The sequence below is a fragment of the Oncorhynchus gorbuscha genome, unplaced genomic scaffold (assembly GCF_021184085.1).
Source record: "Oncorhynchus gorbuscha isolate QuinsamMale2020 ecotype Even-year unplaced genomic scaffold, OgorEven_v1.0 Un_scaffold_591, whole genome shotgun sequence".
Lineage (NCBI taxonomy): Eukaryota > Metazoa > Chordata > Actinopteri > Salmoniformes > Salmonidae > Oncorhynchus > Oncorhynchus gorbuscha.
The window spans coordinates 274,220-325,719 of NW_025745427.1; the positions used below are offsets into that span (position 1 = coordinate 274,220).

General features: G+C 43.6%; 1 protein-coding gene and 1 long non-coding RNA gene across 5 annotated transcripts; both read left to right on the forward strand.

The window, feature by feature from the left end:
* The first annotated feature begins 2,568 nt into the window (after positions 1-2,568).
* On the forward strand, positions 2,569-30,884 carry LOC124018954 (transcription factor MafG-like). 2 transcript variants are annotated; one of them, XM_046334283.1, is made up of 3 exons: positions 2,569-2,715; positions 29,919-29,991; positions 30,299-30,884. In XM_046334283.1, the coding sequence occupies exons 2-3, from the start codon at positions 29,956-29,958 to the stop codon at positions 30,752-30,754; spliced, it is 492 nt and encodes a 163-aa protein (XP_046190239.1). In that variant the 5' UTR covers positions 2,569-2,715; positions 29,919-29,955; the 3' UTR covers positions 30,755-30,884. The 2 variants fall into 2 exon arrangements, with proteins under 2 accessions (XP_046190239.1, XP_046190240.1); XM_046334284.1 differs by lacking the exon at positions 2,569-2,715 and adding an exon at positions 3,120-3,358.
* Positions 30,885-33,842: 2,958 nt separating this feature from the next.
* Positions 33,843-38,883, forward strand: LOC124018943. Of its 3 annotated transcripts, none has more exons than XR_006835704.1 (2): positions 33,843-34,874; positions 34,922-38,883. It is a non-coding gene; the product is annotated as an uncharacterized LOC124018943 (long non-coding RNA). The 3 variants fall into 3 exon arrangements; XR_006835706.1 differs by having other exon boundaries at positions 33,843-34,780; XR_006835705.1 differs by having other exon boundaries at positions 33,843-34,404.
* The last annotated feature ends 12,617 nt before the right edge of the window (positions 38,884-51,500 follow it).

The following is a 51,500-nucleotide window of genomic DNA, read 5'->3' on the forward strand; positions in this document are numbered from 1 at the left end:
ACATTTTCCAACAAGTCAGTTTGTCAAATTTCTACCCTGCTAGAGCTGCCCCGGTCAACTGTACGTGCTGTTATTATTAAGTGGAAATGTTTAGGAGCAACAATGGCTCAGCCACGAAGAGGCACACACGCTCACAGAATGGGATCTCCAAGTGCTGAAGCATGTAGCAAGCATAAGGTCACCATTTGAAATGCCAAGTGTTGGCTGGAGTGGTGTAAAGCTCACTGCCATTGGACTCTGGAGCAGTGGAAATGCGTTATCTGGAGAGATAAATCATGCTTCACTATTTGACAGTCCGATGAAAGAAATCTGCCCCAATGTAGAGTGCCAACTGTGAAGTTTGGTGGAGGAGGAATAATGGTCTGGGGCTGTTTTTGGACTAGGCCCCTTAGTATCAGTGAAGAGAGAACTTAACACCAAAGCGTACAATGACATTCAAGACAATTCTGTGCTTCCAACTTTGTGGCAACATTTTTGGTGAAGGCCCTTTCCTGTAGCAGCATGACAATGACCCCTTTCACAAAGCAAGGTCCACACAGAAATGGTTTGTTGAGATCGGTGTGTAAGAACTTAAATGGTCTGCACACTATCATGACCTCAACCCCATTGAACACCTTTGGGATGATTTGGAATGAATGGTCTGTTCTATATCTTCAATAAAATTAAACAACACTGTGACATTCAAATGTTTAATGGTATTTTAAATCAGTTTTATATGAAATGTAATTTCCACCACACTGTCATTTAAAAATATATATATTTAGCCTTTATTTATTACCACAACGCTAAGTCATTACCATCACGGTACATATTTTTGAGGCTTTCCCATATGTGAAATTTATATGATTATTTGAGGAATTATCTTAAGAACAATGTGAAGATTTTGATGTGGTAGATACATGTTTCTGAGTATCATCAAGACATACATGGACATTGACATAAATGATGCATACATATAATTAAGAACGTCCAAATAGTAAAAAATTAAATAAATGTAATTCATGTGAAAGATTATATATACAGTTGAAGTCTGAAGTTTACATACACTAAGGTTGGAGTCATTAAAACATGTTTTTCAACCACTCCACAAATTTCTTAAACTATAGTTTTGGCAAGTCGGTTAGGACATCTACTTTGTGCATGACACAAGTCATTTTTCCAACAATTGTTTACAGACAGATTATTTCACTTATAATTCACTGTTTCACCATTCCAGTGGGTCAGAGGTTTACGTACACTAGTTGACTGTGCCTTTAAACAGCTTGGAAAATTCCAGAAAATTACGTCATAGATTTAGAAGCTTCTGATAGGCTAATTGACATAATTTGAGTCAATTGGAGGTGTACCTGTGGATGTATGTCAAGGCCTACCTTCAAACTCAGTGCCTCTTTACTTGACATCATGGGAAATTTTTAAAAAGTCAGCCAAGACCTCAGAAAAAAATTGAGACCTCCACAAGTCTGGTTCATCCTTGGGAGCAATTTCCAAACGCCTGAAGGTACCACATTTATTTGTACAAACAATAGTACGCAAGTACCACTCAGGATGGAGACACGTTTTGTCTCCTAGAGATGAACGTTCTTTGGTGCGAAAAGTGCAAATAAATCCCAGAACAACAGCAAAAGACCCTGTGAAGATGCTGGAGGAAACAGGTACAAAAGTATCTATATTCACAGTAAAATGAGTCCTATATTGACATAACCTAGAAGGCCGCTCAGCAAGGCAGAAGTCACTGCTCCTAAACCGCCATAAAAAAGCCAGACTACGGTTTGCAACTGCACATGGGGACAAAGATTGTACTTTTTGGAGAAATGTCCTCTGGTCTGATGAAACAAAAATAGAACTCTTTGGCCATAATGGCCATCATTATGTTTGGAGGATAAAGGGGGAGGCTTGCAAGCCGAAGAACCCCATCCCAACCGTGAAGCACAGGGCCGTGAGTGACCCACTGGGAATGTGATGAAAGAAATAAAAGCTGAGATAAATCATTCTCTCTACTATTCTGACATGTCACATGCTTAAAATAAAGTGGTGATTCTAACCGACCTAAGACAGGGAATTTTTACTATGATTAAATGTCAGGAATTGTGAAAAACTGAGTTTAAATGTATTTGGCTAAGGTGTATGTGAACTTCCGACTTCAACTGTATTATGGCACAATTTTGGTAATTTCCTTTACAACTAAAATAGCACATTTTATGACGTAACTCAGGTATTTGGGGAAACCGATACAAATCTTTATATTCTTAAATAGTATGGTCTCAGCCACTATTAGATCTTGTTTGCGGACATAGTAAAGGAAACAATTCAGATAGATTAAAAGCCGTTTCAATAAGTTTTATTTTCAAAAACATTTAACATCCAAAAGTGTCCATATTTGCAAAATCAACCATATTGCGTTACAACAAGCTCTTTTTTATTTTATTTAAAACAAATTTTTACAGATGCGTTGCAACATCATGCAAGAGATTGCACACATGAAAATATGATTTTTAGTGTCCTTCTGTTGATACTTCATGAATGAACCCACGTGACCAAACATGACGTCTGGCTCCGCGATACAAGGGAATGTAGAGAAAGGAATCAACAAGGAGAGACGAGCGGGATTTAAAACGCATGCTTGTCTGGCAGTCACAATTGTAGTAGCTACGTTCAATTTGACCTTTTTATTGCACAATAGAGGACGTTAAGAACTATAGAAAAACATCAAGTTTGGTGAGTTGAAAAGCGAAACGTGTTGTTATGCTGAGTGTGCGTGCATGCCATTACCTCCGATATGCTGAGCTTTGCTTGCTCAATGCGTGTCTTCTATGCTGTAGCCAGCCAGCCAAGCCTGTAAAGTAATTCTCAGGTTTCCAGCAGCTGGCTGAGCTCAGCGCACTATCAAGTAATTTATTATAGTATACGTCTCAACTCTTGTTAGCCTCTGTGTGTGAATAACGACATGGTTTGTAATTAGATGAACATATTACATTATACATTTTTTTAAATTAAAAAAAGCGTATCTTGTAATTCCTAACTAGCTGAGTATGGGGATTCCCTTGCTTGTTCAGCAGGCGGGAGTCTGTAGGCTACGACACAGATACTGGTATTTAGTCACGCGCAAGCAGTGGTGTAGTGTAGTAGTGACAGCTTGAGGGTTGTCGAGAAAAAAAGTGTAACCAGATATAGGTGGCCTCTGCTAAATGGATATCCTGCAATCCAACTGATTATTTAGCGTCTTGTAGTTTGCCTAGTCATGCACATACTGTAACTAAGTCTGGAGCTGTTCAAACCTGCTGCTTCATATCTGTGCGAGCGTGCCTTGCAGAGCTGAGGGAAGCGCGAGCCGAAGCAACGGTTGTCGGAGCGCGATCAGGTTGGTGGCTTCATTTGTGACATAAATCAGCACGATAAAACAAGGGCTCGACAGTATTTTGTGATACAATGTATATATGTGCACAGCTTGGTGATTTGATAGATGCAAGTTTGCATTGCTCAACATTCGATTGCTTGGCATTTCCAATCGTGTTCGATGGCGGTAGAGGTTAGCAAACTGGTTCACCTGCCGAAGTCATTTAGCCAGTGGTTACGTTGTCACCACCCGCGATGTCTTATCAAGCCTCCGCTGTCAATGTTCAGTGTTTACACACCAGGATAGCTAACCTTACACATTGTACGTTTCGTTTGATGTTCGTAGATAAATGTCATCTAGGAATTTTTATCACGTTGCTGAATCATCACAATTATGTATCTGGACGTCTGAGAAGGAAACCACCCGAAACATGGCCCCACCAGCGGACAAAGGTCTGGGCGGATAAGGATGGATGATATTTATCAGCGAGCCGTCTGTCGTTATCCTAGAGATTATGTGTAGTGAAATGGTCAAGTGTTGATTTGCAGTCCTCTTGTTGCTCGTGGAATGATGGGGATGAGCATAAATCATTCAATTCGCCTTGTTCTCTGTCTGCAATGCATTCTGATGAGGAGAAATGGATCAGCTTTCTGTATTGCAAGGTTCTCTTTAGGATCCATCAGCAAGCAGTCAAGTGTGCTATCATACAATTCTAAAATCTAGTATTTTAAGAATACTATTTAAAAAAGTAATTTAATATGATTTCTTTGCTATATCCTGTATCTATTATATTGACCAAAATGTATTTCATACATAAAGAAACCACACTGTTTTCAACCCGTTTTGCTATTCGCCATGTCAAGTAATGTTAAACTGGGTCACATTTCGATTAAACCCGCCGTTCTCTAGTAAATGCCTTTTGTTTCAGTAAATATAATCCAGCACTGTCAATCACTGCTGTATTGGTTTTTATGTTGCTTGAATAATGTTGGCCAATATGCTTTGGACATGGGATGTACATGGGATGATTTGGTGGCATATAGGCTAATCTAACACTGATGTCCTTATTTTAGGTAATGGTGGTTCATTTGTGTTACATGTAGCTATTTTTTGATTGGTTGCCAGCAACTCTTAATGGTGCACTTTCAATAGCTTTTACTATAAGTGCCATGGTACTATTTTAGTGGTGGGCAGTGACAATATGCTTTTGCCTTTTTTGTTGCTCAGAGGCTGAGTTACCTACTTACTTCTCAGTAGGGCTGGGCGGTTTGGCCTAAAAATCATCTCTTTTTTAATTATTTTTTCAAACTTGTGGACAAATCACATCCATATCGATAAAATTCTTTAAGCTTTGTTTTACAATGTAAAGGCCAAATACACCGCATTTTAAAGCAGTCAGAAATAATCAAATAAACGTAGGGCTTGTGAAATTATACCTAGGCAAAATATAAGCCTTCCACCACCATAAGACTCACTAATAATTGTATTATTTTATCAAAATATCAAAATATTATTTTATCAAAATTTAACTTGCTTTTTTGCAATAATCACTTGTCTGGATTTCAAGTCCGTCTATGAAAATGCCGTTTTTTTGTTACATCTTTTTACCAGAACTATGCATAATGCATATTCACTAATAATGACTAACTAGCAGCAGCCATTATAGAACATTAACACTGGTCTCATAAACAAGCCCAAGTGCTAGTGGAGTAGCCAGCTAATCTTTATATTTCAAGTTTAGCCAACTTGGATCTATTTGCTAGCTAACAAGGCAAAACAGTTATGAGCACACCCTTCTGTCCGTCTCCAACTGTTTGAACAGCATGTTAGCCTGGCCACTTTGTTTAGATGTTGAATCATGTGACCTACCTTGTTTCTCAAAATGAGAACGAGTTGCCAATTCCGTATATAATTGTGTTTTTAAGCTTATTGCACATTTTATAAAACAAGACAAGACAGCGAGTATAATGGTCTGGCTAAGATGCTGCTAGTGGTACGTGGTATTATAAACAGACTAGAAAGCAAGTATAACAGTCTGGCTAAGATGCTGCTAGTGGTAAGTGGTATTATAAACAGACTAGACAGTGAGTATAACGGTCTGGCTAAGATGCTGCTAGTGGTACGTGGTATTATAAACAGACTAGACAGTGAGTATAACGGTCTGGCTAAGATGCTGCTAGTGGTACGTGGTATTATAAACAGACTAGACAGCTAGTATAACGGTCTGGCTAAGATGCTGCTAGTGGTACGTGGTATTATAAACAGACTAGACAGCTAGTATAACGGTCTGGCTAAGATGCTGCTAGTGGTACGTGGTATTATAAACAGACTAGACAGTGAGTATAACGGTCTGGCTAAGATGCTGCTAGGGGTACGTGGTATTATAAACAGACTAGACAGTGAGTATAACGGTCTGGCTAAGATGCTGCTAGTGGTACGTGGTATTATAAACAGACTAGACAGCTAGTATAACGGTCTGGCTAAGATGCTGCTAGTGGTATGTGGTATTATAAACAGACTAGACAGTGAGTATAACGGTCTGGCTAAGATGCTGCTAGTGGTACGTGGTATTATAAACAGACTAGACAGTGAGTATAACGGTCTGGCTAAGATGCTGCTAGTGGTACGTGGTATTATAAACAGACTAGACAGTGAGTATAACGGTCTGGCTAAGATGCTGCTAGGGGTACGTGGTATTATAAACAGACTAGACAGTGAGTATAACGGTCTGGCTAAGATGCTGCTAGTGGTACGTGGTATTATAAACAGACTAGACAGTGAGTATAACGGTCTGGCTAAGATGCTGCTAGTGGTACGTGGTATTATAAACAGATTAGACAGTGAGTATAACGGTCTGGCTAAGATGCTGCTAGCGGTATGTGGTATTATAAACAGACTAGACAGTGAGTATAACGGTCTGGCTAAGATGCTGCTAGTGGTACGTGGTATTATAAACAGACTAGAAAGCAAGTATAACAGTCTGGCTAAGATGCTGCTAGTGGTAAGTGGTATTATAAACAGACTAGACAGCTAGTATAACGGTCTGGCTAAGATGCTGCTAGTGGTACGTGGTATTATAAACAGACTAGACAGCTAGTATAACGGTCTGGCTAAGATGCTGCTAGTGGTACGTGGTATTATAAACAGACTAGACAGCTAGTATAACGGTCTGGCTAAGATGCTGCTAGTGGTACGTGGTATTATAAACAGACTAGACAGTGAGTATAACGGTCTGGCTAAGATGCTGCTAGCGGTACGTGGTATTATAAACAGACTAGACAGCTAGTATAACGGTCTGGCTAAGATGCTGCTAGTGGTACGTGGTATTATAAACAGACTAGACAGTGAGTATAACGGTCTGGCTAAGATGCTGCTAGTGGTACGTGGTATTATAAACAGACTAGACAGTGAGTATAACGGTCTGGCTAAGATGCTGCTAGTGGTACGTGGTATTATAAACAGACTAGACAGTGAGTATAACGGTCTGTCTAAGATGCTGCTAGTGGTACGTGGTATTATAAACAGACTAGACAGTGAGTATAACGGTCTGGCTAAGATGCTGCTAGCGGTTCCACGTGACAAACTGACCATTAGTTTTCCAGAATCAAAGTTCATTCATTCCCGTTTTACTGGTGTCTGCCTTGTGTGCAATTTGAGAAGTTGAGATGTAAGAAGGGCATCATTAGAAAGGTCAACTTCTCCTCTATTACAGTAAAATAATGTCTCAATTTGTTTCGGTATCCCTATGACACATTTTGTTGGACCAAATGGCAAGTAGAAACCTCTTGTCAGAGAGGAATAAGTGATCTCTCATCTTTGTTGGTGTGAGTGTAGGGGGAGCGGTTTTGTGTGTGTGTATAAACAGAGAGGAAGAGGTGATGCAAGAAGTTTCACTCTCTAAAATCTGTCAAATAAGGCCAATACGTTTCTATGGGCTTATTTTGGACCTGAGCTTGTCACCTGCTTTCGTGTCTTTGGGACAACGACTCCCATTGTTATGGACGGAGACATGAGCATCTCATAATTATATACAGATCTCTGGTGTAAATGGTTAGGTGCACAGCACAGAAGACGCGAAGGAGACGAGACCAAAAAGACAACATGCTGACATAAAAACTCATACATTTCATTTTTTTAAATGATTAGTGCAATGCAGGCATTTGTAATATCTCACAAAAACATTCATTTGATATATCGTCCAGCTCTACTTCCCAGTCACCTTGGAAACTGTTGAGTAGCCTAAATGGGCGAGGAGGGGTACACAGATAGGATCTGCGTAGAGTCTCTGAAGTTTCTCTCTTGCTCCGATTTCCAAGTTATTTCATCATCCTCGTTGGTGCAGGCAAGCAAAGCGTGTTTGGGTCGACATACTGCGCAGATAGCTTCAGCCCCATGTCAGAGACCCAGATTTGCAATAAAGCTCAATTCCTGTCTCCCATCCCGCCACAGCAGGTAACGAGAACAGATGAGGGGGCCTTGTATAGCGCCACAGCAGGTGGCAGGCAGGATGAGATTGGGGTGGTGTGTTGAGATCAGCTCAGAGATTTATGGCCCTTCTAGAGGTGGCCAAGATAAAACAAGGCTGGACACTGTGAGAGGTGAACGTGGCTGGATGGTGCACACAGCTACTGGACTGTAAAGCCCATTTCACTCTACAGAGCCGAGTGGAGCTGGCCTGGTTATGGCTACATCCATCGTAGTTGCTGGCACTGTGCTGGCAAGGACCACCTTTGATACTCCATCCGAGTTGGTACGGTTTGGCTCGGCACCATCGTCTGAGGGCTATTACTGACAGCAACACCGATTGGCAATGTTTGGGACAGGCCGACCAGCCCACGTGATGAACCACTGGGCAAGAATCCACTGCTGCACATCGTCACAGACAATGAACCAATACAATCGGCAAATGCCTATGTATTGTATGGCTGACGCAACACAGTAGTTAGTTAGTTATACCTAATCAGGAGAAATTAATTTCCCTTCGGAAATACACAGCATGTGTTTTGGGGTTTCTTGTCTGCAGAAGTGCTGCTTTCACTACATGGGGAAATGGAAGTGCTGCTGTATCTATATGGGGAAACGGAAGTGCTGCTGTATCTACATGGGGAAACGGATGTGCTGCTGTATCTACATGGGGAAACGGAAGTGCTGCTGTAGCTACATGGGGAAACGGATGTGCTGCTGTAGCTACATGGGGAAACGGAAGTGCTGCTGTAGCTACATGGGGAAACGGAAGTGCTGCTGTAGCTACATGGGGAAACGGAAGTGCTGCTGTAGCTACATGGGGAAACAGAAGTGCTGCTGTAGCTACATGGGGAAACAGAAATCGGAAGTGCTGCTGTAGCTACATGGGGAAACGGAAGTGCTGCTGTAGTTACATGGGGAAACAGAAGTGCTGCTGTAGCTACATGGGGAAACAGAAGTGCTGCTGTAGCTACATGGGGAAACAGAAATCGGAAGTGCTGCTGTAGCTACATGGGGAAACAGAAATCGGAAGTGCTGCTGTAGCTACATGGGGAAACAGAAGTGCTGCTGTAGCTACATGGGGAAACAGAAGTGCTGTTGTAGCTACATGGGGAAACGGAAGTGCTGCTGTAGCTACATGGGGAAACAGAAGTGCTGCTGTAGCTACATGGGGAAACAGAAATCAGAAGTGCTACTGTAGCTACATGGGGAGAGAATATAGGGTTTTCTGTTTAATGGAAGGAGGAGGGGCTGTTGGTGATGAAACTCTTTGCAAGGCATCGGAAGGGGATTATGATGATTGCTGAGTGTTGCGATATAGGCTACCTCTCTGGACTTGTGAAAAAGTAGCACTTTGTTCTTTCATCCTCCAGGCACAGCAGGCAAAGTGTTGTCATTTTTACTTTCATGTGCTTTACTTGGTTGACCTGTTTTAAGTAGGCAACATCTGTGACATCAAATGACGCTTTGCCAATGTTACTTTCCCAATATTTTACTTGTCAATGTTACTTGTACCATATGAAAAACCTGTGCTTCATTTACATGAACATCAACCACTCTGAACCAGAGTTTGTACACTTATTATGAATGCTGACGTTTAGCCTTGTGTGTGTACAGTGGTGTAAAAATAATTTAAAGTACTACTTTAGTAGTTTTTTGGGTTGTCTGTACTTTACTATTTATATTTTTGATATACTTTTACATCACTTCATTCCTAAAGAAAATAATGTACTTTTTACTCCATACATTTTCCCTGACACCAAAAAGTACTCGTTACATTTAGAATGCTCAGACAGGACAGAATTATTGTTCAAAATAATGCATTGTCATTCCCACTGCCTATAATCTGTCGGACTTAATAAACACAAAAACCGTGTTTCTAAATGATGCTGGATTGTGCCCCAGTCTGTCTGCAAATAAAATATATATGTAAGAATTATGCTGTCTTGTTTGCAAAATAAAAGGAATTTGATGTAATGCATTTAAAAAAAAAACTTTTACTCAAGTATGACAATTGTGTACTTTTCCCACCACTGTACTTAAGTACATTTAAAACCAGATACTTTTTTACTGAAGTAGTATTTTTCTGGGTTACTTTTACTTGAGTCATTTTCTATGAAGGTATCTTTGCTTTTACTCAAGTATAACAATTGAGTACTTTTTCCAGCTGTGTATGCGTGTAGTACATAGTAACCTATCTACATGATGAGGCAATTGTTTTCAATTCAGTCAGTTGTCTGATGGTCCACTAAATCACTGAAAACCCTACAAATAGCAGAGTTGATTTTTGTAGCATAACATTACAGTGGTAGCCGAACGACATTGTCTTCTTGTTTAACGAGTCTACCAAAGCAGCAGTGGATTGGACAGACAGCGTAGGCCTAGCTTTCTGTTTGCTTACTGTGACGACACTGATGAGCTGGTAACCATACAGAGACAATGAACCTCAAATGACTCACCTGTTCCTGTTCCAGAGAAGCCTACTCTCATGTAGAGAAACTGGACACATTTCCGTTGTTCAATATGGACAATACAGTTGTATTCTATTGTAGTCCTAAGGTCAGTAATACATATAGGATCCAGTAATGGTAGTTCATGGATTGAAACATTTCACCAGTGAGTGTGTGTGTGGGCTGCCTGCAATTCTCCCTGCCTCCCTCTGCCAGCGTTAGGCTATGGCTGCTGATGTATCAAGAGCGATTCCCTTTTAATCAAGTCCTCCGGGCAGATCGAGCGTTGAAGGCCAATGAAGTCCTCGCTCTCCTCCGAGTCCCACTGCAGCTCTCGACACAATATCGATTCAATAGACCACAACGGCACTGTATTCAACTTGGAAACAAGCCTAGCCAAGTTTGGCTTATTTTAGAAAACACCAAATCACAGGTACTAAGAGTATGCTGAAATTGCTTTCCAGTTTTCTTTCAACATATATGCTGAACAACTGACAGAACTTCCACACACAAAAATGTTGTCTAGGCCTGATGTGGTGTAGCTTGGGTGTAGGCCTAAAGTACAACACTGAATGATGGACAGCAGATTGCAACCAAGTGCCTCTGACAAGAATATCGGCTGACTTTTTGTTACTTTTCCAACTGCTCTACATGTTGATTCTGCTAAAACAGCAGATCCTATGTTTTAAACAAGCTTTACAACTTAATAACATTTGGAGTATTTCTTCATCTATGGCAACAACCAGCACACAGGAAGTCTTTTTACTCTAGATAAGGTTTGTTCTGTACCTCAAGACTCAGTCGTTCCTCTTTCAGGTGGAGAAACGTTTCTTATTCCTCAATTTGAAGTGTGATGATGTGTTCTCAGATTCTAGTAATCATGGGGTTCATCCCTAATAGAACCCTATTCCCTGCATAGGGTTCTGGTCAAAAATAGTGCACTATATAGCGAATAGAGTGCCATTTGGGACACATTAGTCTACACCACAGGCCCCAACTCTAACAGACTTCTGAGAGCTATCCAAATAAATCTTATATTAAACAGTTTTCTTGGGAATCAGATTAGATATATATATGTATATATATATATATATATATATATATATATATATATATATATATATATATATATATATATATATGCCATTTAGCAGACGCTTTTATCCAAAGCGACTTACATTCATGTGTGCATACATTCTACGTATGGGTGGTCCCGGGGATCGAACCCACTACCCTGGCGTTACAAGCGCCATGCTCTACCAACTGAGCTATGATTCTGAAATGTCTATCCTCGCCCACTCACGTGAGCCTCATGCCTGATGGACTCCAGAGATGTATTCATAAAGTCTCTCAGACTGATAAGCTGACTGCTCGCGCGCGTCAACGAGTGTCTGCGTTGCCAAGGGATAAAATAGAAGTGATTCCTATCTTTGATGCAGATCACGCTGCAAGTCCTGCCTCTCCCATCTCCTCATTGGTTTATAGAAGCAGGTGCCCACGTGCCATCTCCTCATTGGTTTATAGAAGCAGGTGCCCACGTGCCATCTCCTCATTGATTGAAAGACGAACCGTTGCCGGTTGTTCTGGTGATACTATGAAAGTTTAGATGCCAATCACCATATAAGTTAAACGATGAAAAAGCCTGGAAGGAGGAGAGATGACTAGAAACGATTCTGTTGACCATTTTTATGTGTGGATTAATTGTCGGAGTAGAGGACCTTGTGCATTTCAGGTAAAATAACTACCTAATGTTTATATCCCAGGACAAATTAGCTAGCAACAGGAAGCTAAGCTAAATAGGACAAATTAGCAAGTGCAAGCTAAATTGCCATAAATGTTTAATGCTTTTCAACCTGTCCCCAAATTAATGTAATTGGTTCAGAGTTTCTTTTGATATTTTAACCTGCGTGTCGTTATCGTGTTTGGTGTAGGGGGACAAAATAAATGTATGCACGATGGCACACGCACACAGCCGGTTTGGGTTCCATGTAAGAGTGCTGTTCTCGGATCAGTTTTGCCTCGTACATCATGATGAATAAGATTAGCCTACATTGGTCAAGGACTGGGATGGGCCTGATCCTAGATCAGCAGAACTTACTCTGAGACGCTTTATAAACCACTACGAGCTCAGGTTCTAGAACTCATTTAGATCTTCAGAGGCAGTAGGAAGAATGTCCCCTTGAATTCTTTGCAATCAACCACTCCTCTATCCCATGGGAAAGCAGGGCAGCATAGGTGACATATCATCATTATACAAGGGCCCACTACTACAGGGACAGTCCTTGTAAAAGGTGCCATCCTCATTTCAGCAAACAATTTCTGGTTATGTTAGGAAATGTGTCTTCATCACTCCAACCTCTTAATGGGAAAAGGTGTTGGCTTAATGTTTTCCCACCATTGATAGCGCCTCACACATTTTCCCTTTGAAAGCCGCTGAACGATTTACCCTCTCTCTTTTGTCACTCTTATTTCACGCTCTGAATAACAGCTCTCTCTCTCTCCCTCCCCCTCTTTCTCTTTATTTCCTATATGCATAAATTGAGCCAGACTCCTGGTAACTCTTCCTGAGCTACCAGCAGAGTCAGATTTTTCATTTGCAGTTAAATGGCGCTCGACACATGCAGCTTGGTTGATAATTGACTTCACTCAGCTGAAGGGAGGGATGATTAGGTCAGAATATCTTCTAATTTTCTTCAATGGAGGGAGGTGAACTGGTGGCACTCCTGTCAGGCATGTAGTGTTGACTATACTTAAAGGAGAAGTCAGTGACTCTCTAAACAGTAGTACCGGACAGCAACTAAGAGTGTGAAGCGAGAGGCTAAAATCCTCTGCTGCTGTTGTCTGGCAGCTATCACCTTGTTGCAGCATAGTGTCAACTACCCGTTACATTGTGTGAGTCCATCTTCTTGCATCGCGCTGCAATAGTCTCTGTTCTTCCTGCTGATTGTGGTAACCTGCAGATGCACTGTGTGAGTGCTTTAGAGGACGTACGGGAGGAACAAAACCAGTAATGTGGTGGCGCAGACCGCATGGTCTAGGCCTAGTGTACACATGCTGGAGAAGCATGGGTTTTAAACGGGTGAGATCATTTCATCTTGTCTTAATGCATGATTTTGTCCAGGTGAGATTTATTTTAAGTTTGATGCGGTGAAGCGTGATTTTTAAGCTGCCAGGTGCAATATAATTTTATCTTCAGTATGGACCATGAATTTAAGCAGGTGAGATAATTATATCTTAAAGGTAGACTCACTGAAATGACGTTTCCACAAGCAGCACCATAGATATTGTGACATGCAAGACTTTGCTCTCACACAGTGTGGAAGCATCTGGACCAAAAGAGGTCAAATTTAGCGTTGCGCTTCAACGTTCTTACTTGTTTTTGAAATTGACCCACTGTTTACTTTGTGCATCTACGTCATATGAATCTACCTTTTAAACTATCTACAAGCATGAATTTAAGCAGGGGATCTTATTACCTAGTTGTGGAGACTCATTATTTAACCTATCATTTGAGATAGCTGTTCATTTCTCAGACCTTTACTGCCTCTGTAGTTGTGTCGTTCGCTGGCTGTTGGTCTGTTGTGGCGCTGGCTGTTGGTCTGTTGTGGCGCTGGCTGTTGGGTCTTTCATCAGCATGCACCTCCACTGCCTAGTTTATCCACTTCATTAGGGAGCTGCCGATGCCTAGCGCCGACACGCTTCCTTTCAGGAATCAGCAGTGACAGGCTAAATCATTGGGTGGGTGGGTGTGCATGTAATGTTTGTGTGCAGGCATTGTGTGTTTTTTAGTGAGTCATCTGTTTGTTTTAATACAATTTGTCTGTGTGTATGTTTCTGTAGTGAATATTTTTGTGTGTGTGTTGGTGAGTCCGTCGGCTGAGTCTCTATAGGCCTATTACGAATAACGTCTTCTCTCAGCATCTGAACAAAGCACGCGCCCCCATTACGATAGTCCCCCTCAGTGTCGCTTAGTATTCAGAGAGGGAGGTGCTGCTGTAATCTGGATTCCAAAGCGGGTTGCCGCAGGTTTTTGTTTGCTCTTACAGCCCTGATAATCTTGTTATACTGCTGTCAAGTGGAAGACGTGGCTTTCCCCCAACCTCTCAAACGTATCCTCACCTCCCTCCCTAACCCTCAACCCCACCTCCCTAACCCCCCATCCCAAGCACCACCATTTTGAGCCAGCAGTCCAGATGATGGAGGTATCCTTGAAGAATGACCCTCCTGCATGTCTCTTGGTGTGTCTCTGCTCAATGGACACACAACTAGGGCTGATCACATTTAGTCTAATGTTTGGTCTATATGCTGTTGGTCGAGCAGAAGTCTTTAGTCGAGCAGACGAAAAAATAATAATTTCATGGTGTACAAGACACCTGTCTGATTCACGCCTGTCAGAGTGGACTACTCCATTGTGGAGGAAGTGGAGATGGCACAGTCCATCACTAAGACATTTGCTACTGAAATTGTAAATGGTTAGATAAGAACAATGGTGCAAGACAAAAATGTAAAACAAAAACATAACGACTGCGTTTTCTCCCTCGTTGGATAGTGGTCACTGTCAGCGGTTCTGAAACTTCAGTGCGCTGTTGAATTGGCGCCTTTTCCTAGACCATGTTGCTATGTGTATGATAGCAAAAGTTGTTTTCAGGTCTTTCCAGAGATGTTCGATCGGGTTCAAGTCCAGGCTCTGGCTGGGCCACTCAAGAACATTCAGTGACTTGTCCCGAAGCCACTCCTGCATTGGATGGTGGACCTTTGCCCCAGTCTGAGGTCCTGAGCTGAGGTCCAGCTTTTCATCAAGGATTTCTCTGTACTTTGCTCTGTTCATCTATCCCTTGATCCTGACTAGTTTCAAGTCTCTGCCACTGAAAAACATTCCCACAGTATGATGCTGCCACCACCATGCTTCACCGTAGGGAGGGTATTGGATGCACTAGCCTCTGGAGAGCCTTGCGGTTGAGGGCGGTGCAGTTGCCGTACCAGGCAGTGGTACAGCCCAACAGGATGCTCTCGATTGCATCTGTAAAAGTTTGTGTTTTTAAGTGACAAGCCAAATTTCTTCAGCCTCCTGATGTTGAAGAGGTGCTGTTGCGCCAGTATTTTCATTTTTGGAAAAATAACATTCCCGTAGTAAACAGGATATTTTGTCAGGATAAGATGCTAGAATATGCATATAATTGACAGTTTAGGATTGAAAACACTCTAAAGTTTCCAAAACTGTAAAAATATTGTCTGTGAGTATAACAGAACTGATGTTGCAGGCGAAAGCCTGAGAAAAATCCAAACAGGAAGGGACTCTTATTTAGAAGGCTCTGCGTTCCTATGCGTCCCTATTGAGCAGTGAATGGGCTATCAACCAGATTCTTTTTCTATGGCTTCCCTAATGTGTCTAGTGTCACAATACAGAGTTTCATGCTTTTATTTAGAAAAATGAGCCTGAACGTCAACATTGCGTCAGTGGTCAGCTGAAGTCTCTCAGAGTGTTTGGTGCGTAAAGGACAAAAAAGTCTTTGCATTAGTCTTTTCCGTCATAAAGGCTTTACAAAAAACCTCAACGTTACAACAGACTCTCTGGCACGCTTATTTATTTAGTTTTACATTGTTCCAAATGGTCAGACAAATGATATTGTAATCTAACTGCACCTGTTTGGCGCTGGCTTCTCACCTTATTGTTCTTCGGTGTTTTCCACAACTCATTACATTTATCCCACAAATCTGATTTCCCCTTTTATCTCCTAAGCAACCGGTAAACATTCCCGTTTCCAGTTTTTGTCACGTCCTCTGCATCCATTTTGCTGTCACGTGTTCGGAGTTTGTTTATAAACAATTTATTGATGTGATTATGATATGCTATAGGTCAGGCCCTATTGGTCACGTGCATGCGATGCATACGTGTGTCATGTAAAAAGAGCAAGGGTTGAGGGAATAGGGAATGTTTTTCCTTAAACAAATGAGGGATTTCGGTAACAGAACTTTTCAGTCAGATGGCTGTAATTATGTTTCAGCTTCAGCAACATGAACATCGTGATAAACACTGAAGTTCTGTAGTGGTGCTGCAGCGTGGAGACGATGGATGCTAGTCACACGCTGTCCTTTTTTCTTTGTTTTAACACAGCGCAGCAAGTCTGAGCACAATCAAATCAATTGCAGTCGGACTCCCTCTAGTCATTTGTGTCTTAATGATTTTAATCAAACAGTGCGCTTAAAGCGTCAGACAAGCTCTGTGCATATTCTGTTGTTGATCTGACTAAAACACAGAATGTGCCTATATTTGGAACAAAACACGTTTGACAATTTCTACCAATCGATTTGTTTAATAGAACAGACAACTCTCGGTCGACCAATTTTATATATATATATATATATATATATATATTTTCCATGGACAGTTATACACACAACATACTGTATGTACAGCTGACTCACTATAACACACGTGCGCTCACATGTGTTGAGCGACGCGTGCGTACACACACACACACACACACACACACACACACACACACACACACACACACACACACACACACACACACACACACACACACACACACACACACACACACACACACACACACACACACACACACACACACACAGGGAATGACAGTGATACATTTTCATCAAGGGCGCCATGGTGTAGGCTAGATACTGTGTAGGGTAACCAATAGCTCCTTGAACAAAGCCCCTCTCCCAGCTGATGGCGCTCCGCCTCGGCACACCCCTGGAGGGTCCCTGGAACCAGGCCCCACCTACAAAGGGATGACATCGTTAAAGGCATGGGGCTAAATGCCAGATGGACAGGGGACCAATCATGTCTCATCAACATTTATTTATGGCTGTGTCCCGATTCTCCACCCTTCTCCCAAAGTGTACACTTGTTTTAGCCTAACAATGGTGGAAACTCACTCCTGCCAACGCTTACACCAATCATATGCTTTTAAATACATGACGGGGGGTGTGCAAGTGCACACATCTAGAAAAAGGACAGAGAATTGGGACTCTTTCTCATCAGGTTTATCAACATGGCCGACCCCCTCACACCACTCGCTGTCCTCTGTAGGTTTATCAACATGGCCGACCCCCTCACACCACTCGCTGTCCTCTGTAGGTTTATCAACATGGCCGACCCCCCTCACACCACTCGCTGTCCTCTGTAGGTTTATCAACATGGCCGACCCCCTTACACCACTCGCTGTCCTCTGTAGGTTTATCAATATGGCCGACCCCCTTACACCACTCGCTGTCCTCTGTAGGTTTATCAACATGGCCCTAATACATTATCAACATGGCCCAAATCTAATACATTTTAGAAAATATTTGTATATTACTTTTTATATAAAATATATATAATATACCCATTAGCAGTAGTGTAAATTAGACATCGACCGATTGATTTTTCAACACCGATACCGATTATTGGAGGACCAAAAAAGCTGATTTATTTGTAAAAATGACAATTACAACAATACTGAATGAACACTTATTTTAACTTATATAATACATCAATAAAATCAATTTAGCCTCAAATAAATAATGAAACGTGTTCAATTTGGTTTAAATAATGCAAAAACAAAGTGTTGGAGAAGAAAGTAAAAGTGTAATATGTGCTATGTAAGAAAGCTAACGTTTATGTTCCTTGCTCCGAACATGAGAACATTTGAAAGCTGGTGGTTCCTTTTAACCTGTGTCTTCAATATTCCCAGGTAAGAAGTTTTAGGTTGTAGTTTATTATAAGAATTATAGGACTATTTCCCTCGATACCATTTGTATTTCATTAACCTTTGACTATTGGATGTTCTTATTGGCACTTTAGTATTGCCAGTGTACCAGTATAGCCTCTGTCCCTCTCCTCGCTCCTCCCTGGGCTCGAACAAGGAACAAATCGACAACAGCCACCCTCGAAGCAGCGTTACCCATGCAGAGCAAGGGATACAACCACTCCAAGTCTCAGAGTGAGTGATGTTTGAAACGCTATTAGCGCGCGCTAACTAGCCAGCCATTTCACTTTGGTCACACCAGCCTCATCTCGGGAGTTGATAGGCTTGAAGTCATAAACAGCGCAATGCTTGACGCACAATGAAGAGCTTCTGGCAAAACGCCCGAAAGTGCTGTTTGAATGAATGTTTACGCACCTGCTTCTGCCTACCACCGCTCAGTCAGATACTTAGATACTTGTATGCTTGTATGCTCAGTCAGATTATATGCAACGCAGGACTCGCTAGATAATATCTAGTAATATCATCAACCACGTGTAGTTAACTAGTGATTATGATTGATTGTTTTTTACAAGATAAGTTTAATGCTAGCTAGCAACTTACCTTGGCTTACTGCATTCGCGTAACAGGCAGTCTCCTTGTGGAGTGCAATGAGAGAGAGGCATGTCCTTATTGCGTTGGACTAGTTAACTGTAAGGTTGCAAGTTTGGATCTCCCGAAATCTGTCATTCTGCCCCTGAACGAGGCAGATAACCCACCGTTTCTAGGCCGTCAATGAAAATAAGAATGTGTTAACTGATTTGCTTCGTTAAATAAAGATTAAATAAAGGTGTAAAAAAAAAATCGGCAAAATCAGTGTCCAAAAATACAGATTTCCGATTGTTATGAAAACTTGAAATCGACCCTAGTTCGCAGTTGCAAATGAGAACTTGTTCTCAACTAGCCTAACTGGTTAAATAAAGGTGAAATAAAAAAATAAAAAAAATTGGCCATTCCGATTAATCGGCCGATCTCTAGTGTAAATGGACTATTATGAACAAATGTTTTTCTACCTTAATCTGTGACTCCATCTCCTTCCTCTTTCAACATGCTCCCTTTGCTGCTGTAAAGTTAGCAGGATCTGCAGCTTAGGAAACACAGTGCTCTGGCTATAAAAAAAAATAAAAATCTGCTTTACAATGATGCTAAAACTATGCGAAAAGCCTGCTGTAATGAACTACCAAATGTCATTCTTGGTGAGTGTGGACATATAAAGTGAATCCGAGACACAGTGATGAGTCGTGACTTTGAGATCCATGCTCGGTTAGAGAATGTCAAGTATGTGAGGATGCACTGCAACTGCAGGACCACTGCTTGATAGTTGTTTACTGCGGTAGCGAGGCAAAGGAACACAACATGCTTTCATTTTTGACAAAATTTCACTTTATTCCATTAGATTCACAGATTTGTGTAACAAAATATGTAGCTTACGTGATGACGAACATGCAAGGAATTAATATGTTTGACTTATGGCAATCATCTCATATGAATAATTTAATCAAAAAAGTCAAGAATGGTCTTACAGTAGATTCGATTAGACAATATATTGGCAAAAAATTTAAGAAGTAAATTCTAGAGCTTGTTGTGTTTTTACTCGGGGGGGGGGGGGAATTGCGACACAGCAAACTAGCGACTAATATGCTTGATACCACTGTGAAGTCCCAGACATCAGAGCGCAAAATAGAGAAGTTGCAATCTGAACTTCAAGCTAAAAAAAATAGGTCATTTCTACATGACTAGCATATGGATAGCATGACGGACACACAGTCAGTCCTACCCAAGGGTGTGCAGTGTGTGTCCATGCTGCTCTCTGGTGTGAGAGCGGCCCAAGCTACCAAAATAGCTCCTATTGCAGCTAAAGGGACAGGTACAGGTGCTATTCCCAAACAACCCACAAAGTGTGGTTGTGATTCCTGTAGGCGCTGTTGGAACGTGTGCAGGCAGAGGAAATCCTCCTGCACATCTCAGGCAGCCTGCCCGCTCGTAGAGTAGAACCAGCTATTCAGTTAGTTATTGGAACTCCTGTCACAGAAGTGATCATACGATGCAGAAATGATGAGATTTAGGGAGGAGCAGACAGTCTTGATGGGTGTTTTGAAGGTTGGACAAGAGGTGTTCCAAATAGCACCCTATTCCCCTATATAGTGCACTCCTTTTGAACTGAGCCCTATGGGACCTAGTCAAAAGTAGTGCACTACATGGGGAATAGGGTGCCATTTGGGATATATGCGATGGCTCTGGTCATGCTAGTTCAACTTCTTTAACTGTCCTAATTGGCTCCTTGGTCGGTCCTTGCTGAGATCAGGGTTTTTATCTTCTTTTCAGTTCCTCCAAATGTGTTGAGAGTGCATTTTTCACAAGGCTGTTTATTCCTCAGTCTCTCTCTCTCGCTCCTCTGCTCAGTGTCTCTGTCTCTCCTCCCCCAATCTCTTTTTCTCCTCCTTTCACTGGGGTTGAGCGGCCACACTCAGCGCTTTCCATTTCCTGTGGGTGTGATGTCTCTCCTCTACGAGCAACAAGCAATCAGCTCTGGTTTTGTCAGCATTCTTCCAGGGCGATTCATAAAAATGCAGCGTGCGCCTACATAAGACGCTCCGTGTCCCCCATCCGTCCCTCCCCCCCCCGCCAGCCCCATCCCTACTCCTGAGCTGCGGCTCTGCCTCCATTCTCTTGGCCTACACACAAGGTGAAATCATTTATGGGAGGTAATACATTTGTGTGTGAGGAGGACGTCGGTGCCCGCTGCTCTGTCCTCTGCTGTGAATGTTAGAGGGTGAACCTGTCAGATGCAAGGTTGCTGCCTAGTCCCAGTCCAATGACTTGCTGTCTTTTGTGTGCACCTGCTAGTGGAATTGTGTGTGTGCGCGTGTGCGTGTGTGCATGCACATGCGCGCACACTTTTTGTTGTGCTACCATGTTAGGTCATTTGGACCAATGGAATTAGAATACTAGATTGGACATGAACCTTCTTATGACGGGGTATAAAGGTCAGCCATTTTGGTCAAGGAGTTGGTCAACCATGGTTTGCCAGTGCTGTGATAAGATATTGTGTCAAATTAATTTGAATAATTTTTCTGCACTGTATGCTAGCCGGCCAGTTTTAGTGGAATTATTACATACATTTTTCAAAATCACTGCCAACTTGCAGCTGTGTGACTGAACGATGTGCTGGCCTGTCACCCTGCAGCTGTGTGGTTGAACGAGGTGCGGGCCTGTCACCCTGCAGCTGTGTGGCTGAACGATGTGCTGGCCTGTCACCCTGCAGCTGTGTGGTTGAACGAGGTGCTGGCCTGTCACCCTGCAGCTGTGTGGCTGAATGAGGTGCTGGCCTGTCACCCTGCAGCTGTGTGGCTGAACGAGGTGCTGGCCTGTCACCCTGCACAGCTGTGTCACGAAATTCTCCTCAACTTGGAAACCTGGCCGACATTAGTTGTCCACTTGTGTTGACCTCAAGGCAATTCTGCTCTGTTCTCTCCTTTTGAACAATGTTACCTGTGCAAAAGGACACAGATTGTAGATGTGGCAGCCTTTCACTTTAAGTCTCATCACTAACCCTACTAGTGTAACCAAGCTACACCAGCTGTAAAGAGAAGGTACCCTGGGCCAGTGAGACTAGGACTGTAGGCTACTTGACTGTCTCTCATCATCCATTAGTCGATCTGTGCATCATATTTAGGGTTGCACATTTTGGAGAATATTCAGAGGTGGAAAATTTCAGTAGAATTGCCTTATGTGTATCCCACAAAAAAAGGTTCACCATTATGAGCTAACTTTTTTTGTTGTTGATGAATTTAAGCAAAATTCCAGGGCTTATCTTCCCATGGAAAATTTCGGGAAAGTTTCCGACCCTTTGCAACCCTAATCATATTTCTATATCCCATTATCTCTAGTATTTTGAAAGGCTTCCTGGTAGGGACTCAGAGGAACTACTGGTGTGTGTCTTTGTTACTGTCTATTATTTATAGATGGAAATACGCCTTATCTATTTCTACTGATTGTAGAATGGAATGTTAGGGGTTAGCCTACTAGCTAGCGGAGAGAGAGAACACTGTTAGGGGTTAGCCTACTAGCTAGCGGAGAGAGAGAACACTGTTAGGAGTTAGCCTACTAGCTAGCGGAGAGAGAGAACACTGTTAGGGGTTAGCCTACTAGCTAGCGGAGAGAGAGAACACTGTTAGGGGTTAGCCTACTAGCTAGCGGAGAGAGAGAACACTGTTAGGGGTTAGCCTACTAGCTAGCGGAGAGTGAGAACACTGTTAGGGGTTAGCCTACTAGCTAGCGGAGAGAGAGAACACTGTTAGGGGTTAGCCTACTAGCTAGCGGGGAGAGAGAACACTGTTAGGGGTTAGCCTACTAGCTAGCAGAGAGAGAACACTGGGGGTTAGCCTACTAACTAGCGGAGAGAGAACACTGTTAGGGGTTAGCCTACTAGCTAGCGGAGAGAGAACACTGTCGGGGGTTAGCCTACTAGCTAGCGGAGAGAGAACACTGTTGGGGGTTAGCCTACTAGCTAGCGAAGAGAGAGAACACTGTTAGGGGTTAGCCTACTAGCTAGCGGAGAGAGAACACTGTTAGGGGTTAGCCTACTAGCTAGCGAAGAGAGAACACTGTTGGGGGTGTTAGCGGGGAGAACACTGTTAGGGGTTAGCCTACTAGCTAGCGGAGAGAGAACACTGTTGGGGGTTAGCCTAAGGCTAGCGGAGAGAGAACACTGTTAGGGGTTAGCCTACTAGCTAGCGGAGAGAGAACACTGTTAGGGGTTAGCCTACTAGCTAGTGGAGAGAGAACACTGTTAGGGGTTAGCCTACTAGCTAGTGGAGAGAGAACACTGTTAGGCTATTCTATGCGGGTATTTGAAAGGGAAGCATCAAGAATGCGAGCCACAATGTGACCCTGTGTTCCATTCCTCCACTGCCTGTGTGGTGGTGTCGTATCCAGGTCATTTTTAACAAGTGGCCCGTCTCATCCCGTTTGGCTCAGGTGAGCTGTCGTGTCCACCTGTAGCCCCCCACCCACCCCTTTCACCCCGTTGTTGCCATGGCAACGTCTTGGCCGCACTTCAGAACGACTACTCATCTCTCTTTCTGGCTTTTGCTGTTTCTCCATCGTCTCTGCTGTGTGTAGTCTACACATCCTCTCACGCTTCGTCTCACATATTTACAGCTATTTGCAAAACTGAGGTGTTAGCCATCACGATTATACGTACACACACATAGCCAAGCGCTACTCTCACACACCCTGTGTAAATGAGCTTATTGTGTGTGTGTGTGTGTGTGTGTGTGTGTGTGTGTGTGTGTGTGTGTGTGTGTGTGTGTGTGTGTGTGTGTGTGTGTGTGTGTGTGTGTGTGTGTGTGTGTGTGTGTGTGTGTGTGTGTGTGTGTGTGTGTGTGTGTGTGTGTGTGTGTGTGTGTTCGGCATGCCGTGGTGCTGACACAGCCTTTTCTCTGTGTTGAGTAAAGCAGTTCATCAAGGGCCACTGCTCTACTCGGTCACAAGTGTGTGTTCTGCTACCCTCTGACACTGTGACAAGGCTCACACTAACTGTGGACCAACTCAGCTGGAAGGGGTTCCGGAATACTACAGATTAGGGTTGCACATTATGGGGAAAATTCATAGGTGGAAACTTTCCATGGGAATTATCGGGAATGTATGGGAATTAACAGAAATATATGCAAATTAATATTAATAGCATTTAAATTATGATTTTTGCATTGGATATATTTACCATATATAGAAACAGAAACATTTGACCTTATCATAAGTAGACAATTGCAAATGATTCAAATCCGTTCAATAGAAAAAAAAACGAAAAAAACAATTCAGTTACGAATCGAACTTTAATTAAATGAGTTGACTCTTCACATGGGATGATTTCACTGAAAAACAAAAGAAAGGGAATATTGAATGATCCCCAATGATCCATCGCATCTCCCAGAAACGTTTTCAACAATCATCTGTAAAATGATAGTTTATAGACTAAAGCTTTGGTTGTCTTCCTCTCAGGCTTCCATGTCTTCTCCCTGGACCTCCTCAATGTCCACCTCTTGAAAATCAGACTGAGGCCTCATCTTCACTGTCACTTTCCAACCTTGTTGAGGATGGCTCGTTGTCATGCTCAAAAAGCCCAAAATCTTCCCGGATGGCCACCAATTTCTCAACCCTTGTATTGGTCAGCCTGTTGTGTGCTCTGGTGTGTGTGTTCCCAGACAAGGACTAGTTGCGCTCTGAGGTGGCTGATGTTGGTGGGATTTGGAGGATGGTGGAGGCAAGAGGGGAAAGAGCCTCAGATCCACAGAGTCTCTTCCACCAGGTGGCTGATGAGATATGTTGGCACGACTGCCATATTGCATCTCCGTCCCAAAGCCCTTGCTTGGAAGTATACTTCGCCAGACTGCCAAGATCCTTGCCCTCTTCCAGGCCAAGGTGGCCTGGAAGTGATGACACTAGATCTCGACCGATTAATCGGAATGACCGATTAATTAGGGCTGATTTCAAGTTTTCATAACAACCGGAAATCGGTATTTTTGGACACTGATTTTGCCGGGTGTTTTTTCCTCACCTTTATTTAACTAGGCAAGTCAGTTAAGAACACATTCTTATTTTCAATGACGGCCTAGGAACAGTGGGTTAACTGGGGCAGAACGACAGATTTTTACCATGTCAGCTCGGGGATTCAATCTTGCAACCTTACAGTTAACTAGTCCAAAGCTTTTAACCATCTGCCTCTCATTACACTCCACGAGGAGCCTGCCTGTTACGCGAATGCAGTAAGAAGCCAAGGTATGTTGCTAGCTAGCATTAAGCTTATCTTATAAAAAACAATCAATCAATCATAATCACTTGTTAACTACACATGGTTGATGATATTACTAGTTTATCTAGCGTGTCCTGCGTTGCATATAATCGATGCGGTGCGCATTCGCGAAAAAGGACTGTCGATGCCCCAATGTGTACCTAACCACAAACATCAATGCCTTTCTTAACCTCTCTAGGATAGGGGACAAAAGCCAGGGAAAAAGCCAGGGAAAATGCAGCGTGGCAAATTCAAATCAAATTATATAAAAATCAAACTTTCATTAAATCACACATGTAAGATACTAAATTAAAGCTACACTCATTGTGAATCCAGCCAACATGTCAGATTTTAAAAAGGCTTTTCGGCAAAAAGCATAAGAAGCTATTATCTGATGATAGCACAACAGTAAACAAAGAGTACCATATTTCAACCCTGCAGGCGCTACACAAAACGCAGGTTTAAATATAAATCATGCCTTACCTTTGACGAGCTTCTTTTGTTGGCACTCCAATATGTCCCATAAACATCACAATTGGTCCTTTTGTTTGATCAATTCCGTCCATATAAAATGTCAATTTATTTGGCGCGTTTGATCCAGAAAAAAAACAGCTTCCATTTGCGCAAAGTCACTCCAAAATATCTCAAATGTTACCTGTAAACTTTGCCAAAACATTTCAAACTACTTTTGTCATACAACTTTAGGTATTTTTAAATGTTAATAATCAATTAAATTGAAGGCGGGTCTATCTGTGTTCAATACAGGAAGACAACAAACCAACGCTACTTTTCAAGTCTTGCGCAACTCTCAACAGTGTTACCCAGTTCCTAGATGGCCTTACTTCTTCATTGCACAAAGGAATAACCTCAACCAAATTCCAAAGACGGGTGACATCCAGTGGAAGTGGTTGGAACAGCAAACAAGTGCCTAAGACATATCGTTTCCCAATGAGAACTCACTGAACAGAGAGACCTCAAAAAAAGAAAAGCTGAATGGTTAGTCCTCTGGGTTTTGCCTGCTACATAAGTTCTGTTATACACAGACATGATTCAAACTTCAGTGTTTTCTATCCAAATCTACTAATAATATGCATATCTTATATTTTTGGCAATGAGTAGCAGGAAGTTGAAATTGGGCATGGTATTTATCCAAAAGTGAAAATGCTGCCCCCTATATCTTAAGAAGTTAAAATCAATACACAATTACATTTTTTAAAACCTGCATATTTAGTTAATATTGCCTGCTAACATGAATTTCTTTTAACTAGGTAAATTGTGTCACTTCTCTTGCAACAGAGTCAGGGTATATGCTGCAGTTTGGGCCGCCTGGCTCGTTGCAAACTGTGTGAAGACTATTTCTTCCTAACAAAGACAGCCAAGTTCGCCAAACGGGGGATGATTTAACAAAAGCACATTTGCGAAAAAAGCACAATTGTCGTTGCACGAATGTACCTAACCATAAACACCAATGCCTTTCTTAAAATCAATACACAGAAGTATATATTTTTTTACTTGCATATTTAGCTAAAAGAAATCCAGGTTAGCAGGTAATATTAACCAGGTGAAATTGTGTCACTTCTCTTGCGTTCGTTGCACGCAGAGTCAGGGTATATGCAAAATTTTGGGCCGCCTCGCTCGTTGCGAATTAATTTGCCAGAGTTTTACGTAATTATGACATAACATTGATTAAGTCTAATTAATTAAGTCTATGATTTGATATTTGATAGAGCAGTCTGACTGAGCGGTGATAGGCAGCAGCAGGCTTGTAAGCATTCATTCAAACAGCACTTTCATGCGTTTTGCCAGCAGCTCTTCGCAATGCTTCAAGCATTGAGCTGTTTATCGCTAATGGCGTTTCAAACGTCACTCGCTCTGAGACTTGGAGTAGTTGTTCCCCTTGCTCTGCAAGGGCCGTGGTTTTTGTGGAGCGATGGGTAACGATGCTTTGAGGGTGGCTGTTGTCGATGTGTTCCTGGTTCGAGCCCAGGTAGGGGCGAGGAGAGGGACGGAAGCTATACTGTTACACTGGCAATACTAAAGTGCCTATAAGAATATCCAATAGTCAAAGGTATATGAAATACAAATGGTATAGAGAGAAATAGTCCTATAAATACTAAATTAACTACAACCTAAAACCTCTTACCTTGGAATATTGAAGTCTCATGTAAAAGGAGCCACCAGCTTTCATATGTCATGTTCTGAGCAAGGAACTTAAATGTTAGCTTTTTTACATTCTTTTTACTTTTACTTTCTTCTCCAACAGTTTGTTTTTTCATTATTTAAACCAAATTGAACATGCTTCATTATTTTTTTGAGGCTAAATAGATGTATATTTTATTGATGTATTATATTAAGTTAAAATTAGTGTTAATTCAGTACTGTTGTAATTGTCATTATTACAAATAAAAAATATTTAAAAATCGTCCGATTTTATTCGGTAGCGGCTTTTTTTGGGGGGTCCTCCAATAATCGGTATCGGCATTTGAAAAATCATAATCGGTCAACCTCTAGATGACACCATAGGCCTTCTGATCTCTGCACCAGACAGGATGCTCGTGCCAGCATACTTGGGGTCCAACATGTACGCTGTGGCGTGTATGGGCTTCAGGCAGAAGTCTTCACTACTCTTTGATGCATTTCAGATCTGCAGTTTCCACTGCTTGGAGCGACAGTGAAGTGGGCAGGGCAGTACGGATTTATTCCCTTTCATTTGCAAGCAGAGTCTGAACATCAGACAGGATGGCATTGTCTTCCTCAATCCATGCAATGGCTACAGCTATAGGTTTCGGGCTGCTACCACGCTCTCCGAAAATGCATCATCCAGGAGGTTCCTCTTGATGGGGCTGTCCATATCGGCAGACTGATATGGCCATTTCTTGGAGAGACTCCTTTCCCTCCAGGATACTGTAATGCATAGTTAAGCAGTTAGATAAATGTTTTATCTTACAAAAGGAGTTGTTTAAAATATAACGTGTATGTGGACAGGTGAATTAACACTCCTCAGCAGCCTCAAGCAAGCTAAAACCCACATGGTAGCAAAAACTAGCTAGCAGAAATTGTTCTGTCAGTGACCATTGGGTTCTTGGTCATCTCCCTGACAAAGGCCCATTTAAGAATGGAGGCCACGTTGTTCTTAGGGACCTTCAATGCTGCAGAAATGTTTCGGCACCCTTCTCCAGATCTGTGCCTCGACACAATCCTGTCTCGGAGCTCTACGGACAATTTCTTCGACCTCATTGCTTGGTTTTGGATCTGACATGCACTGTTAACATGGGACCTTATATAGACAGGTGTGTGCTTTTCCAAATCCTGTCCGATCATTTAATCATTTAAATTGACCTGGCCTCAATTTCGAGTATCATAGCAAAGGGTCTGAATACTTACGTAAATAAGGTATTTCTGTTTTTTAATTTAAAAAAAGTTGCAAACAATTCTAAAAACCCGTTTTCGCTTTGGCATTATGGGGTATTTTGTGTAGATTGAGGATTATTTAATATTTTGAATCCAGTTTAGAATAAGGCTGTAATGTAACAAAATGTTGAAAAGTCAAGGAACCTGAATACTTTCACAATGCACTGTATGTGTGTGTGATGGGATGTATAGACACTGTGGATAGAATATATATTTGATTTGAAGAATACGTAAGTTAGAATAGTATATGTACAGTAATAGTTGAATAGGATGGACTTGACTAGAATACAGTTTCCCTCCCCAGTCATCTTTTATTCATCAGTCACCAAACGGGGATGGACTACCTGAACTTGTCAAATAATAAACGCTTGTCTTTTACATGTGTTTTTAAACATTTCTTTCTAAAGTGTATGTGTGTTAGAGCTGTTAGTCTGAGGTGTCAGGACTGGTACATACTGTGTGTGTGTGTGTGTGTGTGTGTGTGTGTGTGTGTGTGTGTGTGTGTGTGTGTGTGTGTGTGTGTGTGTGTGTGTGTGTGTGTGTGTGTGTGTGTGTGTGTTAGAGCTGTTAGTCTGAGGTGTCAGGACTGGTACATACTGTGTGTGTGTGTGTGTTAGAGCTGTTTGTCTGAGGTATTAGTCTGAGGTACATACCGTAAGATGGGGTCTTTTCCAGGTGTTTCCTGCCTGGTAGCTGCTCGTTGAGGAAGTTCCCCTCTGATGGTTTTGTTTTCTAATAAATCAAAGTGACAGTCGCTACTGCTGTAGTTGTGCCAAACCGTCAAATGCCAACTGTCCTTTAGTTCACAGTTGCACAAATGATTGGCCTGCCTGTTACTGATTGGCCTGCCTGTTACCTTTAGAGGAAGAGCTGAAGTCTCTGCTCCATCTCTGAAAACTAATGGCTCCGTCACATTTCGCCTTTCCTCTATTCTGCACTATCTCCTTCATTCCTTCTCAACCGTATTAGAGAATTTCCAAGGTCCCTCCTCAATGACCTTCATTCCTTCTCAACCGTATTAGAGAATTTACAAGTTCCCTCCTCAATGACCTTCATTGGATTCTGAGTTTGAGGAACAGATCTTTTTGATCACCTTTCCTGTTCTTCTCTATTTGACGTGAAACCTCACTGTTCTTCTCATGTTCTTCTCTATTTGACGTGAAACCTCACTGTTCTTCTCATGTTCTTCTCTATTTGACGTGAAACCTCACTGTTCTTCTCATGTTCTTCTCTATTTGACGTGAAACCTCACTGTTCTTCTCATGTTCTTGTATTTGACGTGAAACCTCACTGTTCTTCTCATGTTCTTCTCTATTTGACGTGAAACCTCACTGTTCTTCTCATGTTCTTCTCTATTTGACGTGAAACCTCACTGTTCTTCTCATGTTCTTCTCTATTTGACGTGAATCCTCACTGTTCTTCTCATGTTCTTCTATTTGACGTGAAACCTCACTGTTCTTCTCATGTTCTTCTCTATTTGACGTGAAACCTCACTGTTCTTCTCATGTTCTTCTATTTGACGTGAAACCTCACTGTTCTTCTCATGTTCTTCTCTATTTGACGTGAAACCTCACTGTTCTTCTCATGTTCTTCTCTATTTGACGTGAAACCTCACTGTTCTTCTCATGTTCTTCTCTATTTGACGTGAAACCTCACTGTTCTTCTCCTCTGGCTATATGGATTCTTATTGAAGTTCTTCTCTTCCACAGACCAACAAGTGGTGTCGTTGGAAGCGGCTCTCGTGGCATGACTACTACAAACAAGGGAAACAAAGCCTTGAAGGTAAACTAACCAAAGAAGTACATAGACCCCTACCTTAACCTTTGTCTCCCTTACACTGTCAGTGTGGGGAGAAAAGGTATGTTCTTCTTACCATCTGTACTCTAGTCATACTTGTTTGTTTGTCATCACCCCTCCTTCCTCCTCCTCCTGACCACATCCCCTCCCTTTCCCCTGCTTTTTGGACCACATTGAAAATAACTGCTGTATAATGCTTTCATGAGTTATCCTCTGGGCTTTGTAATTTTTACTGAAAAATGTTTTACCTCCAAAATTAATCAAATCATCCCCCCCTTCACTTCCCTCTCAGGTGAAGAAGGAGCCAGGGGAGAATGGGACCAGCCTCACGGACGACGAACTGGTGACCATGTCTGTCCGGGAGCTCAACGCTCACCTCCGCGGCCTCACCAAGGACGAAATCCTGCAGCTCAAGCAGCGGCGGCGCACCCTGAAGAACCGTGGCTACGCCGCCAGCTGCCGCGTCAAGCGGGTCACCCAGAAGGAGGAGCTAGAGAAGCAGAAGACGGCACTGCAGCTGGAGGTGGACAAGCTGGCCACAGAGAACGCCACCATGAAGGTGGAGCTGGACTCGCTGCGCTCCAAGTACGAGGCCCTGCAGAGCTTCGCCAGGACTGTGGCGCGCAGCCCGGCCATAGCCTTAACCCCAGGGGGTCGGGGGGTCATGGGGCCCCTGGTCCCTGGGAAGGTGGCCACGGCCACCAGCGTCATCACCATCATCAAGTCCAAGACGGGAGCCAGGTCGTAGTATCGGGGCTGGGCGGCGTGGAGAGTTATCAGACTAATGAAACAACGAGTACTACAGTCAGTGTATCATCATGGAGCACAGGATTAGTTCCCTTGTCTGTCTTTTGGGCCAGAACACACAACACAACCCCCCCCCCCCCCCCCCCCCCCCAGACCTTTGTACCAGCTAGTAACACTCTTTCAATTGGCCAGCAGCAGAGGCCACACCAACCCTTATCAGACAGCCTTTAGTAGTATAAACCATAATTCCATTCTGCCTTGGCACCAACCCTTATCAGACAGCCTTTAGTAGTATAAACCATACTTCCATTCTGCCTTGGCACCAACCCTTATCAGACAGCCTTTAGAAGTATAAACCATACTTCCATTCTGCCTTGGCACTGTACAAGCAGAAATACATACACCAGAGGAGGCTGGTGGGAGGAGCTATAGGAGGACGGCTCATTGTAATGGCTGGAGTGGAATACATGGAACGCTATCAAACAAATGTAAAGCACATGTTTGACTCTGTTCCATGAATTCCATTCCAGCCATTACAATGAGCCTCCGCTGGACTATACACATCCTTCCTCTATAGTGTATTTTCACATACTGATTCCAAAAGGTTAAAGGTCACGTGAGTCCAGGAAGGTCGTACGACGCAGCCCAATCCATAATTGATGTCACTCCATCTGGTGTTGGAAGTCGAGCTCTCGATGGAGTTGTGTGTTACTGTACATGGTACTAAGTGTTTGAGTGTTTGTTTGTTTCCTACAGGCCCCTCTTTGAGTCTTTTCCATCCCGACACAGGGTTTTGATGTGGAAATGCACTCTTTCATAACTACTAGCCACCAACAGTCTAGCCACACCCGGTTGGCATTATGCTTCACGTTCTTAGCCCTCTCTCTGTATCACAAGTGGAGAAAGAGTGATTGCAGTTAGCAACAAGCCTGGGCCTGTTAGAATGCACTGACTATGAGAAGAGGGAAATGCACTGTATGGTATTGATGTCTTGTGAGCAACCTTCAGTAAGGACTAGTAACTCACCCATCAGACCAGTTCATGTGATTTTAGTTGGTCAAAAAAACTAAACAGGAAATTCTGTTAAGTTGAGCATTTATTTATGTTCAGGTCAGCCTGTCACAGAATTTTACCAACAGGAGATGCAATAATACACACATGCACTGAAAAACAGGAAGTTACATAGTTTAATGTAAGTGGAATGAGTCAATCTGATCTGCAAAATAATACGATAGCCTACTTGGTATGGGATGATAATTATTATAATAATAATAGGTGTGATGTTGGAGTTGACAATGCCATTCCAGGATTACAAGATGGTTCCTTTCTCCAGTATCTGAGAAGCAGAATGTTTTTACAAGATCTTGTGATGATTATGCTTTGGGAGGACATTTAAAAAAATCCTCAAATCATTTAAAACTCAATTTGTGCTCCATCAAGGAAATAAGTTGGAACTGTTTTGTAAATAAGTAGTTTTTTTGTGCGTATGTAATTACATGTGAACTGGCTGGTCACATATTCCAAAATAATATTCACACAACAAGCTTTACTGTTTAATTGTCAACGTGTGTGTATTCTAGAAGTCGTTGACTTAAAGTTCTTGATTTGTATTGATGCATAGACGAGCATCTGGCGTTGTTTATAGAAACACTGGAAAAGAAAACTTCAAACAAAAAAAACCTGTGATATCCTTTTTGCAATTGTACCAAAAGTGGCTTACTATTGAAGGCTGGTAGCTTTTTCTAGTGACTAGGCGCGTACTGTGTGGGGTAGCGCGTGACGTGATGTGTATAAGTGACAGTTGGCAGTGTTGTTCACTGTATAGATGTCATGCTGTGGTATTTTCTATAGGAATCTGTAATAGAGATAATATAGCTGGTGTAAACATCATCTATTGTCTTCATCCATATTGGCATCTGTGATATCTCTTCCACTAGCTGTGATTCACAAATGTTTTTGTCATTGCGACGTTATTACTGTCGATGTTATTACTGTCGACCGAGCAGGCATAGGGGTAAGATAAGGCCCTTGGTTCATTTTGAATCCCAGTTAAGTGGCCCTCCTCCCCTCTCTTTGGTTTCAATTCCAGGGGAACATCACCTCTGATTTAGATTAAACTGTTATTGTCTTATCCATTTACCAAAGGGGACTACTTGCAATTTGCGAACGGATAATAGCCTCACAATTTACTTTTTCAAAGACTAAGCAAAATCAAAATCTTTGACACTCTCTTAAAGTATAGCCAAGCATTGTAAAAGTTCTCCTTGAATAAATAACTTCTTCTCATTCTAACTATGAGAAGGGAGGCTCAGCATGCAGCTTTATACAGGTGACTAATAACAGGTCATCTCCTGACTGTCAGGTTGTGTTCATGGTTTTTGTGAGGGTAAAAATGCACTGATCTCCAGCTTGTTCTGCTCAGGAGAAAACAAGTTTGCCCTAAAAATAAACCATTGCAGCTCTGAGAAGAAGCTGTTAGGGATGGCACTTGTTGTTGATAGTCGCTCATTAACAATTTTTCTAAAAGGACTTTTTGTTCAGACACCAAATGAAGATCTGGAAGATCAACCTGCTGCCAGTAATGCTGCTTACGTGCCAAGTGTCACCACTGTCTTCTGACCCTGTAAGAGGGATTTATCAGTGAGCAGTTTTACCTTTTAAAAGGTGATAGTATCTATAGTAGTATAGATAGTGATAGTATCTATAGTAGTATAGATAGTGATAGTATCTATAGTAGTATAGATAGTGATAGTATCTATAGTAGTATAGATGGTGATAGTATCTATAGTAGTATAGATAGTGATAGTATCTATAGTAGTATAGATGGTGATAGTATCTATAGTAGTATAGATAGTGATAGTATCTATAGTAGTATAGATAGTGATAGTATCTATAGTAGTATAGATAGTGATAGTATCTATAGTAGTATAGATAGTGATAGTATCTATAGTAGTATAGATAGTGACAGTATCTATAGTAGTATAGATGGTGATAGTATCTATAGTAGTATAGATGGTGATAGTATCTATAGTAGTATAGATGGTGATAGTATCTATAGTAGTATAGATGGTGATAGTATCTATAGTAGTATAGATGGTGATAGTATCTATAGTAGTATAGATAGTGATAGTATCTATAGTAGTATAGATAGTGATAGTATCTATAGTAGTATAGATAGTGATAGTATCTATGTAATGACATGGGATATGTTTGGTATTTTACAACTTCATGTCAGATGGTTCCTTGTCCTGAATATATCTATATGAGCCTGGAGAAACTGTATTCCATGGTTCTAATTTCTTTAAACAGCCAATATAAACTTCATCTAACTTTATCCTCTGCCAGCTAAAAATCAATGGAAGTGATGGGGGGGAAATGTTCAAAAAGTGTTGCCAGAACACCTTTAAGTAATGTAAAAACCAATCATCACAGTTTCTCCTGGCTCATAGACTTGTATCAGGGTAAGGATGCCACGAGCATTACGTTGTGAATTACTGAACGTAACCTTTTAAAACAGAGCAGCTGAGAGGAAAAGGTTAGGAAGCAGAGATCTGAATATGTCCAAATCATCCAGGACCCAGACTGTTAGCCTATAGCTAGAATAGTCCAGGAAGGCAGGAGGAACCCACAGCACTTGAAGTTGTATGGTAGGTAGACGTGAACAGGAGGAACCCACAGCACTTGAAGTTGTATAGTAGGTAGACCTGAACAGGAGGAACCCACAGCACTTGAAGTTGTATGGTAGGTGGACCTGAACAGGAGGAACCCACAGCACTTGAAGTTGTATGGTAGGTGGACCTGAACAGGAGGAACCCACAGCACTTGAAGTTGTATGGTAGGTGGACCTGAACAGGAGGAACCCACAGCACTTGAAGTTGTATGGTAGGTAGACGTGAACAGGAGGAACCCACAGCACTTGAAGTTGTATGGTAGGTGGACCTGAACAGGAGGAACCCACAGCACTTGAAGTTGTATGGTAGGTAGACGTGAACAGGAGGAACCCACAGCACTTGAAGTTGTATGGTAGGTGGACCTGAACAGGAGGAACCCACAGCACTTGAAGTTGTATGGTAGGTAGACCTGAACAGGAGGAACCCACAGCACTTGAAGTTGTATGGTAGGTGGACCTGAACAGGAGGAACCCACAGCACTTGAAGTTGTATGGTAGGTAGACGTGAACAGGAGAGAATAGGTCTACACTCCAGTGTCTAATATGCTATTCCCCACACCTCTGAGCTCACATCAGACCAGGGGGCATCTGAAATGGACACTTCTCTGCATTACCAAAAGCAGTGCATTATATATGGAATAGGGTGCCATCAGACACAGCCCTAGTATATAGTGTATCTACGCTAAAACATCCTCACTATGTCTTCTGAACACACTTAGATATTTCCATTGACTAGAAGATAATCCATGGGTATATATGACTCTTGACATTCCCCAGTTTGGGTGTTGTCGTTCTTGTTGCTGTGGCAGTCTTGTGGAGTGAACCTTAATGTGTCTTCACAATGTTAAAAAGGCATCCTGAACTATGACCTTTCTCGCATGAGCACCATAATTCATTGGACAGTGACATTTTTGTTTGTTTGTTATTTTGGTTCTGTACTCCAGCACTTTGATTTTGAAAGGATACGATGACAATGAGGGTGACGTGCAGACTGTCGGCTTTAATTTGTGGGTATTTTCATACATATCGGATGAACCGTTTAGAAATTATAGAAGCTTTTGTACATAGTCCCCCCCCATTTTCAGGCATCAAAAAACATTGGACAGTTTAACATGATTTAGAATAAAGTAATCATTGTTAATATTTGGTTGCATATCCTTTGCATGCAATGACTGCTTGAAGTCTGCGATGCATCGACATCCCCAGACGCTGGGTATCTTCCCTGGTGATGCTCTGCCAGGCCTGTAACATCACCAGACGCTGGGTATCTTCCCTGGTGATGCTCTGCCAGGCCTGTAACATCACCAGACGCTGGGTATCTTCCCTGGTGATGCTCTGCCAGGCCTGTAACATCACCAGACGCTGAGTATCTTCCCTGGTGATGCTCTGCCAGGCCTGTACTGCAGCCATCTTCAGTTCCTGCTTGTTTTGGGGACTTATTGCCTTCAGTCTCCTCTTCTGCATGTTCAATGTGATTCAGATCCGGTGATTGACTCGGCCAGTCAAGGATTTGACACTTTTTGGCCATAAAAACCCCTTCTTTGCTCTAGCAATATGTTTAGGGTCTTTGTCTTGTTGCATGATGAAGTGCCTTCCAATGAGTTTGGAGGCATTTGGTTTTATCTGAGGAGATAAAATATTTCTGTAGACTTCAGAATTCATTGTTCTAATTCTGTCTGCAGTCACATTGTCGATGAAGACAAGTGAGCCTGTTCCACTGGCAGCCATACAGGCCCAAGCCATAACACCCACCATGTTTCACGGATGAGGTGGTATGCTTTGGATCATGGGCCTGTCTTTTTTCTTCCCTTTCCTCTTTCCATCACTCTGGTACATGTTCATCTTTGTCTCATCTGTCCACAATACTTTTTTTCCAGAACTCTTGGGGCTCTTTTAGGTGCTTTTTAGCAAACTGTAATCTGTCCTTTGTGTTTTTCAGGCTTGTCAGTGGTTTGCATCTTGTAGTGTATCCTCTGTAGTCCTGCTGGTGTAGTCTTCTACGTATGGTAGACTTTGACTCATCTACACCTGCATCCAGGAGAATGTTTTTGATCTGTTGGGCTGTTGTCTGGGGGTGTTCTTCACCATAGAGAATATTCTCCGGTCATCCGCTACAGTGGTCTTCCTCAGACAACCGGGTCTTTTGACATAATTGAGTTCACCGGTTTATTTTTTCTTGTTAATGATGAACCAAACTGCAATGTTCCTGATTGATTGGTTTTCATTTCTGAGCCTTATGACGGCCAGCTTCATTTTGATTGATTTTCATTTCTGAGCCTTATGACGGCCAGCTTCATTTTGATTGGTTTTAATTTCTGAGCCTTATGACGGCCAGCTTCATTTTGATTGGTTTTAATTTCTGAGCCTTATGACGGCCAGCTTCATTTGCATGGACACTGCCGTCTTCCTCCTGTTGTCACACCCCAACAACAACCTCCAAAGGCAATAGCAAAGTCTAGAATCAATACATTCATCAACAGCTCTCCTGCATTCACTAACGACACAAATGAATACACCTGCCTAACGACACATCTGTGAAGCCAATTCAACAAACACTTGTACTACCTTGAAATGGGGGGACCATGTACAAAAGGTGCTGTCATTTCTAAATGGTTCATCCGATATGTATGAAAATACCCTCAAATTAAAGCCGACAGTCTGCACTTCACCCTCATTGTCATTGTATCCTTTCAAACTCAAAGTGCTGGAGTACAGAACCAAAATAACATAAAAAATGGTCACTGTCCAATTTGGTGCTCACTGTACATGTATCTCTTCTGGTGTGGGAGTAACACACACACACACACACACACACACACACACACACACACACACACACACACACACACACACACACACACACACACACACACACACACACACACACACACACACACACACACACACACACACACACACACACACACACACACACACATACACACACACACACACACACACACACACACACACACACACACACAGGTGTATAGTAGGTAGCTACTGTAGGTAGTGTTGACCGTCGTGAAAAAGTGACCCTTATACATATGCAAACTCAGTGGACAGGCGTGAGAGTAAAGCTAGAAGAGTAGTCTATATTGTTGTAATAGTGACTGTGGTCTAATGATTTTTATACCTACAGCTCCTGTGTTTTGGATTGGAATTCTTGTGGCGTTGTTCTTTTACCCCACACACACACCAAACTGCAGTTGGCCCTTAGTTTATGTTGGTTAAGGAGAATGAAAACCATGGGAACTGCTAGAGGGTACAACTGTTCAGATATAAATACATTATGTAGAACAGATATGATTACCTGTCATGATAGAATTGGGAATTGTGTCAGATCCATTTGCTTATATTTTTATCTGCAACGTTGTTGAGCACCCTCACTGGACACGCCCCAGATGTTCACTCACTGTGATGCCCGTCTAAAGGGATTCTAGTCTAGGGGAAGTAGCCCAATGCCTGACTAACCCTTCTCTAACAGTAGACTTCCCCTGACAGAAACCCCTAAACCCAAAGACTATGGAGTGATATTAGAACCAGCAGAAACTGAATATGTATTCACAAATTGAATTTCTGTTGTCATATATATCACTCCCTAGATTAGAAGACTGGTATTACCTGTTCTAAAGACTAAACCTACAGATATTATACACTCTATAGATGTGTGATTATACAATCTGTAAAACAGGGCTGAAGTTATGTCCTGAAGTAGAAGAAGTGACCAGGAACACAATCCTGAGTAACATAAGGGCCACTTGCAATTTCTGTTGTCATTTGTGGTTTGATTAGTTTGGTTCCTACCATGATGCTAATTCAATCATTACTGCTCATTGTCTCCTGAAACTCTATTTGTTTGTCTTTGTTCGTTGAATGTGTATCTGATATTGATCTTAAAAACACTGGAATTAATTTGTTCTGCAGCGGATCTCATTTTTACTTAGTTATGGCTTTTTGTTTAAAAGCGAGTTGTATTGGAGAGGATGAATAACTTATCAGCACTTGTGTGATGATTTGCTAGCTGTAGTAGAGATATGTAGGCTTTTTTAAATCAAATTATGCTTGGTGAACATTTGACTGTGCAGGTATTTCTCACTCGAGTATAGGTCTATGTTTCAAAGGTATTAAGTCTGAAAATCAAGCTGTTGGAAGTGTCTGAATGGTATATCAAGTTATTATTAAACTGTTTTTGGTATTTTTCTGTCTGGGTTGTAATAAGATATTGCAGTACTTTGTATGGAAAACAGAGAATAGTTCATTGTAACTATTTGTAAATTATTGTACTTTTTTGCAATCTGTAGATAAGTAATATGATGTATTCATATATAATGACTGTGGTTTTAACCGTGGTTCTCTGAAATGTCTAAGTTATTGATGTGTGTGTGTATATATAGTATGTTTGTTGATACAGCTTACTTTATTTTCTATATGACCAATAAAAAGGTTTTGAAAAGGACTATTAGATGTGACCCTCTCTTCCTGTGGTGGCCCATTCAGACACTGTTGAAATGAGGTTTCGTCATATTTTTCTGTGGCGTCATTGACCCACTTTGATGCTAGTAAAAATAAACTGACGGGGAAGGCTTTTTGCTGTCCAGGGTGGCTTTTCAGGAGGCGGAGATCATTTAGATGGCACAATTTACTTCTTTTTTTGTGATCCAAAAAAAGCCGTCGGGCGGGCGACCCAGTTTGACTAACCTCGGCGGACATATTTTTGGCCCAACACGACTAAAACATGAGAGTCATGAAGGATGTGCGGTGTGCCTAGCTGTCCTAGATTAGGAAGAGTAGTGAGTTAGTCATCCCCTGTCCCTCGGGGCCTCCTGGGCCCCTCAGTGTTAACACATGGTTCATCACATCAGACATCACCCATCACATGAATGTCTATACCTTGACTCACATTCAGAACATATTTTATGTGGGGAACCTGGTTAGCAAAGAACTAATGGTTCTCTCTAGATTCTAGACTAATACCTTATCCCCACTAGGCTACTGAGCTGAACCAAACTGAGCAGAGCTGTTGGTACTGCACTGGCCTGGTTACACATCCATCCACTGTAGTTGTGGGAACTGTGATGTAAAGCACAGTGAAAGGTACATATCCACAACAGCACTGTGGTTGGGGTCAGGAAGAGGGTGCCAACATGGTTTAACTGTCATGTGTAACCCAGCATTGCTTCGTTGTACAACCATTCCCTCCTATCAGCTCATACAGGTCTCTCTGTCCTCATCAGATGCTTCACCCCCCCACCCTTCCCCCCTCCCCTGATGGCTGCCCCAGACGGTCTCTCTGTCCTCATCAGATGCTTCACCCCCCCACCCTTCCCCCTCCCCTGATGGCTGCCCCAGACGGTCTCTCTGTCCTCATCAGATGCTTCACTCCCCCACCCTTCCCCCTCCCCTGATGGCTGCCCCAGACGGTCTCTCTGTCCTCATCAGATGCTTCACCCCCACCCCACCCTTCCCCCTCCCCTGATGGCTGCCCCAAACAGGCTCTATGGCCTCTGAAGACTTGATTAATTTGACGGGTTGGGTTAAAGTGATCTGGTGGGCAATCTAGGACACTTGTGTAGCAGGTGCACTGTCCTAGATCCTAAACCCGCCTGATGCCCGCTGCCACCGACCAAACAATTAATGTTACCTCCATGCCCATGAGCCGTGGTGTTAATTTACCACCATGCCCGACTCTGCCAAAGCTTAGCATGCCGCTTCCTCCAAATGTCATCGTTTTAGAGGACAAATCTATTCAAAATAGTTATTATTAGGGTTGTCCATAAACTGCAAACTACACTGAACAAAAATATAAACGTGTTGGTCCCATGTTTCATGAGCTGAAGTAAACAATCCCAGAAATGTTCCATTTGCACAAAAAGCTTATTTCTCTGAAAGGTTGTGCACACATTTGTTTACATCCCTGTTAGTGCATTTCTCCTTTATCAAGATAATCCATCCACCTGACAGGTGTGGCATATAAAGAAGATGGTTAAACATCATAATTCCACAGGTGCACCTTGTGCTGGGGACAATAAAAAGCCACAGATGTCTCCAGTCTTGAGGGAGCGTGCAATTGGCACGCTGACTGCAGGAAGGTCCACCACAGCTTTTGTCAGAGAATTTAAAGTTTTTGTTGTTGTTGTTTTTCTCACCTTTATTTAACCAGGTGGGCTAGTTGAGAACACCTTTATTTAACCAGGTAGGCTAGTTGAGAACACCTTTATTTAACCAGGTAGGCTAGTTGAGAACACCTTTATTTAACCAGGTGGGCTAGTTGAGAACACCTTTATTTAACCAGGTAGGCTAGTTGAGAACACCTTTATTTAACCAGGTAGGCTAGTTGAGAACACCTTTATTTAACCAGGTAGGCTAGTTGAGAACACTTTTATTTAACCTGGTAGGCTAGTTGAGAACACTTTTATTTAACCTGGTAGGCTAGTTGAGAACACCTTTATTTAACCAGGTAGGCTAGTTGAGAACACCTTTATTTAACCAGGTGGGCTAGTTGAGAACACCTTTATTTAACCAGGTAGGCTAGTTGAGAACACCTTTATTTAACCAGGTAGGCTAGTTGAGAACACCTTTATTTAACCAGGTAGGCTAGTTGAGAACACCTTTATTTAACCAGGTAGGCTAGTTGAGAACACCTTTATTTAACCAGGTAGGCTAGTTGAGAACACCCTTATTTAACCAGGTGGGCTAGTTGAGAACACCTTTATTTAACCGGGTAGACTAGATGAGAACACCTTTATTTAACCGGGTAGGCTAGTTGAGAACACCTTTATTTAACCAGGTGGGCTAGTTGAGAACACCTTTATTTAACCAGGTGGGCTAGTTGAGAACACCTTTATTTAACCAGGTGGGCTAGACTAGATGAGAACACCTTTATTTAACCGGGTAGGCTAGTTGAGAACACCTTTATTTAACCAGGTGGGCTAGTTGAGAACACCTTTATTTAACCAGGTAGGCTAGTTGAGAACACCTTTATTTAACCAGGTAGGCTAGTTGAGAACACCTTTATTTAACCAGGTAGGCGAGTTGAGAACACCTTTATTTAACCAGGTAGGCTAGTTGAGAACACCTTTATTTAACCGGGTAGACTAGATGAGAACACCTTTATTTAACCGGGTAGGCTAGTTGAGAACACCTTTATTTAACCAGGTGGGCTAGTTGAGAACACCTTTATTTAACCAGGTGGGCTAGTTGAGAACACCTTTATTTAACCGAGTAGACTAGATGAGAACACCTTTATTTAACCGGGTAGGCTAGTTGAGAACACCTTTATTTAACCAGGTGGGCTAGTTGAGAACACCTTTATTTAACCAGGTAGGCTAGTTGAGAACACCTTTATTTAACCAGGTAGGCTAGTTGAGAACACCTTTATTTAACCAGGTAGGCGAGTTGAGAACACCTTTATTTAACCAGGTAGGCTAGTTGAGAACACCTTTATTTAACCAGGTAGGCTAGTTGAGAACACCTTTATTTAACCAGGTGGGCTAGTTGAGAACACCTTTATTTAACCTGGTAGGCTAGTTGAGAACACATTTATTTAACCAGGTGGGCTAGTTGAGAACACCTTTATTTAACCAGGTAGGCTAGTTGAGAACACCTTTATTTAACCAGGTAGGCTAGTTGAGAACACCTTTATTTAACCAGGTAGGCTAGTTGAGAACACCTTTATTTAACCAGGTAGGCTAGTTGAGAACACCTTTATTTAACCAGGTAGGCTAGTTGAGAACACCTTTATTTAACCTGGTAGGCTAGTTGAGAACACCTTTATTTAACCAGGTGGGCTAGTTGAGAACACCTTTATTTAACCAGGTAGGCTAGTTGAGAACAAGTTCTCATTTACAACTGCGACCTGGCCAAGATAAAGCATAGCAGTGTGAACAGACAACAACACAGAGTTACACATGGAGTAAACAATAAACAAGTCAATAACACAGTAGAAAAAACAAGAGTCTATATACATTGTGTGCAAAAGCCATGAGGAGGTAGGCGAATAATTACAATTTAGCAGATTAACACTGGAGTGATAAATGATCAGATGGTCATGTACAGGTAGAGATACTGGTGTGCAAAAGAGCAGAAAAGTAAATAAATAAAAACAGTATGGGGATGAGGTAGGTAAATTGGGTGGGCTATTTACCGATGGACTATGTACAGCTGCAGCGATTGGTTAGCTGCTCAGATAGCAGATGTTTAAAGTTGGTGAGGGAGATAAAAGTCTCCAACTTCAACGATTTTTGCAATTCTTTCCAGTCACAGGCAGCAGAGAACTGGAAGGAAAGGCGGCCAAATGAGGTGTTGGCTTTAGCGATGATCAGTGAGATACACCTGCTGGAGCGCGTGCTACGGGTGGGTGTTGCCATTGTGACCAGTGAACTGAGATAAGGCGGAGCTTTACCTAGCATGGACTTTTAGATGACCTGGAGCCAGTGGGTCTGGCGACGAATATGTAGCGAGGGCCAGCCGACTAGAGCATACAGGTCGCAGTGGTGGGTGGTATAAGGTCCTTTAGTAGCAAAGCCGATGGCACTGTGATAAACTGCATCCAGTTTGCTGAGTAGAGTGTTGGAAGCGATTTTGTAGATGACATCGCCGAAGTCGAGGATCGGTAGGATAGTCAGTTTTACTAGGGTAAGTTTGGCGGCGTGAGTGAAGGAGGCTTTGTTGCTAAATAGAAAGCCGATTCTAGATTTGATTTTGGTATGATATTTTGGTTTGATATGAGTCTGGAAAGAGAGTTTACAGTCTAGCCAGACACCTAGGTACTTGTAGATGTCCACATATTCTAGGTCGGAACCATCCAGGGTGGTGATGCTAGTCGGGCATGCGGGTGCAGGCAGCAAACGGTTGAAAAGCATGCATTTGGTTTTACTTGCGTTTAAGAGCAGTTGGAGGCCACGGAAGGAGTGTTGTATGGCATTGAAGCTCGTTTGGAGGTTAGATAGCACAGTGTCCAAGGAAGGGCCAGAAGTATACAGAATGGTGTCATCTGCGTAGAGGTGGATCAGGGAATCGTCCGCAGCAAGAGCAACATCATTGATATATACAGAGAAAAGAGTCGGCCCGAGAATTGAACCCTGTGGCACCTCCATAGAGACTGCCAGAGGACCGGACAACATTCTCTACCATAAGCTGCCTCCAACGTCATTTTAGAGAATTTGGCAGTATGTACAACCGGCCTCACAACCTCAAACCACGTGTAACCACGCTAGCCCAGGACCTCCACTTCCAGCTGCTTCACCTGTGGCATCATTTACATTTACATTTACATTTACATTTACATTTACATTTAAGTCATTTAGCAGACGCTCTTATCCAGAGCGACTTACAAATTGGTGCATTCACCTTATGACATCCAGTGGAACAGTCACTTTACAATAGTGCATCTAAAACTTAAGGGGGGGGGGTGAGAGGGATTACTTATCCTATCCTAGGTATTCCTTAATGAGGTGGGGTTTCAGGTGTCTCCGGAAGGTGGTGATTGACTCCGCTGTCCTGGCGTCGTGAGGGAGTTTGTTCCACCATTGGGGGGGCCAGGGCAGCGAACAGTTTTGACTGGGCTGAGCGGGAGCTGTACTTCCTCAGTGGTAGGGAGGCGAGCAGGCCAGAGGTGGATATGAACGCAGTGCCCTTGTTTGGGTGTAGGGCCTGATCAGAGCCTGGAGGTACTGAGGTGCCGTTCCCCTCACAGCTCCGTAGGCAAGCACCATGGTCTTGTAGCGGATGCGAGCTTCAACTGGAAGCCAGTGGAGAGAACGGAGGAGCGGGGTGACGTGAGAGAACTTGGGAAGGTTGAACACCAGACGGGCTGCGGCGTTCTGGATGAGTTGAAGGGGTTTAATGGCACAGGCAGGGAGCCCAGCCAACAGCGAGTTGCAGTAATCCAGACGGGAGATGACAAGTGCCTGGATTAGGACCTGCGCCGCTTCCTGTGTGAGGCAGGGTCGTACTCTGCGGATGTTGTAGAGCATGAACCTACAGGAACGGGCCACCGCCTTGATGTTGGTTGAGAACGACAGGGTGTTGTCCAGGATCACGCCAAGGTTCTTGGCGCTCTGGGAGGAGGACACAATGGAGTTGTCAACCGTGATGGCGAGATCATGGAACGGGCAGTCCTTCCCCGGGAGGAAGAGCAGCTCCGTCTTGCCGAGGTTCAGCTTGAGGTGGTGATCCGTCATCCACACTGATATGTCTGCCAGACATGCAGAGATGCGATTCGCCACCTGGTCATCAGAAGGGGGAAAGGAGAAGATTAATTGTGTGTCGTCTGCATAGCAATGATAAGAGAGACCATGTGAGGTTATGACAGAGCCAAGTGACTTGGTGTATAGCGAGAATAGGAGAGGGCCAAGAACAGAGCCCTGGGGGACACCAGTGGTGAGAGCGCGTGGTGAGGAGACAGATTCTCGCCACGCCACCTGGTAGGAGCGACCTGTCAGGTAGGACGCAATCCAAGCGTGGGCCGCGCCGGAGATGCCCAACTCGGAGAGGGTGGAGAGGAGGATCTGATGGTTCACAGTATCGAAGGCAGCCGATAGATCTAGAAGGATGAGAGCAGAGGAGAGAGAGTTAGCTTTAGCAGTGCGGAGCGCCTCCGTGATACAGAGGAGAGCAGTCTCAGTTGAATGACTAGTCTTGAAACCTGACTGATTTGGATCAAGAAGGTCATTCAGAGAGAGATAGCGGGAGAGCTGGCCAAGGACGGCACGTTCAAGAGTTTTGGAGAGAAAAGAAAGAAGGGATACTGGTCTGTAATTGTTGACATCGGAGGGATCGAGTGTAGGTTTTTTCAGAAGGGGTGCAACTCTCGCTCTCTTGAAGACGGAAGGGACGTAGCCAGCGGTCAGGGATGAGTTGATGAGCGAGGTGAGGTAAGGGAGAAGGTCTCCGGAAATGGTCTGGAGAAGAGAGGAGGGGATAGGGTCAAGCGGGCAGGTTGTTGGGCGGCCGGCCGTCACAAGACGCGAGATTTCATCTGGAGAGAGAGGGGAGAAAGAGGTCAGAGCACAGGGTAGGGCAGTGTGAGCAGAACCAGCGGTGTCGTTTGACTTAGCAAACGAGGATCGGATGTCGTCGACCTTCTTTTCAAAATGGTTGACAAAGTCATCTGCAGAGAGGGAGGAGGGGGGGAGGGGGAGGAGGATTCAGGAGGGAGGAGAAGGTGGCAAAGAGCTTCCTAGGGTTAGAGGCAGATGCTTGGAATTTAGCGTGGTAGAAAGTGGCTTTAGCAGCAGAGACATAGGAGGAAAATGTAGAGAGGAGGGAGTGAAAGGATGCCAGGTCCGCAGGGAGGCGAGTTTTCCTCCATTTCCGCTCGGCTGCCCGGAGCCCTGTTCTGTGAGCTCGCAATGAGTCATCGAGCCACGGAGCGGGAGGGGAGGACCAGCCGGCCTGGAGGATAGGGGACATAGAGAGTCAAGGGATGCAGAGAGGGAGGAGAGGAGGGTTGAGGAGGCAGAATCAGGAGATAGGTGGGAGAAGGTTTGAGCAGAGGGAAGAGATGATAGGATGGAAGAGGAGAGAGTAGCGGGGGAGAGAGAGCGAAGGTTGGGACGGCGCGATACCATCCGAGTAGGGGCAGTGTGGGAGGTGTTGGATGAGAGCGAGAGGGAAAAGGATACAAGGCAGTGGTCGGAGACTTGGAGGGGAGTTGCAATGAGGTTAGTGGAAGAACAGCATCTAGTAAAGATGAGGTCGAGCGTATTGCCTGCCTTGTGAGTAGGGGGGGAAGGTGAGAGGGTGAGGTCAAAAGAGGAGAGGAGTGGAAAGAAGGAGGCAGAGAGGAAAGAGTCAAAGGTAGATGTGGGGAGGTTAAAGTCGCCCAGAACTGTGAGAGGTGAGCCGTCCTCAGGAAAGGAGCTTATCAAGGCATCAAGCTCATTGATGAACTCTCAGAGGGAACCTGGAGGGCGATAAATGATAAGGATGTTAATCTTGAAAGGGCTAGTAACTGTGACAGCATGGAATTCAAAGGAGGCGATAGACAGATGGGTAAGGGGAGAAAGAGAGAATGACCACTTGGGAGAGATGAGGATCCCGGTGCCACCACCCCGCTGACCAGACGCTCTCGGGGTGTGCGAGAACACGTGGGCGGACGAAGAGAGAGCAGTAGGAGTAGCAGTGTTGTCTGTGGTGATCCATGTTTCCGTCAGTGCCAAGAAGTCGAGGGACTGGAGGGAGGCATAGGCTGAGATGAACTCTGCCTTGTTGACCGCAGATTGGCAGTTCCAGAGGCTACCGGAGACCTGGAACTCCACGTGGGTCGTGCGCGCTGGGACCACCAGAGTAGGGTGGCCGCGGCCACGCGGTGTGGAGCGTTTGTATGGTCTGTGCAGAGAGGAGAGAACAGGGATAAACAGACACATAGTTGACAGGCTACAGAAGAGGCTACGCTAATGCAAAGGAGATTGGTGGGGGGTAATAAAGCCCTTTTGTGGGGAAAAACTCATTCGGATTGGCTGGGCCTGGCTCCCCAGTGGGTGAGCCTATGCCCTGCCAGGCCCACCCAGGGCTGCACCTCTGCCCAGTCATATGAAATCCATAGATTAGGGCCTAACGCATTTATTTAAATTGATGGATTTCCTTATGTGAACTGTTACTCAGTAAAATGTTTGAAATTGTTGCATGTTGCGTTTATATTTTAGGTCAGTATACATTGAATAATACAAGCTCTTTGAATGTTCTCTCACTGGTATCCACTCACTTATTTTGGTAATGTGCTGCATGACAGATAGCTGCACAAAACATTAGCAGTCCAGGCAGTAGACGGTACTTCAAGCCCCATGGTGTCTGGTTCTGCTCTTGGGGGTGGTGGTAGCCTTGAGGTTCGAGTGGGTTGCCGGTGCAAACCGAATACCAGTGCAAACCGGAAACAGTTTTTAGGGAGGGCTGTGGCTGAAGCTGTGCTACTCCTTAGCTTGTCGTGTTCGGTGTGTAATGTGTTGGGTATTGTGTCAGCAATACCTATATCATTGCAAATGGAAATCATGGAAAATATATATTCTATTCTAATGCAGCAGTCAAAAACTATGGACCATTTAGGTTTTCATAATGTGTTGTGTTAATAAAGGCAAGGACAAATCTATGTATTATTTAATGTGCTTACTAAACACAATATGTTCAAGTAATCTACATTCTACTCTGAGTACCTACATAGTGTGTGTACAATATATGGTGGAGCTTTGCTCCCTCTGCTGGACATGGATAGGTAGTGCAGAGAGGGAGAGGGAAACTATTGCATGTTGAAGCAGTACCCACTGAGTGGACAACATACTGGGCACTCTTTCCATGACATAGACTGACCAGGTTAAAGCTATGACCCCTTATTGATGTCACTTGTTAAATCCACTTCAACCAGTGTAGATGAAGGGGATGAGACAGGTTAAAGGAGTATTTTAAGCCTTGAGACAATTGAGACATGGATTGTGTATGTGTGCCATTCAGAGGGTGAATGAGCAAGACAAAATATTTAAGTGCCTTTGAACTGGCTATGGTAGTGCCAGGCACACCAGTCTGTGTCAAGAACTGCAATGCTGCTGCTGTTTTTCACGCTCAACAGTTTCCCATGCGTACCAAGAATTGTTAACCACCCAAAGGACATCCAGTCAACTTGACACAACTGTGGGAGACAGTAGAGTCAACATGGGCCCTGTAGAACACTTTTAACACCTTGTAGAGTGCTCCGATGAATTGAGGCTGTTCTGAGGGCAAAAGGAGGGGATTACAACTCAACATTAGGAAGGTGTTCACCATGGATTACAGGCAACATTCGCACTTAGCTAAAGGGTAGAACTGCCGCTTTCAAGGTACGGGACTCTAACCCGGAAACTTACAAGAATTCCAGCTATGCCCTACAAACCAACAAACCATCAAACAGGCAAAGTGTCAATACAGGGCTAAGATTGAACCATACTACACTGGCTCCGATGCTCGTCTTATGTGGCAGGGCTTGCAAACTATTACAGACTACAAAGGGAAGCACAGCCTCGAGCTGCCCAGTGACACGAGCCTACCAGACGAGCTAAATCACTTCTATGCTCGCTTCGAGGCAAGTAACACTGAGGCATGCATGAGAGCATCAGCTGTTCCGGACAACTGTGTGATCACGCTCTCCGTAGCCGACGTGAGTAAGACCCTTAAACAGGTCAACATACACAAGGCTGCGGGGCCAGATGGATTACCAGGACATGTGCTCCGGGCATGTGTTGACCAACTGGCAGGTGTCTTCACTGACATTTTCAACATGTCCCTGATTGAGTCTGTAATACCAACATGTTTCAAGCAGACCACCATAGTCCCTGGCCCAAGAACACAAAGGCAACCTGCCTAGATGACTACAGACCCGTAGCACTCACATCAACACCATTATCCCAGAAACCCTAGATCCACTCCAATTTGCATACCGCCCAAACAGATCCACAGATGATGCAATCTCTATTGCACTCCACACTGCCCTTTCCCACCTGGACAAAAGGAACACTTATGTGAGAATGTTATTCATTGACTACAGCTCAGCGTTCAACACCATAGTACCCTGAAAGCTCATCACTAAGCTAAGGATTATGGGACTAAACACTTCTCTCTGCAACTGGATCCTGGACTTCCTGACGGGCCGCCCCCAGGTGGTGAGAGTAGGTAGCAACACATCTGCCAGGCCGATCCTCAACACTGGGGATCCCCAGGGGTGCATGCTCTGTCCCCTCCTGTACTCCCTGTTCACCCACGACTGCATGGCCAGGCACGACTCCAACACCATCATTGAGTTTGCAGACGACACAACAGTGATCAATTTTCATTTGGAAGAGTCAGCTTTTTAAACCAACATGGCTCAGTTTAAAGTGTTTTTACATTGTAGTAAAAGAGGAGAGGGCACGACAAAGCCTATTCCCCCTCAGGAAACTAAAAAGATTTGGCATGGGTCCTGAGATCCTCAAAAGCTTCTACAGCTGCAACATCGAGAGCATCCTGACTGGTTGCATCACTGCCTGGTAGGGCAATTGCTCGGCCTCCGACCGCAAGGCACTACAGAGGGTAGTGTGAACGGCCCGGTACACCATTGGGGCTAAGCTGCCTGCCATCCAGGACTTCTACACCAGGTGGTGTCAGAGGAAAGCCCTAAAAATTGTCAAAGACCCCAGCCACCCCAGTCATAGACTGTTCTCTCTACTACCTCATGGCAAGCGGTACCGGAGTGCCAAGTCTAGGACAAAAATGCTTCTCAACAGTTTTAACCCCAAAGCCATAAGACTCCTGAACTGTTAATGAAATGGCTACCTGGACTATTTGCATTGTGTGCCCCCCCCACGCTTCTGCTACTCTCTGTTTATAATATATGCATAGTCACTTTAACTATACATTTATATACATACTACCTCAATTGGGCCGACCAACCAGTGCTCCCACACTGTTGCTAACCGGGCTATCTGCATTGTGTCCAGCCACCCACCACCCGCCAACCCCTCTTTTACATTACTGCTACTCTCTGTTCATTATATATGCATAGTCACGTTAACCATATCTACATGTACATTCTACCTCAATCAGCCTGACTAACCGGTGTCTGTATGTAGCCTCGCTACTGTATATAGCCTGTCTTTTTACTGTTGTTTTATTTCTTTACCTACCTATTGTTCACCCAATACCTTCTTGCACTATTGGTTAGAGCCTGTAAGTAAGCATTTCACTGTAAGGTTGTATTCGGCGCACGTGACAAATAAACTTTGATTTGATTTAACAGGTTTTTACCCACATGACCCAGCAGGAGGTATGGTAGAGGAATCCCCTGCTTTTGACCACATCACCCAGAATGGACTGTGGTGTTTCCAGGGCCCAGCCCACCGTGTATAAACTAGAAACACGGTGGGCTGGGCCCTGGGGTGTTTTAACTAGAAACACGGTGGGCTGGGCCCTGGGTTGTATTAACTAGAAACACGGTGGGCTGGGCCCTGGGGTGTATTAACTAGAAACACGGTGGGCTGGGCCCTGGAGTGTATTAACTAGAAACACGGTGGGTTGGGCCCTGGAGTGTATTAACTAGAAACACGGTGGGCTGGGCCCTGGAGTGTATTAACTAGAAACACAGTGGGCTGGGCCCTGGGGTGTATTAACTAGAAACACGGTGGGTTGGGCCCTGGAGTGTATTAACTAGAAACACGGTGGGCTGGGCCCTGGGGTGTATTAACTAGAAACACGGTGGGCTGGGCCCTGGAGTGTATTAACTAGAAACACGGTGGGTTGGGCCCTGGAGTGTATTAACTAGAAACACGGTGGGTTGGGCCCTGGAGTGTATTAACTAGAAACACGGTGGGCTGGGCCCTGGAGTGTATTAACTAGAAACACGGTGGGCTGGGCCCTGGAGTGTATTAACTAGAAACACGGTGGGTTGGGCCCTGGAGTGTATTAACTAGAAACACGGTGGGCTGGGCCCTGGAGTGTATTAACTAGAAACACAGTGGGCTGGGCCCTGGAGTGTATTAACTAGAAACACGGTGGGCTGGGCCCTGGGGTGTATTAACTAGAAACACGGTGGGCTGGGCCCTGGAGTGTATTAACTAGAAACACGGTGGGTTGGGCCCTGGAGTGTATTAACTAGAAACACGGTGGGTTGGGCCCTGGAGTGTATTAACTAGAAACACGGTGGGCTGGGCCCTGGAGTGTATTAACTAGAAACACGGTGGGCTGGGCCCTGGAGTGTATTAACTAGAAACACGGTGGGTTGGGCCCTGGAGTGTATTAACTAGAAACACGGTGGGCTGGGCCCTGGAGTGTATTAACTAGAAACACAGTGGGCTGGGCCCTGGAGTGTATTAACTAGAAACACGGTGGGCTGGGCCCTGGAGTGTATTAACTAGAAACACGGTGGGCTGGGCCCTGGAGTGTATTAACTAGAAACACGGTGGGTTGGGCCCTGGAGTGTATTAACTAGAAACACGGTGGGCTGGGCCCTGGAGTGTATTAACTAGAAACACAGTGGGCTGGGCCCTGGAGTGTATTAACTAGAAACACGGTGGGCTGGGCCCTGGAGTGTATTAACTAGAAACACGGTGGGTTGGGCCCTGGAGTGTATTAACTA

Coding starts and splice junctions, on each gene's coding strand:
- LOC124018954 (XM_046334283.1), top strand. CDS start 29,956: ATGACTACTACAAACAAGGGAAACAAAGCCTTGAAG. Junction 29,992..30,298: donor AGGGAAACAAAGCCTTGAAG/GTAAACTAACCA, acceptor CTTCCCTCTCAG/GTGAAGAAGGAGCCAGGGGA.